General features: G+C 49.8%; 1 protein-coding gene across 6 annotated transcripts; it reads right to left on the bottom strand.

The window, feature by feature from the left end:
• Nucleotides 1-17,151: 17,151 nt before the first annotated feature.
• HM13 (histocompatibility minor 13) lies at nucleotides 17,152-55,737 on the bottom strand. Of its 6 annotated transcripts, none has more exons than XR_014073783.1 (13): nucleotides 55,459-55,737; nucleotides 46,415-46,513; nucleotides 42,322-42,404; nucleotides 36,134-36,222; nucleotides 34,328-34,467; nucleotides 34,107-34,232; nucleotides 33,364-33,421; nucleotides 30,402-30,485; nucleotides 27,430-27,466; nucleotides 24,774-24,876; nucleotides 20,543-20,628; nucleotides 18,458-18,660; nucleotides 17,152-17,596 (listed from the first exon to the last, which is right to left on the bottom strand). XR_014073783.1 is itself a non-coding variant. In XM_081559482.1 (13 exons), the coding sequence occupies exons 1-13, from the start codon at nucleotides 55,639-55,641 to the stop codon at nucleotides 17,497-17,499; spliced, it is 1,335 nt and encodes a 444-aa protein (XP_081415608.1). In that variant the 5' UTR covers nucleotides 55,642-55,737; the 3' UTR covers nucleotides 17,152-17,496. The 6 variants fall into 6 exon arrangements, 4 of the variants coding, with proteins under 4 accessions (XP_081415608.1, XP_081415609.1, XP_081415610.1 ...); XR_014073784.1 differs by having other exon boundaries at nucleotides 34,328-34,413; XM_081559482.1 differs by having other exon boundaries at nucleotides 18,514-18,660.
• Nucleotides 55,738-70,884: the final 15,147 nt, after the last annotated feature.

Here is a 70,884-nt window from a genome sequence, read left to right as displayed (position 1 = left end):
CTCCTGAGTCTGAACATCTGTACATCTGGGATGTACACAGGAGACAACTGCCACATCAAATTGCAAAAACTTCAAAGTCTGATAATGTAAATTGGTGAGGGTGTGGGAAAACAAAAATCCTCAACCGCCGCTGGTATGTAAACTGGTATGATCACTTGAGAGCTCAGTTTGGCAATATTGAGTAAAAGTGAACATGGGAACTCCCTATGACCCAGCAGTTCACTCCCACAGACATACCCTGAAAATCCTGCCCTCGAGATGCCAAAGGCATGGGGCAGGAACACGGCAGCTATGCTGACAACAGAGCAGATTGAAAATTACCCACCCATTCAACAACAGGAGAACAGGGAAATGAAATAATGGTGGAGTGGTTGTTGTTGTTCAATTGCTAAGTCATGTCAGACTGTTTGCAGCCCCACGGACTGCAGCACACCAGGCTCCTCTGTCCTCCACTATCTCCTGGCATTTGCTCAAATTCATTTCCATTAAGTGTAGTAGTAGACATTCGTTAATAGGAATGAGCTAGACCTGTATGTATTCTGCTGGATACCTGTGAAAATACGATGCTGCTTAGGGGGGAATACAGAAGGATTTGTTTTTTAAGTGTAAATTTAAAAAGCCACAAACAATGTTAATAAATTTCTGTGTATTAAAAGTATAAGAGGGCTTCCTTGGTGGTCGAGTGGTTAAGAATCCACTTGCCAATGCAGGGGACACAGGTTTGATCCCTGGTTCAGGAAGATCCCACACTCCCTGGAGTAACTAAACTCTGTGCACTGCAACTACTGAAGCCCCGCCTACAGTCTGTGCCCCACGACAAGAGAAGCCACTGTAATGGGAAGCCCAGCAGGGCACGGAAAGAGTAGCCTCCGCTTGTGGCAACTAGAGAAAGCCCACACACAGCACAGCCAGAAGACCCAGAGTAGCCAAAAATAATAAATCTTAAATACACACACACACACACACACACACACACACACACACACATAAGAAAACATGGCCTGGAAGAAACATGGCCACTTTGTGATGTTAACTGGGACTTGGAGAGGGTGGCAAGTAGTCTTCGAGAAAAGGGCAGAGGGACTGACTACAGGGGAAAGCTAGCAGCACCTGTAAAGTCTTATTCTTTAAAGAAGATGGGAGGGGAAATTCCCCGGCGTCCAGTGGTTAGCACTCCACGTTTTCACTGGAGGGGACGCGGGTTCCATCCCAGGTCAGATCCTGCAAACCGTGGAATGGAGGTGGGGGGGTACCTAAAAGAAGATGCGAGGGAAACAAAGATAGCAAACTGCTGGGTCGTTAGCTCCGGGCGGCGGGAATAAGGTACTGGGAACACAAATCGCTATATTTCTCCGTCATTTCTCCACCGCACGTAAGTAAAACGTTACGCAAGGAAGAAGGGAAAAAGGCATTTCCAGGCAGAAGGGCCAGTCCAGTTAAAGGTTGGGGGCTGGAGGTGGAGAGTTGCGCGGGGAACCGCGGGCGTCCAGGGTTGGCGGGAGGTCAGCAAGGGAGCGCGTTGCAAAGAGGCGGGGTGCCCGAGCGCCCTTCATCTCCGCAACTCGGGCAGTGACTTTGAGGTGAGCCGGAGGGGAGAGGGGCCGCACCCCAGCTTTTGTTGGGGCGCGCACCTGCCCGAAAGAGGGCGACCCGCCCCTCAGGGCCGCCTGGCGGCAGGACCCGCCGTGCCAGGCAGATGGGCCGCCCGCTTCCTGCGCTCGCCCCGTGGGAACCGACCGGGCGGGCGGGGGCGGGGGCCGCGGGCGGCGGCAGATGGGTGCGAGGCCGGCCTGGGCCCGGAGACAAAGGCTAAGGGCAGATGTTCGCGGCCAGATGTTCGCGGGAGAGGGGGGCTACTCTGGGAAAAACCAGCTTGCCTTCCCTCCGCCCTCCCCCCAAGGCGGCTCCGGGCCGGCGGCGGGCTAGTTGAGGCTGGTGTAGCCACCGGCAGGGGCAACTGGGAAGCGGGGAGCCCACGACAGGGTCTAAGGGGCTCTCTGGTGGAAGCATTTTACTCCTAGTTTCCCCCCACCCTCACCCTGAAAGTTCCATCTTCTTTCTGTAAAGTACCAGTAAGACAGCTCGGGAATCTGGGCTGAACTCCCCTCCCCCATGTGACCTCCTTCCCCAGGCCTCCGGTATTGGGGGGAGGTGTCAGCACACACCCCTGTCTGCATCACCACACCTGCACCGTCATCATCATGAAGAAGGGAAGTGCAAGTCGCTCAGTCGCAGGCAGAGTCTTCACCAACTGAGCTATCAGGGAAGCCTAACAATAATACCCCGTGGACTCTACAATACAGTCCATGGAATTCTCCAGGCCAGCATACTGGAGTGGGTAGCCTATCGCTTCTCCAGCGAATCTTCCCGACCCAGGAATCCAACCAGGTCTTCTGCATTTCAGGCGAATTCTTTATCAACTGGGGTATCAGGGAAGCCTCATCATCATCCTAGCAGCAGCAATGCTGGCTGACACCTTCAATCTTTCCCAGAATCAGGGTCTTTTCAAATGAGTCAGTTCTTCACATCAGGTGGCCAAAGTATTGGAGTTTCAGCTTCAGCAGCAGTCCTTCCAATGATTTTCAGGACTGATTTCCTTTAGGATGGACTGGTTGGATCTCCTTGCAGTCCAAGGTACTCTCAAGAGTCTTCTCCAACATCACAGTTCAAAAGCATCAGTTCTTTGGTGCTCAGCTTTCTTTATGGTCCAACTCTCACATTCGTACATGACTACTGGAAAAACCATAGTTTTGACCTTTGTTGGCAAAGTAATGTCTCTGCTTTTTAATATGCTGCCTAGGTTGGTCAAAGCATTTCTTCCAAAGAACAAGGGTCTTTTAATTTCATAGCTGCAGTCACCATCTGCAGTGATTTTGGAGCCCCCCCAAAATAAAGTCTCTCACTGTTTCCATTGTTTCCCCATCTATTTGCCATGAAGTGATGGGACCGGATGCCATGATCTTAGTTTTCTGAACGTTGAGTTTAAGCCAACTTTTTCACTCTCCTCTTTCACTTTCATCAAGAGGCTCTTTAGTGTTTCTTCACTTTCTGCCATAAGGGTGGTGTCATCTGTGTATCTGAGGTTGTTGGTATTTCTCCCGGCAATCTTGATTCCAGCTTGTGTTTCATCCAGCCTGGCATTTTGCATGATGTACTCTGCATATAAGTTAAATAAGCAGGGTGACAATATATATCCTTGATGTACTCCTTTCCCGATTTGGAACCTGTCTGTTGTTCCATGTCCAGTTCTATTGCTTCTTGACCTGCATACAGATTTCTCAGGAGCTCATTTAATTCTCACAGTCACTCTGCGTAGAGATGCTCTAACCATCAACTCCAGTTGAGGGATGATGAACACAGAGGTCCTGAATGACTGGTGACTTAGTGAAGGTCGAAGAATTTAGCAAGGCTAGGGTTGAAGTCTGGGTTTCTCAAAGCCTATGGGTTCCCTGTGTGCTAAGTGCTTTATCAACCTCATTTCTTCATTTAATCAACAATATTTGTACACCTACTGCACCTCTGGCTCTGGGCCCACATTGGGATATTAGAGTGAACAGAACAGAGAGAAGTCACTATGCTGCGGAGTTTATATTTAGGGGAGAAGGGCACACAAAGTGCAGTATATATTATCTCTTCTGTGATAAATATTATGGAGGAAAATAAGTTAGGAAAGGGGGAGAGGTTAGGGAGGGCCGGGGTTGGGATAGGTTGCAATCTCAGGGGCTGGCAAAAGTCTTCTCTGGGAAGGTAGGTAGCTCAGTAAAGAACTTGTTCTCATACTTCCTTCAGCTACTGGGGACAAAACATTCCAGGCAGAAGTCAAAATCGGTGCAAAGGTCCTGAGGCAGAAAGGTGCCTGGTATTTTCAAGAGGCTAATGTGACTCTGGCCAAGTGAGCAAGGAGAAGGCTGCTAGAAGGTGAAGGTCATGGATATGGGAGCAGAGGCGTAGCTGGGTCTCAGAGGCCACAGTGAGGAGTTTGGTGAGGCAAGATCCTGGGATGGTTTTGAGCAGAGGAGGATGGTGGTTTGACTCCTTGAGCAGAATCTGAACGACTCTGATCCAGCTGCTGTAAGGTTCCTATCCCTGTACTGCGGGGTGGCCCCTGCTCATCTCCACCCTTATGTTTCTCTGGATGACAGCAATTGGTTTAGATCAGAGTTTCTTAATTTGAGGCTCCTAGATGGGTTTCATTGTTGGGTAAATTTGCTTTTTTTGTGTGTGTGTGAGGAAAAGATCCACAGCTTTTAACACATTGCCAAAGGGGTCTGTGAGGAATATAAAGTGTTCATAGATGTCTTGCTCGTAAGAGCACCCAATTGGAAACAATTTAAATATCCATCAAAAGGAGAATAGCTAAATGCGCTATGAAATACCATGGGGCTCTGGGAAATCATGAGACAGCACTTCCACTTTCGGGAATGTATACTAAGGACAGACTCAGCGTGTGAAATGAGGTACGTCCAGGAAGAAGGGTCAACTGGAAAAAAACCCATTTGTCCATCACTAGGGGATTGAATAAAGACCATTCTCTCCATATAACAGAATACATACATGCAGCTGTGAAAAAACGAGAAAGCTGCCTTTATCCTGAAATACTAAGTAAGTTCTCCTAGTACTTTGTTAAATGGAAAAACAAAACAAGTTGTAAGGTAGGTAGTATGCAAAGACTGCCGCCACTTGTGTTTAAAAAGAAGGAAAAACAAAATATTTATATTTGCGTGTAACTCACTAGGAAACTGCCTCTGGGGTGAAAAGGGAGATGTTTCTACTTTTTAAATTGTGTACCATGAGCATGTATTATCTATTTAAAAATGAAATAAAATTAAAATGTAAAAGGGGAGGACTTTCCTGGCAGTGCAGTGGTTAAGATTCTGTGCTTCCACTATAGGGGGCATGGGTTTGATCCCTAGTCAGGGAACTAAGATCCAACATTCTGAACAGCGTGGACAAAAAACCAAAAAAAAGTAAAAAGGAAAGGTTTGGACCCAGAAAAGATTAAGAGAGAGTGCTTTGTCTGTGGGGCTTCCTCCCCGTCTGAGATTGTGTGTTGTGTGGTTAGGAGACATCTGTGAACAACCTGAGAAACTCAGCTGGACCTGTGACAGGACCTGAGACTTGCTCAGAGTCATGGCCACCTGGAGGTGGGACTCAGGGCTTGGAGGTGGGAAATACCCTGTCAGTGGGCTGCGATAGGAGCACTTATAGAATTTACTTCTTTTTTTTAAACAACTGTGAAAGTGTTAGTCACTCAGTCGTGGCTGACTCTTTGTGATCCTGTGGACTATAACTGGTAGCCCACCAGGCTCCTCTGTCTATGGAATTCTCCAGGCAAGAATACTGGAATGGGTTGCCATTCCCTTCTCCAGGGGATCTTCCCAACCCAGGGATTGAACCGGGGTCTCCTGCATTACAGGCAGACTCTTCACCATCTGAGCCATCAAGAAAGCTTTATTTAACCGCTTTAGTGAGATATAATTCACATATCATACAATTCACCCACTTAAAGTATATAACTTGGGGCTTCCCTTGTGATTCAGTGGTAAAGAATCTGCCTGCCAAGGCAGAAGACATGGATTCGATCCGTGATCTGGGAAGATCCCACATGGTGTGGAGCAACTAACCTCATGTGCCACAACTATTGAGCCGGTGCTTTAGAGTCTGGGAGCCACAATTACTGAGCCCACGTGCCTCAGCTACTGAAATCTGGGTGCTCTAGAGCCCATGCTCTGCAACAAGAGAAGCCTCGGCAGTGAGAAGCCCAAGTGAGCACCACAACTAGATAGTAGACCCCACTCTCCACAACTAGCGAAAAGCAATGCAGCAATGAAGACCCATTGCAGCCTAAAATAAAGTAAAATTACAGAGTGTGTAACTCGATGGTTTTCAGTATATCACAGAGTTGTGCAGTGATCACCACAATTAATTTTATAACATCTTCATTATCTCCAAAGAAATCTATTGGCAAGTCACTTCCCATTCCACCCCCGCCCCCCCACCTCTCAGACCCTGGCAGCCACTAATCCACCTTCTGTCTCTACAGATTTGCCTGTCCTGGCTATTTTCTATCAATGGAATCATACATATGTGGTCTTTTGTGACTGGTCTCTTTTATGCAGCGTAATGTTTTCAGGGTTTCCCTAGAATAAAATTTTAAATGCCCAGAGAGGGACTTTCCTGATGGTCCAGTGGTTAAGACTCCAAGCTTCCACTGCAGGGGCCATGGGTTCAATCCCAGGTTCCCTCATGTTGCTCAGTGCAGCCAAAGATAAATAAATAAAATAAAATCCCCAGTTATTCCAGCAGACTGTATAGCGGTTGTCTCTGGGGTTGGGATGTGGGATCAGGTATTGACTCAGATTGAAAGTGGACCTTCCTCTTACTCTGACACGTACTTCTACATGATTTGTTTTTTTGTAATAATGTATTCCTTGTATTAAAGCTGGTTAAAATGATAGTTCTTTGGAAGGACTGATGCTGAAGGTGAAGCTTCAATACTTTGGCCACCTGATGTGAAGAGTCAACTCATTGGAAAAGACCCTGATGCTGGTAAAGACTGAAGGCAAAAGGAGAAGGGGTTGGCAGAGGATGAGATGGTTAGATAGCATCACTGACTTGAATGTGAGCAAACTGTGGGAGAGACTGGACGATAGGAGAGCCTGGAATACTGCAGTCCGTCAGGTCACAAAGAATTGGACACAACTTAGGGACTGAACAACAAAAATGTTATTTAGGTGGTGCAAAAGTAATTGCAGTTATGGACAGTGAATTTTAAATCATTATAACTAGGCTCAAACACATCTTTATTAATCAAAACAGGAAACTTTACAATCAACACATTTTTGTCAACCAGAAATAAGTTTGCTTATTCCTGTAGCATAAAAATGTATGCTTCAGAATTCAACGAACTTGTGGAAAGCATTTTCTGCATCCTGCTGGCTGTGGAAGTGTTCTTCCTGCAAAAAGTTGTCAAGATGCTTGAAGAAGTAGTATTTGGTTGGCCGAGGTCAGGTGAATATGGCGGATAAGGCAAAACTTTGTAGCCCAATTCCTTCAACTTTTGGCTGTGCGACATTTGGTCAGGTGTCGTGGAGAAGAACTGGGCCCTTTCTGTTGACCAATACCAGCTGCAGTTTTTGGTGATTTTATTGATTTGCTGAGCATACTTCTCAGATATAATGGTTTAACCAGGATTCAGAGAGCTGCAGTGGATCAGACCAGGAGCAGACAACCAAACAGTGACCATGACCTTTTTTTGGTGCAAGTTTGGCTTTGGTAAGTGCTTTGGAGCTTCTTCTCAGTCCAACCACTGAGCTGGTCATTGCTGGTTGTTGTATACAGTTCACTTTTCATTGCAGGTCACAATCCCAATTGAGAAATGGTTTGTTGTTGCATAGAATAAGAGAAGATGACACTTCAAAATGATGATTTTTTGATTTGCAGTCAGCTTATGAGGCACCCACTTACCAAGGCTTTTCACCTTTCCAATTTACTTTAAATGCTGAACAATCGTAGAATGGCTGACACTGAGTTCTTTGGCAACTTTTGGTGTAGTTGTAAGAGGATCAACTTCGAGGACTGCTCTCAATTGGTTGTTGTCGCCTTCCGATGGCCGGCCACTGCACTCCTCATCTTCAAGCCTCTCATCTCCTTTGCAAAACTTCTTGAATCATCATTGCACTGTGCATTGCTGGGCCAGATGTGTTGTTGATGTTGCCAATTGTCTCTGCTGCTTTATGACCCATTTTGTACTCAAATAAGAAAATTGTTCAAATTTGCTTTTTGTCTAACATCATTTCCATGGTCTCAAATAAATAAAAACAAACAGTAATAAGTTATTAGCAAACAACAAAGTGAGAAATGTGTATTAAGATGATGTATAACATAACCACATTTATTGAGAATGTATTCCAAAATCAAATGGATATTTCAACAATGTAAAAACTGCAATTATGTTTGCACCAACCTAAATAATACATATTCATTATAGAGAATTTGGACATACAGTTCAACTTAAGCAAAATAAAGTCATCCTTAATTCTGTCCTTCTACCTGTAAATACATAGAGACATTCCTTCTGAATGTTTAAGGAAGTGGGGGCGGGATTTGGGCAGGGTGCAGGAGAGGCAGTTTCTGCGCTGGGGAGCAGTAGCTGGGGGGTGAGAAGGAGGTGCTGTGGTCCAGGGATTTCTAGGATTCTGCTTACAGAGGCAGTGCTTTTGATTTTCTGTTCCTTGCTCTGAATGCCGTCCTCCTCCTTGCCTCAGCCTTTATTACCGCAAGGTGGAATTACGCATTTATTTGAGGAAATCATTTATTCATGAGCATGTTGTAGTAGATGCTCAAGAGAAAGTAAAAGATAATGAAACTGACTCCATGATCCAGAATATAAAGCTGTGTGGTTTGTTTCTCAGTTATGTCACTCACGCAGGCCTCAGTTATTAATCACCTACTGTGTGCCAGGCTCTGGCCAAGTCCTGGGGAGACATAGGTGAGTAATGTTTAGGTCTCCCACCCTTCCTAGCTTCCCTAGGGACTTTCATGTGGCCTTTGCCAGGGTCACTACCTGAGTCAATAATTGTGATGATAATGATGATGGTGATGATCTAAAGTAGTGGTTAGGATTTTAGGCTCTGGGGTGAGGCAAACTCAATACATGGCTCTGTGGCTTTGGGAACTGTGGTGCTCCTGGCATGAAGCCCATCTTCCTGGGCCTCAGTGTCCTCTTCTATAAATGGATCTTAGTTGTTCTACCCACAGGATTGTGATGCATTGTGACAGTAGTGCAATATGCTTCATCCCGCCTGGTCCCACAGAAAGTGGTAGTGATCACCGAGCGCTTATCATTGACCCTACTCCCCACTTGTCTGCATTTCCACTTCACACCATTCCCAACAGAATCCTTCCAGCCACACTGTGACTTGAGTACCACCACCTCCATTTTGCAGATGAGGTAACTGAGGATGCAGTCAGCTAAGGGGGTGGTGAGGACTTGAGTTCTCTCACTGTCTGACTCCAGGTCCAGGGGGCCAGTGGACTAGGGGCTGGGAGCAAGAGGCTCTCCTCCTCCACTCTCTCCCACACTTCCCTGGGAAAATCCAACAGGTGGTGGGGCCTCTGCACTGGGGACCATTGTGCAGGGGCCTGGGAGGGTCGGAGGGCCCAGTGTGTGTCTGGGAGAAGATGGATGCCTTCATTACCATGTGAATCCTGGGAAACTGCTCCCTGGCTGGGTGGTGGGTGGGCGTGGGCCGCGGGGGGTGGGTGGGGGGAGCTGGGTGTTCTCAGGCCTGGACCACACAGTGACTGGGAAGGGAGTCCTGATGGAATCCTGAGGGACCCATTAAGAAAACAGATAATGGGATTTCCCCTCTTGTTTAATTTCTTATTTTAGGACATCTCCATCCTGTGAGGCTTAAAAGAGACACAGATTGAAGACTGAACACAAAATGTTGTTTTTAAGGAAGAACCTCCCCCCCCCAGTTGCAACTTTCCCACTGATTGTGCTGCACATTTGGGTCTCAACACTTAGAGCTGGAGCCTTTCACAGAGAGTGCACGGGTCAGCATCTCCATGGGGGCATTTCCCAGCGCCGTTCCCTGAATAGCTCTTTCATTCATGGAAAATATGTCCTGGGGGAATCCAGGGTGATTAGCAAATATTAACAGTTGTTGAGCAAATTGGGAGAAGCAGGTTTTAGACTTAAAAATCAAGGTGTTGTCAGTTTTTTTCTTAAAACATTTTAAATTAAAGGTTAATTACAATATTGTGTTGGTGTCTGCCATGCATCAATACCCAGCCATAGGTATACATATGTTCCCCAAGGTGTTGTCAGTTTGATTGGAGCAGAAAGGACTGGCCAGCGTTTGGACAGAAGGTCGGTAGTAGAGAGGTAATCAGAATCACAACGGTACCCAGTGACCTGGTGTCCCCATTTTACAGATGAGGAAGCGGAGGCTTTGGAGGGACCCAGGCAGAGGGGCGCACAGACCATAGCAGGAAACCCGGAGCACACGCAGACTCACATACACGGGCAGAAAGCAAGTGGAGCAGCACGGGTTTACTAGCTTGAAACAGCAGAGCATTTCCCCGAGCCGTTTCCTACCACAAACACAGCCACAGTTGCATGGAATTGCTCTTTCTCTCACACACACACCAGTGCAAGCACTGGCTCACAAGTGTTCTCCCAAACACACACTCTTGAAAATAGGCAAGATGTATCCAGACGTGTGAGCACGACTTCACCACCGCCACATAGAAATACATCTGCAGCACTGCCCCACGTAAGGTTTCTGTGCCCTCACACTTACTCACACGCTTATACAAACCCCAAACTCATACAGATTGTACAAGAAAATACACTCTTTCTCTTTCTCACACGTGTAGTTGCACAGAGAACCTCTAAGGCAGGAAAGGGGCCCGGCGCCTCCCCTGGACTCTGCACCATGGCAGCTAGCTCTGCAGCCTTGAGCCCAGGTTTTTTCTACTTCCCCACCACCACCTACCACCTTTGACACATAGGTCTCCACCTCCTCTCCCCTCCCCACTCCAGGGCCCCCAGGGTGTTGCAGGGGGCCACTCAGGTCTTAGCAGCGAGAGGTGCCTACTTTTGGGGCACAGACACTTGGAGTGGCCCTGAATGCAGCGCCCAGGGGCTCAGCCTGTGTGTCCCCTCTGCCAACCCCCTCCCCCAACACTTAGCTCCAGGAGGGCAAAGGGCCAGGCCCCGCCAACGCTTTGTAGAAGGCAGGGTGCCATGGGGAGGAAGGGCCCATTACAGACCCCGGAGGGGCTCATCCGCCTCACAGGGATCTGCCTTCACATGCAGATGGCCTGTTTGTCTCACCTGGTCTGCTTAAAATGACAAAGAGGTTGGAGGCTGTCTGGGTATTACAGGAGATGACACCTGACCAAAAAGAGAAGAGGAAGGTTGTTAACTATGGTAACACAATAGATACCAAAATAGTTTGCATTGTAGATATGATTTGTGTTAAAAAATACATACTACAAAAAAATCTGAAATTTAGCTGTTAACGGTAATTTCTGGGTAGCAGGAAAATGCTGTTTTATTTTCCCATTTTTTAACATATATGCTAATTTTCTACAAAGCATGGATGTAACTTCTGGATAATAAGCTTTTTTAATCAAATTAATGCCTTTGAACTGTGGCGTTGGAGAAGACTCTTGAGAGTCCCTTGGACAGCAAGGAGATCCAACAGTCCATCCTAAAGGAAATCAGTCCTGAATATTCATTGGAAGGAGTGATGCTGAAGCTGAAACTCCAATACTTTGGCCACCTGATGCTAAGAACTGACTTATTTGAAAAGACCCTGATGCTGGGAAAGATTGAAGGCAGCAGGAGAAGGGGATGACAGAGGATGAGATGGTTGGAAGGCATCACCGACTTGATGGACATGAGTTTGAGTAAACTCTGGGAGTTGGTGATGGACAGAGAAGCCTGGCATGCTGCAGTCCATGGGGTTGCAAAGAGTGGGATATGACTGAGCGACTGAACTGATCTATTTGTTTCATTTATTTTTGGTCGTGCTGGATCTTCGTTGCTGCGCGCTGGCTTTTCTCTAGTTGTGGCGAGTGGAGGCTCTTCTCCAGTTGCAGTGTGCGGGCTTCTCATTGCAATGGCTTCCTTGTTGCCGAGCATAGGCTCAGGGGTGTGCGGGCTTCAGTAGTTGTGAAGCACAGCTTCAATAGTTGCAGCACATGGGCTTAGTTGCTCCACGGCATGTGGAATCTTCCTAAATTAGGTAATGTCTCCTGCATTGGCAGGTGGATTCTTTATCATGGAGCCACCAGGGAAGCCCAATAAAATGTTTTTATAAATGAATATTGAATGACATGAAAAATGACAAGGGAGTGGTGTCCTCACGTGAGTTCAGGGGTCTTTTTTTCTTCTTAATTGTTTATTTATTTGTCTGTGCTGGGTCTTAGTTGCAGAATGTGGAATCTTTTATTGCAGTATGCAAACTCTTAGTTGCAGCATAGGGGATCTAGTTCCCTGACCAGGGCTCAAATCCAGGCCCCCTGCATGGGGAGCTTGGAATCTTAGCCACTGGACCACCAGGGAAGTCCCGAGTTCAGGGCTCTTGATTGCTGTGTGGGCAGCTTCCTTCTCTGTGCCTTTATTTCCTCATCCCTACGATGGAGACTCAGCACATGCAGGATGTGAACACTTGGGATGGTGCTTGGCACACAAGAAGTGCTCAATAATGGCAGCTGCTGTTCTTCTTCTTCCAGGAAGGTTTCTGTTAACATTTCCCAGTACAGATTGGACACCACCTGGCTGCCTGTAAGGATGGGTGTGCACAAGTTCCCTAGGCTGGTTCATGTACAGGTTCACCTACATATAGGTTTGCCCATGCACTTATGTGTCCCTCAAGCACTGAAGTCTGTACATTGTGCGAGGAGACTGCACGCCCATGGGGTATCAGGGACAAGTGCTTGCAAACAAGATTACAGGTCCTTTGCTTCTGATCGCTGGGGTGGAGGAAATGCTGTTTCAGTTTTCTACCCCAGCATGCTCATCCCTTGGTTCCTTTCAGCTCAAAGCTGCTGGGAATTTAGGCTTCTTCCTGGAATTGGCCTAGACTCAGGGCTCCTTTAGGGGTCTTAGGACATTTGTAAGGTTGGGAGTAGTATGGGCTGAAGAACTTCCAAGGACGAGGAAGTTGGTAAGAAGTGTTGGGACACGTGGGTTCATGGTCCTGCCATGCTGCTGAGGAATATCTGTATGACCGTCCACATTCTGGACTGCTTTGAGTTCTTAAATCTTTCTTATTCATCTGCCCTCGTGGCCCTTGCCCTTTTATCACTCATAGCATTATCATTACTGTCCTGGAGCCCCACCCCTGGCTTCCAGGCCTTCCCCAATCTAATGTTTAGAAGGGACTATGTCACCCCCCTGCTCAGAATCCTTCCTTGGCTCCCACTGCCTCCAGGATAAGGCCTAAGCTCCCTGGCCTGGCCTTGTGGGATCTGCTCACCTTTCCTTATACCTCAGTCTTTCCCACTCTGCCGGCCTCTTCCCTCTCCTCAGACTGGGATCCTCTCCTTGGATTGGGATCCTCTCCTGGAAACAGCAATGAAAGCCAAATGAGCTTCTTTTCCTCCTTTTTGTTTCTAACGTGGAGTCTAAGAGATTTGCGTTCAAATCTCATCTTGCCATTTCCCAGCTCCCTTATGACTAAGAAAGGTTTCAGACCCTTTCTGAGTTTTAGGGGCTTCCTTTGCCAGATGGAGATAATAGCTGATATTTCTTTCTTTTTTTTTTTTTTGCTGGGGATGGATTTAGTTTTACTTTCAGTTGTATTTGGTTTTGAAAAACTCAAGATTTGGGAAATACAAAGTATACAAAAGATTACAAGCCACCCATACCTTCATATCTTTCTTGCCCTCAAATTTCCTCAAATTAGTATCTCTTTTTGCACATCTTAAAGACTCTTCCATAAATATCATCTATTGAAGATCTGCTGTGTGCTTTCCATGGATTATTTCACTTAGATCCTCACAGCCACCTCTGGGCAGACACAGGCTCAGAGACCACAGCCTCATGGTTGGTAAGCAGTAGATCCGAGACAATGTGTCCATTTATGAAGTGCTTTCTATGTGCTCTAGGATTGTCCCAGAGCTGGGACATTCAACGAGTCATTCAACAAGTACTGAGTGCTCCTCTTTTAGGTCACTGGGCCGGGGGCTAGGTTACTCCCGGTGGGGACGAGGGCAGAGGCTCAGCCTTCCCAGAGTTTATCTCAGTGGAGATGGCCTGTCGCTGTTGCCCCTTTTTCCTGAGTAAGAAAAACAAGAAACAGACGCGAAAGAAACAGACCTGAGGTCATACAGTGGTAAGAAAAGAGCTGGGATAAGCAGACTTACTTTGCTATTGGGGAAACTGGGGCACGGAGAGGGAAACAGACTTGCCTAAAGAAACCCGGCAGGCGGCAGAGCCAGGATTCCCAGGCTCACAAGGTCTCTGCCTTCCCGGCACCTCCTCTCGGGGGGCGGGGCCCCCGGGGGCCCCGCCTCGCAGCTCGCGCCCGCCTTCCTGGCAGACCTGGCGGCTGTTTCCTGCCCGCGTAGCTGGGCGGGCGGGCGGCCGGCCCATCTGGCGGCTCCCACGAGGAGGCGCGGGGAGGCGGCCCAGACTCGCTGGAGCCAGGCGCCGGCCTGGGCCCCCATGCCCGCCTGGAGAGCCCAGGTGTGGCCGCGGCGGGGGTGGGGGTGGTGCCTTCCTTCCCGCTCGGCCCTTCCTGACGCACCCGGGCAGGATGCTGCCTCCTCCCCAACCTCCGCCTCGCACGACCTGGCCTGGAACGGGGAGGGAACGCTAGCGGTGGGAGAGCGGGCTGGGCAGGGAGCAGCAGGCCCCGCCTCTGGTCTCCACTCCTTAGGAGACCTCGGGCAAGTCTGGCCCTTTTTTTGGCGTGGGTGGGACGGGAGTAGAGAGCACTCGGTTTTCCCATTTGTGCGAGCACGGCTGAACTCTGACCGGATCGCCCAGGCTCCTACCTTGCCACTCAGGGTCCGACCCCAGACAGGATTGTGGGAGCGGGAGGCACGTCTTCTGCCTGAGGATCGTGACATGGTCATTGACTTGACATTATCCATTCGTTCAGCCATTTAAAGGCTGTCTGCCTGATCACAACGTCAGCTGGGGAGCCCGCGCTTGACCTGTGTTCCCTGCCGTGCCCAGCGGCTTGACCTGTGCCCAACTCATACCTGGTGCTGAAGCCCCAAAAGGGCATGTCAAGGCTTTACCCCCTCCTCCCCAAATTGGAGCCACCCTTCCAAATGGGAGCCACCCATCCAAATTGGAGCTTACTCATTTTACAGCTGAGCAAACAGGACAGAGTGGGCAGCCAGCCCTGCTGTCTAGGCTGACCCCCTTCTCCAGTGCCCTAACTCCAAGACAGGGAACCCGGAATTGAGGATCCTGATTTATCTCAGCAGCACCTGCGGTGAACATCCCCCAAACCAGGCACCCTAGGTTCAAATCCTTCTGGGGCCCCCTGGTTCAAATCCTTCTGGGGCCCCCTGGTTCAAATCCCTCTGGGGCCCTTAATGTCTCTACTTCAATTTCCTTTATCTGTAAAAATGATGGCACCTCCCTCACAGGGGTGTTATAACCATTACATGAATATTTCTAAAATAGGTTATCATAATGCTAGACACGTTAAATACAGACGAAATAGTGTACTGGAGCTCTCCGCAGGGCTGGCCTCCCTCTTCCCCCACAGTAGCCCCCTCCTACTCAACCGTAGTCAGGGGAGAGAGAGGCCACTGAGAGGGACACCTAACAAATCAGGGGTGAACCTGGGGGTTTTGGAGCCATTTCCCAAGAATCCACTCCCACCCCGGGGTGAGGCTGGCAGTAGGCCCACTCGGGGCCCTGCCCAGCCACCCACCCCCGCCTCTCCGGCGTGCAGACCCGATCTGTGCCCGGCCTGGTGCCATTTTTCCATGGGGCTCTGGCTGTGGCGGTTCACATCTGGAGTCTAGACTCGGAGGCTCTGCGGGCCGGGCCTACCGCCCGGGCTGGGCCACCACTGCCCGCTGTTTGCTCAGCTGAAGCTGGTTAATTGGAATTAGAGTGGCCTCTGCGGTGCCGGCTGGCCGGGCGGGCCCTGGATGGCCGCTGCCGAGGTCTGTGGAGCATCTGGCGGGGCCAGGACGGTCATTAGGTGGCAGGCGCCCGGCGCCACTGCCACCTCAGCCTCTGCCGGGGGCCGGCGGTGACTCAATGAAGGCTTTGTAGGCTCTGGACCGCAGAACCAACCGTGCTGTGTGCCTGGGCTGCCTGCCCCATCTGCCGCCCTCAGAGAGGCCTTGTTCCAGGACCACACGGCCTCCGCTCTGGAGGCGGCTGGAGTCGGCAGAGATCCGAGAAGCCCCTGAAAGGGACCCTCTTGGCTGGGGGAAGCTTTTGAGATTTCCCATCCTTCCTTTCCAGAAAGCCCAGAGAAGTTGGTAGTGACTCAGGCCCAGGGGTCTGCGGAGGAGTTGCAAAGTCCTTAGGAACTCTGGAATTTGATTCCGATTGCTCAAGGTCAAATCCCTGTCTAGGGGTAGGTAAGCTGCCTCTGTTCTCTCACTTGTACATGGGGCTAGTATTACAGATGGAGAGTATGAGAATTAAGTAAATCCTGTATTGAGGTGCTTGGTACATGCAGCAGCTCCCAGTATCTGCTCCCACTTGTTCTTTAGCTCCAAACTGGAAGCACTGTCATTTTCGGCCTTTAAACCTGGAAGCTTAGGCCGAGATCTCTGGGCTGTTGAAAGTCTGAGTCTCAGGCCAGTGGCCACCCTCCTCGACCTTAGTTTCTCCACCCAGTGACCCCATACCAGGCAGGTAAAGGAGGGCTGTGCCCACCCCTTGCCTGGTCCACTGGGGGTTCTCCTTCAGGCTAGGGCTGCTGTCTTTGGCAAACTGTGGAGAAACCCTGGCTCTGGGATCTCCAGTTCTCGGGCCTGGATGGCCTCCCAGAAGCCCCATCCCCAGCCTCTCCAGGGGCACTGGGGATGGCTCAGAGGATCAGGATCCTTCTGGCTTGGCAGCAGTCGTTTTGGGAAGAACCCCAGGAACGGGCAGAAGGGGAGTGGTGGGTCCTCCATGTCTAGGGTAACCTAGAGTCCCAGTGCTTCCCAGCTGAAGCCATGTGAACGTTGAAACCACAGAGGATGGCTTCTGCCAGCCTGGGAATAAAATCCCTTCTTTCTTGGGGCCCACATGGCCCTGCTGCTTCCCTGGCTTCACAGATAATGGTCCTCTTGCTGCGTCAGGCCAGCCTTTTGGTACCACAGCCTCTTCCCTGTAGACCTTTCCTCCAGAAGGTGATGCAGCCAGTACCTGTCCAACACCGTCGCTGCCCCCAAGTACTGGGAGGAGCGTGGCAGAACTGGATGGCTGGGGACAGGGTTCGAGGGCCCCCTCTGCTGGTCAGAGGGCATCTGGGGGTGCTAAGCTGGCACACTGGCCACACACCAGATGGGCATCCAGGATGGAGGGGCCAGAAGGTCAGGGCATCACCACAGGTTGCAGTAGTCCACCGACCCCAGGAAGGGGCTTACATGAGTCTCTGGGTGGGGGGGGTGAGAACTAGTAAACCCACTCTAAGATACCGGGTGAGAACTTTCTCGAAGTGCAGTGGCCTGCCCAGGCAATGGGATGAGTTTTTAATGTGAGGCAAAGTCAGTCCACAATACAAAAGTCTAAAAATCAGACCCACTTTTCCCACCTGGCACCCAGTGGTTGGGGGGGTGGGGACAGTTGGGGGCTTCCTTTGAAGGCAGGAGATGGGGAGGAGCGGAGGAAGGCCAGAGAAGGGGGAGAGGGAATCAGGCCCCAGAGGCCCCACTGGAAGGAGCCTGCTGCCCCTGCCCCTCTCTGGGAGGTGCCTGCCCCAGTGGCAGGACCGCGCTGTGCGGGCCGGTGTGCGGCCAGCCCGCCCGGGGGTCTGGCCCTTGCTGGGTCAGGCACCAGCTCCATCACTTCTCCTTCTTCTCCAGCCCCTTTGATGTGGTGGCCTCTGTTCCCTCTCTGGTTTCTCTCACTGCTGCTGGATCCTTAGGATTTGACTCCTCATAACTGACCGGAAAAACAAGACAGAACAACAAGGACGACACATTTAGAGGAGGGAAGGGCAGAATCTTTGTGCCCACCTCCCACCATCGCAGGAAAACCCTGGGCACACATATCCTTGGCCCAGCACCTTCCAGGACTTGGCCCGGCCCCACCGTGCGCCCTCCTCAGACCGGCTGCTGGTTCCACTTTCTCTGTGCCTGGTCGTGCCAAGAGGTGGCAAGGGCAGCGGCAAATGGAGGAGAGGTTGGGCTTGTGCAGACCCATTTTAAGCTTCCTGGACCTTCCACTGGGGAAAGAGAGTGGGGAAAAATAGGGGCAGCCAGGATGAGGCTACAGGACGAAGGGCTGCCTCCCAGAGCACGTGACAGGAGTCAAAACGCGCAGCCCCAGGGGCGCGGGTGGGCGGGCTGGGGGGTGCTCTACTGACAAATGGCAAGGTGCCACTCTCGCAGGCAGATACCCTGGCTTAGCTCTTCCTTTGGGCTCCACTTACTGAGCAAGTGAGTTCATGCCAAGGACAATGCTCACATTTTCTCAAAACATCAACCCCGTGAGGCAGGTATGTGCCCACTTCTATATGAACAAAGAGAGGTTCCGAAAGGGGAAAGTGAAGGTTATACACTTGACCAAGGTTATGTATATACGGAGAGTGGTAACAATGTCCACTGCTGTGTGACCAGGGCTGCTGACCCCCACTCTCAGATGAAGCCCTCAGTACTGGTGAGGCCGCTGGGGTTCTGGGGCCCTGCTCCCCGACCCCTCGGCTGGGCGCTGTGGCTGCCTGGTGGTGGTGGAGCTGCCTCTTGCCACCTGCCCTGGCAATGCTCCCTGCCCCGTACATTGGAGCAGGGGTTTCTGCCCTACCTTGGGCCCCGGGGCAGTGGGGGGAAGTGGGCAGGTGGGCACCCGCTGGGTATTACATGGCGCTGGGATTCTGCGGGCGCCGGCGGCGAGGGCCAGCTAGCTTCTGCTGCATGGAGTCCGCCAGGCTGGCTGGGGAGCCCGAGACTGTGGGGAAGTGGGTGAGCCTCGGGGTGTGAGGCAGGATTTCCGCTGAGGACTCGTAGCTGTGTGAGAGACAGACAGAGACAGAAAAAAAGAGATGGAGAGGAAAAGACTAACGAGGACAGAAATTTCTCTTCCAGGGAGCAGGGAGCAGAAGTGGGTCTTACTTTTATCTATCTCTGCACTTTTGAACTCTGTGGAAAGAAGCCAGTGTTACTTGGCGGATAAAAAAGTAAAGATGCACCTATACAGGGAGACACTCTGCAAAAGAACAAGGATGCCCTAGATGTATACCTATGTGTCCCAGGTGGTGCTAGTGGTAAAGAACCCGCCTGCCAATGCAGGAGATATAAGCGACGTGGGTTCCATCTCTGGGTTGGGAAGATCTCTGGAGAAGGGAATGGCAACCCACTTCAGTATTCTTGCCTGGAGAATCCCATGGTCAGAGGAGCCTGGCGGGCTACAGTCCATGGGGTCGCAAAGAGTTGGACACGACTGAGAGATTGAGGACACACGCAGATGTTCTGCTGCTGTGGAAACATCTCTCAGACACACCCTTGTGTGAAAAATCAGGACGCAGAATGCTCCAAGAATGCCACCCCTTGCATGAGAATGTGTATAACACATACATGCTTTCAGGTGCAGAGATATCTGAATGTCCAGGGACAGAGCTGGCTTCGTGGGTGGCTGGGGTATGAGGGGGTTGGTTGTCCCTCTCATGCTATGGAATTCTGAACCACGTGAATGTGCTTACCATTTAAAAAGAAGTAAATGAACAAAAAAAGGAGAGTGCCACTAAAGGGAAAAGTAAAACCAAAGATAAGGTGGAGAATTAGGGAGAGAGATGGGCAGAAGAGAAGAGAGACTATTTGCTTTTTCACCTCAATCTAAAAACCTCCTGGGGGGTGGGGGGCATAAAGGTGGGGCACCCAAGTGGGTGAGCTTTTACAGAAACCAAGCACCAAGTGGGTGAAGGCGGGCACCCTCGGTTCTGGCTGCAGAGGTCACCCCAAGTGGGCGCTGGGGGCTGAGACTGGCTGAGAATCAGGTCCCATTCCTGCCCCCAGATCTGCCCCCTGGTTCACCCCCAGCCTTGCCTCAGAGTCCTGGGCAGGCAGGTTGGGAGCCTGGGGCTCCAAGGCAGGGCAGGGAGGGCAGGGGCAGGTACTGGGGAGGGGTGAGTCACAGGCTCCCCTACAGGCAGCCAGGTGCACAGAAAGCTCTGGTAGGCACTCGAGGGACAACCTGGAGGCCAGGCAGGTGGAGCTGGTGGAAGGCCCCCGAGTGGGCAGCTTCAGCTGCAGCTGGCAGCTATTTCTGGGTCCCTGGTGGGCGGGGCTGGTGCTGCTGGGGTGTAGACACCTGTCAGAGTCACGCAGGCCTGGGGGTCAGGGTGGGGCTGCTCATGGGTGTGGCAGGTGTGTAGAAGGCCACAGGGAAGGGGTATGTGTGTGACTAAGACAGAGAGAAAGCAGCTGGCTCTGGGTTACAGCCACAGAGGCAACTGGACATAGACTGACGCTTGACTTCTAATCGAGCATTTCCATCATACTAGAGTCCCCTGTATCACTCACATGTGGACACTGAGGCCGGGGGCAGGAAAGACCTGCCTGAAGTCATATGGCAGCAGGGTCGGGATGGGAACCCAGGGCTCCCGACAGTGGGGTAGCATGGGGTGGGGAGTCTACACCAGCCAGTCCCTTTTCATGACTCAGCTGGAACTTGGTGTGGGGCTGCCTTGAAAGCCCCAAGGCCGTTCCCACCCCTGGTGACTGGCCCACAGAAGGTTCTGCTGGTGCCCACGGGCCTGGCACCCATGTGCTGATGCAAAGGGCAAGGCTGGTGGCATGAACAGTGTTCCCCCGGAGACAAGTACCCACAGCCCCCATAGGCTCTGCCAGCTGCCTGCAGTGGTAGGCAGACCTCTGCTCCCCACCCCCTTACCTGAACATTTCAGTCACTTCTCCCTTGGCCAGTGCCACCAGGACAGGAAAGCCAATACACGCAGGGACCAGGTACAGGAGGGCAGGCTGTGAGAGGACAAAGGCTGGTGAGGCAATGTTGGGCAGGGCACCCGCTCTGGGCCAGGCCCATCACCCCAACTCTCTTCTGGGTGTGACTGAGGGACAGGTTCACGAAGCAAGTCAGTGGCTGGGCCTGCACCAGGGCTTCTGACTTCCCTGGGAGAAGAAGCAAGAAGCCCAAAGAAACTCAAGTACGCAGGGCTTTCAGGGCGCCCTGGAGTCTGGCTGGCAGCATCCTAACTGCCCAGGACACCAGGTTCCTGGTGAGTTGGTCCTACTCCCAGAGACCCTGACTGCCTAGGTCTGGGGCTGCAAGTCTGCACTTTTAACAACGCTCCAGGAGATGCTGTTATACTGTCAATGATGATGACACAGCCGCTATGGATGGAGCACCTGCTGTGGCCTAGGATCAAGGTCAGCCAGCTGGTCAGGGCCCAGAGCCTGTGACGAGACTCCTGGTGAAGCTGGGTTTGGAGGACAGGACAATTACACCAGCCGGCCTTGTTCCCAGAGCACCTACTGTGTGCACTGAACACAGGCTCTGGTGAGTACTTCAGTCCATCTCCATACCCCCATGACCCTGCTCCTCGTGTACAAGCGGAAGGCTCATGCTTTGGGAGCAGGGAGGGGGCAGCTCAGGCCTTGGAGGGCCGAAATGGTAATCCGGGGGTTGAACTCGGATACCCCCTGACTCCAAAGCCATTCTTCTGCTCACAGTGTCTGAAAGCTGGACCTCACGCTACTGCTCAGCCCTCCATGGCCCCTACTGCTCCCAGTGGCCTGACGTCCGCAGGAGATGTGACCTCTGCTTCCCTCTCCAACCTCACCCGCCCTGCCCTGCTCTGGCCACGTTGGTCTCCTTTCGGTCCTCTTCGTCACCTGCAGCCACAGGATCTCAGCACGTGCTGTTTCTAGGATGCTCTTCCCATCTGTGCCTACTTTCCTTCTCCTTCAGACTTCAGCTCAGCAGTTACTTCTGTGGGGAAGCCTTCGCTCGCATTGAGTCAGACCCTCTTGCTGCATGCTCTCAGGGCCCCCTGCAATTCTTCACGGCATTCTCCAGCAACTTGGAATGAAACATCCCTGGGCCGGGCCGTTACAAGCTGGAGATTTCTCTCCTGTTAGGCTGTTAACTCCGCGAGGGCAGGCTCCACAGCTGTCTTGTTCACTGCTGTCTTCCTAGTACTCGGAAGAGGGCCTGGTAAATACTAAGCCAATGGCTCCCTCACAAAATTCTGTCCTGGAGATGACTCGGGTTAGGGTGAAGGAGACATCGTTCCTAAAGCTAAGCCTCGTTCCTAAAGCCAAGCCAGCCCCTGGCTAGAGGACAGGGCTCCACAGTTCCCAGAGGCTGACCATCAGACCATTTTCAGACTCCTGCCATGGATGGGCTGTGAACTACCCCACTTCACACAGATTATCCTTGAACCTAATTACACGCTGAGCATGTGGATCTGAGTTTTAAAGATGACGCTGCTGAGGTTCAGACAGAGGGAAATGACCTGCCTGCAGTCACAAAGGTTGTGTAAGTGGCTGAGTTGGGATTTAAACTCGGGCAGCTGAGCTTCTTCCCCTGCATCAAATCTTTGCTGTGAGATCGGCTTTGGGCCAGGAATGACAGAAATCACAACAAAAGCCTGCATCAAGACTCAAGAGGGGCAGCCAAAGCAGTACTCAAAGAAAAGTTTATAACTCTAAGTGCATTTATGAGAATGATTGGAAATAAACAATGTAAGTTTTCAAATCAGGAAGCCCCAAAGGAGGAGGAAAAGAATGAAGGCAAAGCAAAAATCAATGAAATAAAACAAATACAAACTTATTAAAATTTAATTTCTGAAAAGTAGAACACATAAGAGATGACAAAATTGAGGATCAGAGGAGGAAAAAGGATCTGCCCTAAATCACACAGTTGGTCAGGATACACAGTCCTCTGTCACTAAGTCCAGTGTCTTTTCTTCACCAAGGCCAGGATGGGCAAAATAGAGGGCTTCCTGGGAGGAAGGTGGGTAGATGTTTGGCCCCACCAAGGTCTGCCTCACTTAAGAGCCAGCAGCAATTGAGCTGCTCCTTTGGGAAGAAATGTTTGCTTAGTGTCACAGGGATACAAACTAATTCTTTTCTTTCCTCTCAAGGCACCAGGGAACCTCTCCAAAGAAAGTCAGTGCTAAGGAGAGGATGGGATGTACAGCTTGGGGCAGTGAGCTGGGGGTCAGGACTCCTGGGTCTCCACTGGGCCTCGGATTTGTTGTGTGACCACAGATAGGCCCCTTTCCTGTATGGGCTTCCCTCTCTGTCTGTACAATGAGGGCACCTGATCATCATTAAGGACCTTTCTTGGAGGTTGCTAGTCCTGGCTTGGAGTGCATTTTTGATAGAGGTCAAAAAACACATAGGAAGAGGTGACACCCTCTAGGGAATTGCTGGCATAGGGACTGCCTATGTCTTGGTGAGGGAGGAGGAGCTCAAAAAACAGGTTCCCCTTGTGTCCAGATCCCACCCCAAAGAAGATTTTGAGGGAGATACCCATGTGGATGATCAGGGAGAATAGCTGGGCTGCTGTTAGGGAGTAGGGTTGGCTTGTAGGAGTCTAGGGCTCCAGCCAGGGCCCAGCTTGACTTGCTGTGTCACGTAGGGAAGGCTCCTTTTCTCTCATGTAGAGGACCACCTCTTCCACCTCTGCCCCCAGCCTGTGTGAGAGCTCCCAGTGGAGCCTTCTCCGAGTCTAAGGCAGAAGGCAAGCCTGCCACCTGGTGGCCACCTAGGGGATAGCTCTGGGCTTGGAATCGGCTGGGGCTGACAGCTGGAGAAGACGCCTCCCAAGAGGAGGCCCAAGTACTCCGCGCCTTCCTTGCCAAGTGCATGTCCCTCTCAGCTTGCACAGCTCCTGAGGTCATCTGGAGCAGATGTGAATGAGAGGGGCTTCCTCACTGGTTCTTGGTTTCTCTACCGATGGGGACCTTGAACTTTCTGTATAGTATTAGTATCAATTTCACAGTGTCTGTAAGGACTCAATGAATTAATGAGCGAAAGGGTTTAGCACAGTGCCTGGTAAACTAACAGACTAACTGGGTCAGCAGCTTTTGTGATTAATTCAAAGGTGGCTTCTCTGTGGCTGGTGCCCTGGGAAGGGAGAAAGGGAGGAGGAAGGGGGGAGGATGGAGGGAGCACAGCAATACCGGTTGGGTCAGGCACGGATCTGAGCACTTCACTTACATGAACTCATTTCACCCTCAAACAACCCCAAGGTGGCTACTATTATTTATCCTCATTTTCTGTTTTCATGAATCAATGAGGACTTCTAAGCGCAACTTTAGCAACTTGTGCAGAGTCCTGCAGGAGCAGACAGTACAGCCTGGATTCCCACCAGGGCTCCCTTAGACTCCACTTCACACGGCCTTTCCCAGGGCTGGGGGTTCATAACCTGGGCTTGGTCTTCAGGTGACACAGGTTTGAATCCTGGCTCCACCACACTTTCCATGGAGCACCTGAACTGCAGCTCCTCATCTGTTCACAGAACCCTCACGAAGCACCGAGCAGAGCCTGGCACAAAGGAAGTGCTCTGATTTCCAGCAGAGAGCAACCCAGTCTGCCGGCTTTCCCCTTCCTGACTCCTCCTCTCCAGGCCACACTGACAGCTCCCAGCCTGGTCCACTTGGCAGCTCAGCACTCATCTAGGAGAAGGCAGAGCCTGGCTGGCTTGGGGAGTGATGGGAGGGGGACCCTGACATCCTGCATGAAAGTGATGCACCTGCCTGGGGGGCAGGCAATGGGCGGAGACCCCAACAAACACCCACCCGATTCCGTTCTTCTGTCTGCCACCACTACTGAGGCTGAGAAATGACAGCTGGGGCCACGCAACACTGATCTGGCCCAGGAGATGTGGGCAAAAATCTGCTGAGAGGGCTCTGAGAAAGGTTTTGCCTTCCTTGAAGGTCACAGGCTGGGCTGGCATCCTTCCTCCCCCCCCCCACCACTAGCGTGCATGTGCTACCTGAAGCCGGGCTGTCATCTTGCAACAACTATGGGTAAAAGCCCAAGAGAATCACAGACATGCCTGCTCTGCACCACTGGATCGCTTGCACTTGTGACACGGGAGTCCCAGTCACCTGCAGTGAAAGCACTCCCTGTACACCGAGGACAGTCATGCTTACCTGGGCGTGCTTGAAGATGTGCATGATGAAGATGGTCAGGCCCAGGCCGAAGATGTAGGCTGCAAAGCTGGTGTAGAAGTAGGTGTGGGTGTTCTTCTTCAAGCTTCAGCAACGGCATGGGGAGAAAGAGGAGGAAGGTGAGACACAAGCACTGCAGAGCCACATGCCCTCTTAGCAGCGGAGCTGGGGAGACCCGGGAGGCTGTGTGGGGCAGCTGAGGGTTCTGGGCTAGGGGTGTGGAGATGGGCGTGCACTCTGGTTCTGCCCCATCTAAGTGTCTTTAGACCAATCACTTTCCTTCTCTCAGCCTCAGTTTAATCATCTGCAAAATGGGAATGCCACGAGCCATCTCCCTGATGGTTGCTGAATATCAAATATTATAACTGAGAACAGTGGCTATGAAGCTCAGGTGCATCAAAATCACCTGGACAGCGTGTTAAAAAAGACAGAACTGTGTGGCAGTTTCCTGGTGGCCTAGCGGTTAGGATTCCAGGCTTTCAAAGCCATGGCCTGGGTTCAACCCCTGGTCAGGGAACTGAGATACCACAAGCTGAGCAGCGAGGTCAAAAATAAATAAAACAAGCCCAAAAAACAGAACAGAGTGCTAGGCCCAGTTCCCAGGAAGTCTAATCTAATAGGTCTGGGGATCTGCATTTTGGTATTTATGTGTGTGTGTGTTTTATATTTTATAATAACTTTATTTTTGGCTTTTTTAAAAAATGTGAAGCATAGTTGATTTATAATATGATGTTAGGTTCAAGTGTATAGCACTGTGATTCAGATATACATATGTTCTTCAGATTATCTTCCCTTATAGGTGATTACAAAGTATTAAGTTTAGTTTCTTGTGCTATAGATACAGAGTAGGTCCTTGCTGGTTTGGGGCTCATGTTTTGAGGAACATGGATACTGAAACTGTAAGGCTAAGTTCTTATTTTTAAATGCAGTGGAGCTAATAGTTCAGTAACCCATCATGGATAATAAAAAGATGCTGATTACAAGGATAAAATGCCAGTAGCTTCCTGGGTAATTTACCTAAGATCAGCTTGAGAAGAGCTGAACCACAAGCATCCTGGCATTGCCATCCCTTGATGCCCTTTTACAGTGCCAGCTCAGGACCTTTGTGTGTCCAGCAACATCTGTCAGAGAAGGCAATGGCAACCCACTTCAGTACTCTTGCCTGGAAAATCCCATGGACGGAGGAGCCTGGTAGGCTGCAGTCCATGAGGTCGCTAGGATTCGGACATGACTGAGCGACTTCCCTTTCACTTTTCACTTTCATGCATTGGAGAAGGAAATGGCAACCCACTCGTGTTCTTGCCTGGAGAATCCCAGGGATGGCGGAGCCTGGTGGGCTGCCGTCTATGGGGTTGCACAGAGTCAGACACGACTGAAGCGACTTAGCAGCAGCAGCAGCAGCAGCAACATCTGTGGGATGAAGGGGGACCGACTCCCTTCCCTTTGCCCTGGCGGCTTCTGAGCTGGGAGCTGCATTTCACTGAAAACAGTCCTGCTATGTAGCCCGGAGTGCAAGAGACTCCCTTTGGGAATGGCGCACAGATTCTGGAACAAGCTCCCAGGGACCTGCAGGACCAGGATTCTTCCTCGGAGGGTGCTGCCAGCTGAACCTGGTTTTCTACCAAATGGCCTGTAGACTCCTGTAGGCTTCTCTTTGTATCACCTCTGAAAACCTACGAGTAGAGCAGCTGGCACAGATGTGCTTCTACTTACAGACCGGCCAGGTCTCTTCCAAAGGCTCCACAGTGGCCTTACCCAAAACAACCCAGAGCTATGTGAGCAGAGGAAAAGTTCAGTTCTGCATGCAGCCTGGATTTCCATGACGCTGGCATTGGGTTTCTCTCTACCACTTTCAACATTTTTACTGTTTTTGCAACTACTGGGCACAAGGAGATTAAGAAATAGTCCATAAACCAGCTCAAAATTAAGCATATGCATGCAGAAAGCCCTCCTCTAGGAAGACTGAGCGCCACCTGCTGGTGGCAGGCCCAGTTTTGCCCAGATGCAGTCATCCAGCTGAAAAGGTGTGACCTTTTCTGAGTTTCAAGTGGTTGCTCAGCTTGGCCCCCTTCCCTCTCCCTTGTGCTCATTTTCTACAAGGGACTGAAGAATGTCTGAGTGAGCAGAGGGTGGGGAGCAGCAAGAGCAGCTGGGATATGGTGACCTGACGACCCCTGGCTGACAAAATTCTGTGGCGATGAGCACTGAGCCTGCTGCTGGGTGTCCTGGAGCCATCGAGGCCAGCCTGTCTCAGCACTCCCTCCACATTGTCCCTGTCAGCCCCAGGCAAGAGTGACCACTAACTTCAGGATGAGAAACCTTGCCTGTAAAGGTCAGTTTCCTTGCCAAGACCACTCAGTGAGAAAGCACTATAGGTGCCACCAGGATCTTCTGGGATTCCATCTCTGTCTATGATTCACACCTTCCCCACCCTCTCCAGGCTCTCTGGGCACTTTAAGCCTCAGAATGTACAACGCAGATAAAGTCAGAATTGTTCTGGCTTCTGTGGGGTGGAGGGTCTGGGACCTGATTTACCCTCTTTGAGCTCCTCCAAGCTGAGGAACCCCAGAGAACCTTCTGCCTGAGGGGGAGGGCCTCACTTGTGGAACCTGAGGACTAGGGTTCCTAAGTGGCTTACCTGATGTCAAAACGCAGCAGCAAGGCAATGAAGATTCCTGCGGGGAGAAAACCAGGGGTAGATGGAGGCAGGGAAGAAGTATATAAATGACAACTAGGTCCCCAGTCTGCTGTTCTCAGCCACAGAGCAATCATCAGGGGACAAGGTGTGGCTGAGACTGCCCACTGCCAGCAGAAGTCCTGTTTCTCTACCTTCAGTCCACCTGGAACAATGGGGGACATCACTGGAAGAGGGACTAAGCGGCAGAACTGTTCCAGGTAGACTGCTTTGGCCTGGGACCACACTGGCTGGCACCTCACAGCACCATTTGCTGTACCACCCTGGGCCCAACCAAACATTTACAGGATGCCTAAGCACGAGGTGCTGCAGGCAATACAGTGGGAAGCAAAACCTGGGGGCAGGGCATGCTGATCAAATATTAACAAAGACAAGTGCGAGACTGTAACTGTGAAAGGGTGCTCCTGTGTCATGGGAAGGTTTATCATGGGATGAGACCCAGGCTGGGGGTGGTGGGTGGGGAGGAAAGAGGGCTTTTCTGAGGAAGTGACACTTGCCAGGGAGAGGGAAGAGCATGTGCAAAGGTCTTGAGGAAACAGGGCTCAGGAGGTGTGCCAGGGCAGTCTGCAGCCCAGAGTATGTGATGCTGGGGGCCGGATCTGCCATGCAGGGCCCCGTGGGGGCAAGAGGAGTTGGGTCTTTATTCTAGGAGTAAGGGGACACTCCTGGAAGTGTTCTAAGTGGGAGAATAACATAAAAGATTTTGAAAAAGACCCCTGTGGCAGTTGTTTGGTTGGTGGGAGAGCGCAGAAGCAGACCCTAGGAGGCTCTGCAGGAACTCAGGTGGGGACGGTGAACTCTGTCTACCCACTGCACTCCTATTTGCACTTTGAAATCTGGCCTAGTCACCCCCAGAAACCTGAGTCCCTGAGACACAGCCACCCAGTCCAGCCTCTGTATGTCACACACACACAGCCATCCCTGTGTCTGTCCCTGACTTGTCTTTTGGCTCAGACACAGCAGGGCTGAACCTCATTTGGTTGAGAATAACCTCTTAGGAACCAAACATTCCGTGCTGATGAGAAGCACTGACTGGCAACATGTGATTCATTTCAAAGAGGAAAATGATTTAGTTTCCAGTGAAGACTCTACAGTTGGGAGCTGGTGGATGGTGAGAACAGACAAATGCTGCCTTTCTGGAAACAAAATTAGGAATTCAGTGGCCCCTGGCAGCTGAATTCTACAACTGCTCTTCAACTAATCCACGGGTCAGAGCTCCTAAGAGCTTCTACTCATAACACTGCATTTGATCCTTAAAATAACACCCCTCAACCTATTCTTCCTTCAAGATTATCCCTGAGGCTCTGTAAGGATGCAATAACTCACACCAACTGTGGCTGTTGTAAGACTTCTGATACATACAGGGATTTGTGGATATGCAGAGATGTCCTGTGCAGGCCTGGAGCCCAGAACCACCCAACAAGGACACTTGGGGAAGTCTGCAGGTGCCTGGGACAGACCCTGCTCTGCAGGGCGAACCAAATGCATTTCTTCATCTCTGATGGGGCTTCTTCCCTGCCTCCCAGCACCACAAGCTATGGGAACACCTGGATTGAAGACCACGACCCCTTAGGCAAGTCTCTCTTAACCTCAGTTTCCTCATCAGCAAAATGGAAATACTCTCTACCTCCTCGGGCTGCTAGAGGTAGCAAAGATAATATATAAAAAATCACTGAGCATACTGCTTGGCAAACAACAGGTACTTGACAAATGATGGCTCCAGGATTATGATCTTACTATTGTTGTTACTCTCATAAAAGCAGTTTTGACAACATCACCTTTCTTTGCAGTCAGATAGACGTGGTCTGAGTCCTGGCCCTCTTGCTGGCTAGTGTGTGAATTTACATTAAGTCCCTTCACTTCTGAGCCTCAGTTTGCTCACTGGTACGAGAGAGAAAGCCTCCGCTTCACTACCATACGTATCACAGAAGGAAAGTGTCACACAGAAGTGCCTGTACATTTCCACTCACTAGCAGGTTGGCTATTACTTCCTACACTGGAAAACAAACTGGCTTTTAATTTGTTCCAAGCTTTCTTCTTTTAAGCAAACACCAGGGGTGCTTCTAACCCTCTGACTCCGAGCCTCTTTGACTAGGGAATAAGAATGCCCTTTGTGTGTGCAGTACCCCTGTCACCAGGCCTAGGTCTTGCAGGCACACAGCATCCAAGTCTCTGCCATTTCAGCTGCCCTGAGAGAGGCAGCTCAGCTTTGCCCAGAGTTTCTTGACTGGCAGTTTGGGCTGTAGGCCCCCAGGATGTGTGCCCATGCTCAGGGCCCATACACAGGGGTACCTGTGCCCATATCCACAGGTGTGCTGACTAGCACCCACACACATATAATGGACTCAGAGGCCAGGTCGTGTGGTCAAGCAGGTGCAGGCCACTGGTCCCTCTTGCTAAAACTGCAGACCCAGGAGCACAGCTGCGTGCCCCGTGTCCACACACAGTGTAAGCTCTCCCTGGTGTCCTCCTAGCACTGAAGAGAGGGGGCCAAGGAGACTGGCAGTTCTAGCACACCCGTGTCACCTGAAAACACTGGGAAGGGTGTGTGTACGTGCAAGCATGAGGGGCTCAGATTCCTTTAAGACTGCCATTGAATGTGCTTATATTTCAGTCTGTTATATACATTTATTTCTGCAGCTCTTGAGTAATGTCTGTTCACCCAGCCAGAAGCTCCATGAGGGCAGTCTTGCTTACCACCATCCCTCCGAGGTCCAGCCCACACCGGTGCTCCACCTGTGCTGAAGCAGACCCCCTTCACCAAACCCTGGGCAGGTGGTGACGGGGGAATCGCACAGCCTAACCCTTCCTTCTTCCCTCTCCTGGTGAGTGAGGCTGTGTTTCACAGAACGACTCCTTCTCCAGGGAATCCCCCTCCACCCCCTGCACTTTGGCCCCTTCCCTGGGCCCGTCACCTGGAATGACGATGTCGCCGAGTCCCAGCATGGCAAAGTTGTCTGCTTCCAGGCCCTTCTCCAGCAGGTCCTGGGGAAACACCACTGGAAGGGGAGGCAGGGATGTGAGGAGTTGGTGAGAGCCCAGCTCATGCACTCCTAGCCTCTACCTCTGGTGTATGGAACTTACACACTTGCATTGCTGGGTGGGAGGAGGGGAATGGGGAGTCAAGAGGATGCTGACGGGCTGAAGGGCGGTGTGTCCATCTGGAATCACAGCTAGTTAGAGTGGGAAGAATCTAGAATCATCTAGGCTAAAAGTTTAATGCCTTTACTGAGCTGTAACTCACATGTCATACAATTTCAGTGCCTTTTAATAGCCAGAACTGTTTGGTTAAATGGGACTGACCCCCAAAACCTAGTATATAAAAGATGAAAGAGCCCACATGGTGCTGGCATCTAATAGGCTTTCCATCTCACCACAGGACATGTGGACAGACCCTTGTTCTGAAGAAGGAAGAGCTTGGGCTACAGGTTCTTTCTGTATCTGTTGATGATGAGGAGGCTGCATACCTACAAATCCCTTGCTTAGAGCCCCTTACTCAGAAATCCTGCTGGCCAAATTATTTGGATAAATACAGATTGAGGAAAATGCCTCCTTGTATGTCCAGTTATGGCAAGGGACAGCTGTGACTGGATTTCATCCAGACAGCCTTGGAGCAGAAGTTTATCAGTTATGTGTGGGCTTCAGGGTCAGACTGTGTGGGTCTGAATCCTGGCTCTGCTGTGTGACTTTGCACAGTTTACTTAACTATTCTGGGCCTTAATTGTCTCACCTATAAAATGGGTGTAACTACTGAGCTGACCCCAAAGCGTTGTGGTGAAGATTCGGTTATTTGAACACACTGTTATCTTTAACTGTTACGTTTTTACTAACCCAGTCCTGCTTCTGTGTGTGGCTGCCCTTCCGGGTGATGAATCAAGTGTGGCATAAAGCTAAGACAGTCAGGACAATCTGGTCTCCAAATTCCTGAGTTCCCTTCAGCCAGGGGTGGTCATGTGACCCAGCTCTGGCCAATGGCATATAAGCAGAGGTAAGACATTCTGGGCCAAGATTGTGCCTCCCTAATGAATCGTACAGAGGTCCTTCCCTGTCCACTTTTTCCTGCCTTGAATACACAATCTCAGTGATTTACAGCTCTTCTGGTCTGATCCTCCTAAACCTGCTATCTTTCAATCCTGAGTGGCAGATCTGGAAACCAGGGCCCAGAGAGGTGAAGTCTCCCCACTCAGGCCACATAGCCAGCATGTATCAGATCTGGGATTCAAATCCAGGCTTTCTGACTTCACTAACTCTCCACTTAACCACTCTCCTAGACTACTCCTAGGCAGTAGACGGCAACAGGCTTTCTCCCCAAGACAAAAACCCCAATTCCAAACACCAGAAACCAGAGAGGACTGTCATTTCCCTGTCCAAAGTCTTCCAATGGCTCATACACTGCCCACTGGGCAGCAGCTGAGCTCCCTGACATGCCACCCTTGGCTTCCCCAAATCTGGCCTTTTTTCTGCTGCTCCCCTAGAGTCACCACACTCCCTCTCCGATTCTCTGCTCCCTCCATGCATTCTTCTGCTTGCAGCCCTGGCCTGAAGCTGTTCTCTCTTTCAAATGCTCCTACTGCCCCTGCATGTTTGCTAAACACATATTCATCCTTTGGGACCCAGGAAAGCTTTCCTGACCCGTTGGCTGGGTTCATCCATCACAGCATGTGAGGCATAGCTGCTCTTCTGGCTTGGCCAGCATCTGTTCTCTTGCTCTGCACAACTGCCCTCACCTTACACCCTTGGTTCTGGGAGGCTGCCAACTCAAAACACTGCCTCCAAGCACTGGAGAGGGCAGTGACCCTGTCCTCTGTACCATTCCCAGTGGGAGAGCCTAGTTCCTGGGCCCGGAGAGGCCCAAAGGTTCATCCAAGCCAAAGCTGGGAGGAACTTTCCTCCGGGATCATTGAGTCGCAACCCTGCGCAGCATCTCAGAGCAGCCGTGTGACCATGAGCCTCTCTCTGGCTCGAGGAGAGGAGCCATGTGCAGCTGTGGAGTCAGACCATGAGGAGAGCAGCTGTTGCTTGGTTCTCAGGGCTGGCTCCACCCTGACTGCCCAACAGGATCCCCGTTCCTCCTTCCATCATGCCTGATGGATTCCATCCTCCTCTTTGGGTCTCGCGATGCCAGGGAGTGACTCTTGATTAGTCTAAGGCTTAAACTCCAAGCTCATCATGCTTTTCTCATCACCCTCCCTCACCCCCCAAGAAGAGGAACAATGAACTTGGGCCTGTGACCCGATTCTGGTCTGTGAAATATGAGAGAGGCTGCAGGGAGATTTAGGGAAAAACATCCCTCTCTGATGAAAGGGAGACATAAAGTTCCCCTTTTCTGCCCCTGAACATGCTGAGAATGGTGGGGTGGAGGGTTGAGGTGACCTTGGCTCTTGGTGATGCCACTGATGGTCATAAATCCAACTCCAGATGCTCTGCCACTGGGTTTGTTGCCGTGTGAAATGACAATATTTCTACATTACAGATGTCTGTAGGTGAGCTTTCTAATATTTATAACAATGGATACACTGAAGAACACAACCAGGGAAGTGTGAGAGGTGTGGGGCAGACAACACTTGCTGGTTATGTGTTACGGGGATCTGGGGAGGGGGCTCCAGGTCTTGGGGTGGGGGTGTCCTCCTCTGGAGGCCCCTGCCTGCCCTGCCACAGGCTGTTTTAGACCAGGTGGTCTATGACCAGGTGGCCAGAGGATGGCTGTGTGGGAACACAGCCGACAAATCAAAGAGGAGAAGGAAACCAGGCCCTAGACACCAGGGAACTTGGAGAAGGTACAGCTGACTGAGGCTATTAACTGCATCAGGGACCACGAGGGAATGGGCCACCAGGGTGGGGGGCAGACGGGCTCCCCATGGTGGGGTGGTCACTTACATTTTATTGGTGCCTCAAAGGACTTGGCCACTGTCACCATCACATTGGTGCCAAATACCTAGAAGGAGAAGAGAGGAGTCTGGAGGGAAGTGCGGGCAGATGGGAAGGAATGGCTATGCGTGCTTCTCAATGAGGGGCTGCCTGTGATGGGCGGGAGAGGGACAGGGAGCCAAGAAGGCTTCCAGAGCAGATGTAAAGTTGAGAAGAGGCGGCCACCGACATGGCCAAATGGACACTTCCCAGGGCTCCTTGTCTGGGCAGCAATGAGGGGCAATTCCAAGGAGTTAGGAAAGGGTCTCTGATGCCCTGGCTGGGCAACCTGTCAGGTCAGGGCTCTGTCCTTCCCAAGAGAGGAAGTCCTCCAGCACCACTCACTCAGGGGTGCCTCTCAGAGAGGGTGGCAGGTCCCTTAGCCCAGCACAGTCTCTGTCTTCATGGTCAGTGTCTTGCTCAACAGTGTCCACTTGTCTGCTTTGACCACCCTGCCTCACTGTTCTGAGCCTCAACTCGCTTGCTGGAGAGACATGGGATAAGCAATCCCCTGCTGGGCTCACTGTGAGGGAGAGAGGGCAGCTGGAGGCACAGGGCAAAGGCGAGCTCTCGGCAAGCGGGCACGGGACTCTGGTCTGTCATCCACTTCACAGCTGAGGGCACTGCCCCAGAAAGGACCTATCTGGGGCCTTACTTGTAGGTCAAGGTGGCTGCCCTCCACTGGACCTCCTGCGCATCCCTGCCCGACTCACCCAGAAGACATCGTAGATGAAGAGCCCGCCCAGTAGGATGCAGCCGGTGCTGACATTGTTCAGGTGCAGGAGTTCTACCCCATTAAGGGAGAAGGCCAGGCCGAAGAGGTTGTTGGCAATCCAATGCTGGGGAAGGAAGAGTGAGGCCACCTCACCGGTCACCACCTTGCCCCTCCAGCACTCCACCACCCCCTGCAACTGCCTGGACCCCGTCTACTCACCTTCCTCAGCAGGTACCAGACACCAACGATGCTGCTCAGGCCCAGGCACACCAGGTCCTTGGTGTCAAACTCATAATTGATGATCTCTGGGCAGAGAGGCCGGGTAAGTCCACTCCCCGGGGCGGGGCTGCCCCTCCCACCTGTCAGCCCCTGGACGGAGGAGGGCATGGCTGTGGGCTCCGTCAGAGACCCACAGGCTGGGGGTGCTCACTGGAGCCCTCCCAAACCCCAGACCCTCCAATTTCCTAGAGGAGGGAATGGAGGGCCAGAGAGAACCCAGACCTGACGCGGGGTCAGTGGGAGGTGGTCCATGGTGCTGGAAGCCCATGCCCTGCACTAGCAGCTGGGTGACCTCGGGGGAGGCAGCTCCCTCTCCGAGTTTCAGTTTCCTCATCTGTAACAAGGGGATCACAGGGCTTCCCTGGTGGTCCAGGGGTTAAGACTCCACCCTTCCACTGCAGGAGGCGTGGGCTTGATCCCTGGTTGGGGAAGTTCCACATGCCAAGAGGTGCAACCAAAAAAATAAACACAAAACAAAAAAATGGGGGTCACAGCACCTCCCTGATAGGACTGCCATGGGGAGCAAGTGAGATGGTCCTTACAAAGCACTCAGCACAGAGCCTGCATACAGTGGGTGCTCAACTAATGCTGACTGCACTGAGCCCAAGGCCATACTGTGTCACCAGTAGAGGAGGAGGCAGGTGAGAGAGGGAGGTCTGGAGAAGCGGCAGGCGGAGGCCCCGAGGCTGCTCTGTGGGGGAGCCTGTGGTAAATATCCTGATGTCAGACCCCTTCTCCATCACCTCCAAGTGTCCTAATGAGAGAGGTGGTGCAGCCTGCCCAGGGTCACAGAGCACAGGCTTTCCTTTCAGATTCCAGACTGTAGCGGACTGCTGGTTGGCCCCAACCGTTGTTCTCCCCTCTGTGGTACAATGCCCTGATGATTTTCAACTGGAAACAGGCCAACTAGCTCTCAGCCAAATTTTCTAGCTTCCCCTGCAGCTAAATGGGCTTGTGGAACAGTTGCTTCTCCATCCTTTGGGACAGCCTGTGAAGCAACAGTGTGCTGCCCTGGACCCGCGGACCCGAGAGCGGCAGAGCACAAGACAGGTGAAAGCCCCCGCGGTCACTGACTGGGCACAGATGCCCACAGATGCACAAAGGAATCATACCAAATCGCTGCTCTCCAGGGACAAGGCACAGTGTGCTGGGCACATCCCCAACAAGTGTGATATTCACAAGCTCAGACTTGTACCCAAGAGAGAAATACCTCCCACCTGTCCAAGCTGTTGATAATCCTGTTACAGCAGTCAAACCCACAGCCTAACTAACTCAAAGGACCCAGGCTTTCCCTAATTCTCTGTGGCTTTCATTTTTTTCAAAAGTCATGGAACCCCCTTTTCAAATCTTAGCTAGGGAAGTAATCACACTAAAAACAGACATGATAAAAATAGCTTCAGGAGCCAACTGTTTACTGTTTACTGAGCCAGGCGCTGTGCTGAATGCTTTCCACTTATCACTTACTCACAGTCCTAACAACATGCTTATAAGGGAGGTACTAGATTATGATGCTCATTTTACAGATGAAAAAACAAAACAAACCCAAAAAAGCCCAACAAAACCACCCAAAGCTCAGAAAGGTAACAGTGTGCACCCAGCAGCAGAGTGGGGATGTCATCCCAGAGCCCACCTTGCCCATCACTCGCCGTACCGGGGAGTCCCAGCATTGGAGAGACAAAGGGGAGGGGAGGGGAGCAGGAAGATGCCCAAGGCACGGCCAAGGCAGGGGATGGCGGCAGCACTGACCTTCCTTGTTCTCCCCAGAGCCCTGTGTGAACAGCAGCTGGTATTGTCGGTTTGGGAAGTTGGCTGGAAAAAACTTATTCATGAAAGGGCTGAAAGGAAAGACAAAGCAGGTTGGCAAACAGAGCCTCTGTGGGAGTCCCACAACCCCAGATATCTGTTTATAAGCTGTTATTTCCCAACAACCTCACAGCTGCCCTGAGAGGTAGGTGTTATTGTGCCCATTGTAGAGATGTGAAAACACAGGCCCTCAGAGGGCAAGTGACTGCCCAGGATTACGTGGGAAGTCAGTATCTTGAGCTGAGACCTGAACCTAGGTCTCTATGATTCCGGCTTCCATGCAGCCTCTTAGTTATTATCCAAGAAACACAAAAGAGGCAGACTTTCACATAAAACAGTTTTTAGGAGAGCAATGGATTCCAAAATCTGGCTTATCCACAATCTGTATGAGAGTCCCTTGTCAAGAATGCATATTCTGGCTTAAGCCTGCATAGGGTAAGTCCTCACTGTTCAAGGAGACCTGCTGAGTCTAGGCAGACAGCAGAGCTGAAATAACGGGCCAACTAGTACCCCGATGAGATCTGATTCCTTAGAGTGAGAATGTCTGGGCCCAAATTGCTGAGGAGGCTGGAAGGCCAGCAGATGAGAGGGGCCCATTAACCGCAGATGGCCCCAGATAAACCACATCCTCCTTGCCAGCTCCCTGCCCAGCCAGAGGCAGTGGACCCAGCCTGGTCCACAGTAAAGCCATGATACACAAACTGTGGGGAGTCTCATAAGGGAAACAAGATGAGCATCCCTCTCTCCTGGGCTCAAGGAAGAGGTAGATGGCGAGGTGGCATGAGTTTTGCTGTTGACTCTAGAAGCAAAAAGGTAAACCCTCTGTCCCAATTTCTCAGAAGTCTGTTTATTTCAAATGCCATCCAGGTGTGTACAGTGTTCCTTTGCATTCTGAGGCTACTGGAGACTTCCCATTAAAATGGCTATCTAATTGCTCTTTCATAGGTAGCCTCTTGTGTGTGTGCTTAGAACTCAGTGACTCTTTGCAACCCTTTGGACTGTTGCCCCAGGCTCCTCTGTCCATGGGATTTTTCAGGCAAGAATACTGGAGTGGGTTGCCACTTCCTTCCCCAGGGGATTTTCCTGACTCAGGCATCGAACACCCCCCAAAAAACCCTTGTAAGTGTCTGAAACTACTTTAATGTGTTTTTTAAACCCCGCAAAAATCTAGCACACTTTAGCAGTTAGCAGGCCCCAAGCAAGCCTGAATTGACTAGGAAGTATACTGTATTCTTCTTGAGGGGATTTGTTTTGACCATTTCCTTTAATTATCAGTTTCCCAGAACTCTTAGAGATGCTGGCAAGCAGCAATTCCTTCTAGATGATTCCTTAACTATTATATAAACTGTGCCAACACAGATAAAGCGGAAACAGTATAATCTGAATTACTGTCACCTCTTATTTGAGTAATAACCATGGTGTCAGCTTTATAATACAAATAAAAAGAATTAAACATGGGAAGAAAAAAGAATGCCTATTCTTGGATTCCCTTCCAGATCTATTAAGTCAGATGACCTGATGGTCACCCCACTCCAAGATTTACCAGGCCTGCGGTTTTTACAAACTGGGCTGGACTTGATGAGTGAGATGAATCACAGCGCCTCAGGCGAGAGCGGGCTCACATTCACTCCTTCCATGGGGCCTGTTTGTGGCTCAGGATGGGCTTGGCCTCCTCTCTGGAAGCATTCTGATTACTCAGCATGGTCTACTTCCTGGCCTGGCAGGGAGCAGAGACTTTCTTTTCTGGATCACCTTCGGAGCAGGAACAGAAAACCAGGGGCTCTTGGCTCAGCCTGGGTCTGGATACTAAACAGTATCGTGGAGTAGACACAAACTGGGGTGGCCCAGCCCCGACGCCTGCTCTGCCACATGAAGCCCTAGGCTCACTTTAGTGGGTCATTCTCTCTGCTGAATGTGGGGATAATACCACCTGATTCAAAGAGCTGCTGTGAAAGTAGGGGAGAAGGAGAGGGAGTTTAGCCCAGCGCTAGATCCTCAACAGGGGTCATAAGAACTCAATGTCTATCATCGCGGGTACTTGAACTTGAAAGCATTCAGCAACACCAGATCAGACTGATGACTGATGAGGCAGGCAAATTCACAATGGTGCTCCCGGCTATAGGAAAATGGACCCAGGCCAAGGGGAACCCAGGGCACAGAGGTAAAGGCAGGGAAAAAGGAGCTCTCTAAGACCCTGGAGCTTGGAGGAAGAAAATGTGGATTAAGAACTATCTCTGGGCCTTAGTTTCTACTTGACACACAGCCAATCCCTCCCCGTCTACAGAGCTGTGGCATGAATGATGGCAAGGCTTTGTGATTATGTAGACATGACTGATACAAGATGCAATTGGGAGTGGATTTCCACAACAGGCTCTGAGCAGGTGGGAGGCAGCAGCTGGGAGGGATGAGGCTGGAAGCCATTTTGAGCTCAGTTCGCTGAATCACATTTCGGGAGCATGAAGCCAGAGGGTGTGTGCAGAGGCAGAGAGAAGGCCTGAGGCACTAAGCCTTTCACTCCAGCCTGGCGTGCACCTTAGGAGCCCGACCAGCAGAGGGCAAGGGGTTGAGAGCATTGACTCTGGAGCCAGGTTTCCTGGATTCAAATCCTGGCCCTGACATTGAGCTGTGTAACCTTGGCAAAGTTACTTAACTGTTCCCTGCAACTGTCTCATTTGGAACACTGTAACAATACCTTTCTCATTGGATCATTAAGAGGATTACATGAATGCTTGGCACCCTGTAAGCTTAACTGCAGCTTCAACTCCAAGTATGAAGTCTCTAGACAGATGTCTTTGTTATCCCAAGAAGAGGGGCTGCTGGATAACATGGGGCAAGAGACAAGCAACTCGGCAGGTGTGAGCCTGCCTTGAGGGCAGGGGTCCTGAGAGGCAACTGGTAAATGCTTGCTGAACACCTCTGAATGGAAGTTTTTGTAGAAGGCAAAGACTCACTCCTTCCAGTCCTCGATGGCTCACTTCAAGCCTAAAGGTCACTGCTTTCTGCTGGGAAACCACATCCTGCTGCCCTTCTCCCCTGGGGGTGAAGGCAAAGGTCAAACTGGTGTGTGGCCTCTCCCTCCTGGGGTTGCAGATCATGGTCTTAGGGACCTTTTCCTCCAAAGGTCAGCTGGGTGGGATATGAGCTCAGAGGTGGTAAAAATAAGCTGCACGGTTCCCTTGGCAGGAAGGGTACTGGCACGGGCTTGAGTCTTGGGGGCTGTAGAGGGTGAAGGCAGGCTGTGGTTTCTTCCCTGGGAGGCTCACGGCAGCTGGGGAAGTGGAAGGAATCCCACAAGCGCCTCCGCCTGGGCTCCCTGGCTTGGGGCTCAGCCCCCACAGCCTCTCAGCAGACAGACTCCTCCTCTGCCGGTCCTCAGGAAACCACAGGCCCATCGGAGAGAGCGTGCCCAGGCCCATCTTTAAGCTCTCTCTTCTTATTTTTGCCAAAACTACAAAGAATACCTGGCTGCACAGTTAGACCTGGGCTCAAAACCACTCTGCTCCTGAAAGCTGTGAAGCTCTCTGAGCCTCAGTTTTCCTATCTTGAACCTGCAGTCCTTGTTTGGATCCTGAGGAAGGTCTGACTACGTTTGGGGATATATACAAACAACTAACCAAAATTTTAATAATACTGTAGACTTCTCGGAGAAAATACTTAAGAAAACTCCATTCGATCAAAGGAAAGTAAATTTAATTCTTAGATCAACTATCTAAATAGCATGATTAAATTATGCCCTCCCCCTCTTCTGCCAAAATTATTTTCATCTGATTCTTTTCCCTGTACATTTTATAGTAAGGCTTTCTTTCATCCCATTCATCCCAGTTTTTCAGTCTGTATCAATTTCTTTTTCAGAGGATAGCTTGGACCCTGGATGGTGAGTACTCCGTATGCCATGGCCAGCCATCAGTTTCACAAGGTCTCATCTTCCCAGGTCACACTGTGTGCTCTCAATCTTCTCAAGAAACTGATAGTCACTGACAAATTTTACCATGTGCAGTTTTAGTGGCTTTGGTTCTATTTTCTGCTTATTTCTATCAATAAAAATTATGAATTGGTTAAAAGATAGATAACTCTTTCTTGGTTAATCCATGAGAAATTTTGGACAATGTTTCTGTTACTGTCCTAAAAGGAAAAAAGAAAGATCTGGGGTGTCAAAATGACACAGGTTCAAAATACCCTGCTGGGCAGGTGGTTGGTGATCTCGCTTGTAGGACTGTTGAGATAAAGTGAAATAATCAACTCCTCAGCACCTGGTCAAACAAAATATATTCGGTTCTTTCATGCTAAGGCAGTGGTTGGGCTGTGGTAAGGACTCTTGTAGATGCTGAGGGGGGTGGGATGCGCTAGAACTGGGGGGCTCCTAACCAGCATGGGATTCCCTGGTAGGTCAGCTGGTAAAGAATCTGCCTGCAATGCAGCAGACCCTGGTTCAATTCCTGGGTCAGGAAGATCTCCTGGAGAAGGGATAGGCTACCCACTCCAGTATTCTTGGGCTTCCCTGGTGCTCAGATGGTGAAGAATCCACCTGCAATGCGGGGTCAAACCTGGGTTCGATCCCCGGGTTGGGAAGATCCCCTGGAGGGCACAGCAACCCACTTGCCTGAAGTATTCTTGCCTGGAGAATCCCCATGGACAGAGAAGCCTGGCGGACTGCAGTCCAGGGGTCGCAGAGTTGGACACAACTGAGTGACTGGCACAACCAGCATGGGAGATGACCTCCCTCACCTCGATCCACCAGGAGACGAGAGGTCTGTTCATTGAGGAAGGGTGATTAGGTCTGCCACTATCTTGCTGGGCAGTCAGGATCTCCAGAAGGATTTGGCAGGGGGTGTGTGTGTGTGGCCCTAGAACATGGCCTTGTGGGTTTAGGTCCCATATGGCTGTGTGAACGCGAGCCAGTTGCTCTCACTCTCGGTGGGCTCTGGACATACCCCCTTGCTCTGGGCATGTCACAGACATGCTCACTTGAACCTTCCCATGCCCCTCCAAAGAGGTACTCCCCGTATCTCCATTTTACAGGTGAAGAAACTGATGCTAAGAGAGCTTGAGTAACTTGAGCCTTGGTTCCAGGGCTCACTGCCTCTTGGGCCCACATTCTTGCCTCCCACGTCCTGCCTCGAGGAACCAGGCCAAACACTCTCCACTCTCAGGGCTTCCCTGAGGATCCCGCTCTTCCCCTCTGACTGCTCTGGGAAGGTCCTGACTGCACCTACAACGTGCACAGACCTTCTGGCTCCTGGCCCAGCCTTTCCCTCCTACCACTCCCATTTGGTAAGCAGCCCCACCTGAGGACTCCTGGTTTAGTTCCTTCATCCTCACTGAACTGCCACAACACGATCTGAGCAGGGTGGCAGTGAAAAGAGGATGGGCTCTGTGGCCACAGAGACGTAAGATTTGAATCTTTGCTCTGCTGCTTATCAGCTGTGTCATCCTAGCAAATTTCTTACCCTCTCTGAGCTTCAGTTTCTGAATGTGTCATAGGATTAAAAGCAACAGATTACAATGATAACACTGGCTAACGGCTACTGAACACACCTAGTGTCAGACACCGTTCTAAAAGTTTCTACACGACCAGTGAGAAAGGTACGATCATTTTCCTTCACATTCAGGTGAGGAAATCGAGGACAGAGAGATTAAGTAACCTGCCCAAAGTCACAGGGCTATTAAGTGGCAGAGTCTGGATTCCAAGTCAGGTAATCAAATTCCAGAGCCTGTGCTCCTAACTTCTCTCAATGCTGCCTTGCTCTCTTATGAGCTGAGACCACAAGTGAGAAGCCAGCTTAGCGTGTGCGCAGCAGCTACGACACCCAGCAGGTGGCACCGGCATCAGTCATCTCAGTACTGTGACAACTACCACGACATTACTGTTCACAGATAATTTCCCCAACAACCGTGGTGGCAAACACCCACTGGACAGTCTTATCCTTCCTTGGAAAGAAACCGTGGCCCAGAGAGGCTCTGGTTCTTGTGCAGGGTCACCCACGGTATAACACAGGGGAAAAGTTCCCTTGGGTTTTTACAGCCAGGATTCAAACCTGGCTCTGAATGACGCCAAAGGTCATGTCCTCATCCGAGACCCTGTACTGGCTCTTGAGAAAGCTGCTTCAAAGGTCGCAGAGATGCCTTCTGACCTGATGGTGTGGGACAGGGCCAGGATTCCCAGCACGAAGAAATACATGGACAGCAAGAGGTTGATGTACTCCTGGGAGAATATCTGAGGCAGAGATACAAAGAGAAACAGGACGTCAGGGTTGCTGGAGACTATGAGGAAACCAGACTCCCCGCTTTTCTTCTGGAGATGGTCTCCCTGCTCTGGAGTTGGGGAACAGTGTCAGGAAGAATCTCAAATGGTACTGGGAAGGGGGGGGGCTTCCAGTTTCTATGGCAATGGGAAAAAGGGAAGGACCCTCAAGCCCTCAGATATGCCTCCCCAAGTGGTCGCCAAGAGTCAGACACAACTGAGTGACTGAACTGAACTGAGTGAAGGAGTCTGCAGGTATGCCCTTGGTGGCTCCACTTGGAGACAGGCAATGGGGTGTGTGTGTGTCTGTGTGGCAGTCACAGGGGAGGGAAGCCTGATGTTCAGAGTCCCAAGAAAGCCGTCTGAACCCCAGAACAAACTCTTCCAAGTTTCCTCCTCTCTGCTTAAAAGTGGACGGAGCCTGTGGGTGGCCACCCAGTTATGAGTCACCTGCATCACCCTCCATCCTCTCCTGGGCCACCTCTCCCGCAACGATGCCTAAATCTCCGACGGCAGGCCCTGACAGCTGCTCCGGGGTCTTATTTTGGGTGACTCTGAGGAACGTTCTCTCTCACAGGGCTCCAGAGCCAGTGCTCACAGGTTGTTAACTCTGGACTTTGGAAAGGCTGCGCTATACGGCTCCACGGTCACAGTCTCATATCGTCTTTTGTTACTGTGAGGCCCCCTTACTGGGAGGAAATAATGTGCTGTGGGGTGGGGCACGGGGCCACTGATGACTCGCAAACAAGGCTGTTCTTGGATCTGTTTAAACACTGTCTGATCACCTTGCTCCCCTGCTTAACACCTCTCAGCAGCATCCCTGCTTGAGCTTCCCTGCTCAAGTCCACATCCTCTCCTTGGCTTCTCGTGCCCTTGTGGTGACCACTGCAGGCCTCCTCGGCCACAGGTCGCGCCACACTGACCTTGGTGTGCTACATTCCCACCTGTGGGCGGCCCGGGCACAGGCCTCCTGTCTGGGAAGCTCTCTTCTCACTTGGGCTTCTGAGCAGCTTTCCTCGACATGACCCTCATTAACTCAGCTCATGTTTACCGTCTGCTATGTGCCGTACGCCGTGCTCAGCATTGGAATAGGCAGAAAAGCCCCTGCTCTCACGGAGTTCAGGCGCCAGAGAGGGAGACTCTCAAGAGATGAACGTGCAACACACTGTCAGGTGGAGATGGGTGCTAAGAAAAGCACAGCAGTGCAAGCAGAGTGGGGTGGGACTGTCATTCAGGTGGCCCAGGAAAGCCTCCGACACTTCATTTAGGAGTAGACCTGAAGCAAGTAAGGGAGTGGCTGTGAGGGTATCTGGGGGAAGGGCCCTGGAGGTGGAGGGAAGGGTGGGTGCACAGGTCCTGAGGGGACCTTGTGTTCCCGTGTGCAAGGACCAGTGAGGGTCTGTAGGCCTGAGGGAGGAAGGAGAGCGTCAGGAGACAAGGCTGGGACGGTAGGAGGGAGACGGAACCTGCAGAGCTGTGAAAAAGGCTTTAGCTTCGTCTGGGTAAGACACGCTGGTGTTGCAGGGCTGAGGGCAAGGCTGTGACCTGGCCTGATGGCCTGAGAGGATCCCTCTGCAGCTGTGTGGAGGGCACAACCCACAGGGCAAAAGTCCAAGGTGACAGCCCAGCGAGGAGGGCACTGCGTGTGGGAGGATGGAGGACATGACGAGACGGGGGTCAGACGGGGGCTTTCCTGCCTGGCGAGGAGGACAAGCTGAGCAACAGGTGTCCAGAGCCTTAAATAAACATGTTCACACCCTCTGCTGCCAGAAATTCCTTTCTGGGGAATCTAGCCTAAGGAGAGAATCCTAAATACTGAAAATATCAGATGGTCCTGAGGCAAAGGCCTGGGTGTGTATTCCTAGCACTTAGTACAGGAGAGACTTGAGAAATATCTGCCAGAAGCCAAGTTGGATGCACCGCGCTCGTGTACACGGAGCCACGGAGAGATCGCAAGAGTACAGGGGAGAGGGAAAGGAACACAGTGCTACGTGTGGAGACGAGACTCTCACCAAAGACACACAGATACACTCAGACCATGTACCTTTGAAAAAGACAACACATCCAAGGACGCAAATGCATGAGGGCAGGTGCATTTGGTGAAGGGAAATGAAGGTGGAAAATGGAGATGGGTGTCAGGGGTGACGAAAACAAGGAGGGCGGCCTGGCGTGGCTGATGGCGGTGTGCTGTGAACCAAAGCAAGTGAGAAATCCACCTCTTCTCCCAAGGTCCAAGAAAAAAGGAAAAGAAAAAACAGTGAACACCTAATGTTATCTGATGGCTTCCTATTAACAAGAGTAAAAATCAGAACTGTTTTCTGTGTGAAGTGAGGAGGATGCTGTCAGTCAGCCGTGGTGTATCTGCTTGGGAGGGATATTCTGAAATCATTAAAAGGGGTGGTTCTGATCCAATAGCGAGGGAGCGATAGAACTGGAAACAGGCGTTTTTGACTCACGCACAGACTGGTAAAAGTAAAGGATTTTGACACTGCTCGGTGTAGGTGGGAGTACAGGGAAGCCAGCACACTTTTTAACTGCTAGAGGGCACTTAAACTGGTAAAATCAGAAGGATGTGGCACAATCTGTTCCGATTACCACATGGAGATGCTGTCTGAGCTGGTAGCCCTACTGCAGATACACCTGACAAAACGTGACTGTGCTGAGAGGCATCCGCGACGATGCCCACGGCTACAGTGCTGAGACTTCCCACCACTGGATGCCTCTCTGGGTGCATCCGTGAAACAGAACTACAAGCAGCTGTTACAGAGAACGAGGCAGATCTGATCATGCTCATACAAAAATATCTCCCTGGTAGGAATTGTATGTTTGATATATATATAGTTGTTTGAAAATTTGTACATAAATGTAGATCTAGGAATAATGGGATGACTCATAAGAAACTATGCTGGGGAGAGTATTATGGTTTATTTGCATCTCCTGTTAAATTGAAAACAAATTTTTTTTTTAAACTACATACATGTATTTTTGAAATGTAAATGAAAAGTGATCTTTAAGGAAGGACTTTCCTCGTGGTCCAGTGGTTAGGACTTTGCACTTCCACTGCAGGGACCACAGGTTCAATCCCTGGTCAGGGAACTAAGCCCATGCACAGGCCATGAAGGGTGGCAAAGAAAAAAAAAGTTACCCTCGAAAAATTTTCAATGACCAGGAAAAAAGTGCTTGTACTATGTTATTAAAAAAAAAAGTTATAAAATGACTATAATTACGTTAAAAATATGCTTATGAAACGTTAAAAATATGCTTATGAAAAGTCTGAAAGGAGATATGCCAAGGTGTTAATGGTGATGACCTGTGTATTTTTCTCCTCTCTCAGTTTTCTGCATAAATTACTTTTGTCATCAGAAAACAGTACATGTTATACTAAGACAAAAAGTTTGCGAGTTTGCAGTGCATGAGAAAATGCTGATGATGTTATCAATGTGAAGTGAGGGAAGCAGCTACAGGACGGAACACGCCACGTGGTCACAGCTACGGAGGAACCGTGCACAGGGAGCGGCAGAGGAAGGACACACCTCCAAAGGGGCTCTGCGACTGTCTCTGGCAGGGGGGGTTTGGAAGGCTGCTGTTTTCCCCTTTTTACTTTTCTGTGTTTTCCAGGTTTTCAACACTGAGCCTGTGTAACTTTTATTGGGAAAATAAACCTCGATAAATTAAAAAAAAAAAAGAAAAGCAATTAGTATGGTAGAGGTCTGTCCGAGACACAGCTATACCCCACCCCGACACGGAGAGTACAATGAAACCCAAACAGAACAGAAAGCTCCACGGAGAAGGGAAATAAAGACTGGCGGGAAGGAGCCCCCCACATCACGGCAGGGAAGTGGGTCGAGGGGTGAATTGTTACTATTTTTCCTGCTCTTTATTTTCTATAAATGAACATGCATGTCTCCTGTGATGGGAAAAACAGAACAAAATAAAATAAAGTTATTTAAACCAAATGACACATCATGAGACAAAGGACTTACTTTGAAAAAGAGGTAGAGTCCCAAGAGCGTGCAGCTGGCGATGATGGGGAACCGGGCGGCGTCCCGACTGGTGATGGTCTCGGGCATGTCCGAGGCGTTCTAGACGACAGAAAGGCCATGCTGAGAGAGCGGAGTGGTTCTGGCCTCCAAGGGTTGGACGTTGGTGGGAACTTGGCGCCATGACACCTCACTCATCTCCCCCGCTTTCTGCCTGGTCACTGAGGTGCCACAGGGGTCCCCATGTTTTCCTGACTCAAGGCTTTGCTAGCGCTGTGCCCTCGGCCAGGGCTCCTGTCTATCCACCCTGGGGCAGGATGCTCTGATCCCACCAGCTTGCTATTGAGGAGACTGGGTCCCTGACAGGGACAGTCCTGGGAGGACCCAGTGCACGTGTGGCAGAGGCAGTGGGTACCTAATAACCGAAAGAGAAAACACTGGCCACTGGCAACAGGAGAGCAGTCCTAGGCCTCATGAGGACCACTGCCAGTTTTCTTACGGATTAGCTGAGGTGTAAATATGGTCAGTCTTTTATCCAGTAGGTAGGGAATATTATACGTGGAAACAGACCAACAACAAACAAAACTAACAACAACTAAAACTGAGCATTGGGAAGACAACAACTGCAAGGAGAAGCAGATCTTGACAAAACTAAAACTCCAGAAGCATGACTGGGAAAATGAATCTGGTCAGAGTACCAGCCACAGGTAAACTCACAATGGCAGATACAATAGTTAGCACGAATGGGATCTGGGTATAGAGCTGACGGAAGATCAATACTTACATGAAACAACTGAATGCAAGCAAAATCACTTCAGTACTATCAAAATAGGAAAAAAAAATGGAAATGGAATTAACAGTACAACACAGAAAATTAAATCAGCTCCATGGAATTCATGACAAAAAGATTTTCTAATGAAAATCTATAGTGGTGTAATTCTGGTTGTTTAGTTGTTAAGGTGTGCTTGACTCTTTGCAGCCCCATGGACTGTAGCCCGCCAGGCTCCTCTGACCATGGGATTTTCCAGGCAAGAATACTGGAGTGGGTTGCCATTTCCTTCTCCAATAATTCTGGTTTAAATTTATATTAAAAAACATTTAAAATATAAATCTAAAAGTCAAAAGCTTTCAGGACCAGGAGGCTCTCCATCCAATTCTGTGCTCACAGTCCACAAGGACCCAGCGACTGTCACCGCACAAGGATGCACCTAAAGTGACTGCTCTAACAATGGCTTGCTGGGTGACTCAGGCAGATCGTGTGCTCTATGAGCCTCAGTTCACTCATCTGTCAAACAGAACGACAATATCTATAGCTTTCAGTTCAGTTCAGTCGCTCAGTCGTGTCCGACTCTTTGCAACCCCATGAATCGCAGCACGCCAGGCCTCCCTGTCCATCACCAACTCCCAGAGTTTACCCAAACCCATGTCCCATTGAGTTGGTGATGCCATCCAGCCATCTCATCCTCTGTCGTCCCCTTCTCCTCCTGCCCCCAATCCTTCCCAGCATCAGGGTTTTTTCAAATGAGTCAACTCTTCACATGAGGTGGCCAAAGTATTGGAGTTTCAGCTTCAACATCAGTCCTTCCAATGAACACCCAGGACTGATTTCCTTTAGGATGGACTGGTTGGATCTCCTTGCAGTCCAAGGGACTCTCAAGAGTCGTCTCCAACACCACAGTTCAAAAGCATCAATTCTGCGGCACTCAGCGTTCTTCACCGTCCAACTCTCACATCCATACATGACCACTGGAAAAACCATAGCCTGACTAGATGGACCTTTGTTGGCAAAGTAATGTCTCTGCTTTTTAATATGCTATCTAGGTTGGCCATAACTTTCCTTCCAAGGAGTAAGCGTCTTTTAATTTCATGGCTGCAATCACCATCTGCAGTGATTTTGGAGCCCAGAAAAATAAAGTCTGACACTGTTCCCACTGTTTCCCCATCTATTTCCCATGAAGTGATGGGACCAGATGCCACGATCTTAGTTTTCTGAATGTTGAGCTTTAAGCCAACTTTTTCACTCTCCTCTCTCACTTTCATCAAGAGGCTTTTTAGTTCCTCTTCGCTTTCTGCCATAAGGGTGGTGTCATCTGCATATCTGAGGTTATTGATATTTCTCCTGGCAATCTTGATTCCAGCTTGTGCTTCTTCCAGCCCAGTGTTTCTCATGATGTACTCTGCATATAAGTTAAATAAGCAGGGTGACAATATACAGCCTTGACAGTCTCCTTTTCCTATTTGGAACCAGTCTGTTGTTCCATGTCCAGTTCTCACTGTTGCTTCCTGACCTGCATACAGGTTTCTCAAGGGGCAGGTCAGGTGGTCCGGTATTCCCATGTCTTTCAGAATTTTCCGCAGTTTATTGTGATCCATACAGTCAAAGGCTTTGGCATAGTCAATAAAGCAGAAATAGATGTTTTTCTGGAACTCTCTTGCTTTTTCGATGATCCAGCAGATGTTGGCAATTTGATCTCTGGTTCCTCTGCCTTTTCTAAAACCAGCTTGAACATCTGAAAGTTACTTACTTCTAAAAGGGCCAAGAGGCTTAAATCAAATGAGATGTCAAAGAGCCTGGCAAACTGTAAAGTACTGTGGCTGTCTAAGGAGCTGTGATTATCAGGGAGAGGCAAGTGGGGAAGCCCTAAGCCAAACCCCAACATACGCATGGCTGAGGCAGCCCAGGCAGGGCTGAGGGAGATCCTCCCCTCTGGAAGGACCAGGTAGCTGTGTGAGTCACCCTTTGGCAGCTCCGCTAGGAGCAGATGAGCAATAATGACATGGAGAGGCAGGCCCATCATCCTTCCTTCCTCCCAGCCCTTGGTTTCTGCATTTGGCAGCACTGTGCGGTAGGGTGTGTGCAGATTCACGGCCCTCTCAGTGGACCTCCACAGAGTCACTGTATTTCCTGTGTAGCAGCAGGGTGGGCACAAAACTAAATGAGCTCCAGACCTTAAAGCGTTCACAGGCAGGTAGGCCAAGACCTTGACATGTAAACAGAATATCCCTGTATAGTGTGACCTGTGGTAGAACTGCTGCGATACATGGCACGAGTACCCAGTGGTGGAGGGAGGGCTCTGACGTCAGCAGGCCCAGCCCCATTGCCAGGTCTGCTTCTTCCCAGCGGTGGGACCTTGGGCAAGTTATTTTCTTTCTCAGAGCCTCAATTTCCTCAGCTGTAAAATGAGTTGCCAGGATTCAATGATTTCTGCATGAGAAGTACTTAAGTGTTGTGCCTTGAGCTTCCCACAAGTTGTACAAACTGTATTATTATTATGTACAAGGGAGTCATGCGAAAGTGGACAGGACACTACTTCTGCAGGAAGCAGGGAGTGTCAGAGGTGGTTAGAGCAGATATTACTTAAGCAAAGCTGTGAAGGCCAAGCACAGGGTCTGGTATGCAGCAGGAGCCAGATAAATGCTGACTGAGTTGAGGAGTCTGCTTTGTGTACAAGGAAGGGAAGCGTTTACAGGCAGAGGGATCTGCAGATGCAGGGCACGTGGTGTCAAAGGACCCACAGACTCTGGCATCACCTGCAAACCAGCATCACTGCTCATTTTCACACATTCACTTCAATTCAGCCCAGGATCCTGGGTGGGAAGAGGCTCAATATTATTTGCTGGCAAACCAGGATGGAGAGATGCTCCACCACACAGTCAAATCTGGTCTTCTGTGTGTGACTGTTAGAAATACCCCATGTGCAATGTTGAGTCAGCACGGAAGACTTGAAATCTGACTGACCAGGACACTAACATGGACAACATTTACTGAGGGCTTTCTAGGTGCCAAGCATTCTAGGTGCTTTACATGATTTCATCCTCACAATAATCCCAGGCAGCAGGTACTTTTAATACCTCCATTTTACAGATAAGGAAACCGAGGCTCAGAGTGGTGATGTAACTCGCTTTAAGGTCACACAGCTGGCCAAGTGGCAGAGCCAGGAGGCATGCTGAGGCAGTCTGGTTCCAGAGCCCAAACTCTTGGCTATTACCCCCTAGATGTCCTCGGCCTTTCCTATCTGGAAATTTCTGCTGGAAAGTTATGTCAAGATGCTCAGGGGGCCTGTGACCTTTCTGAGGAACAGAATCCTGACAGCAACAGAATCTCTGTAGTTACAAAAATACTAGAAGTTGGCTGGATTCGCCACTGATTCAATTTGGATTTTTAAACTAGATGCTCGTATGCAAATGCAATGGCTCCTGGGGTGGGTGTGAGTGGCTGGGGGCTGACACAAACAGCAGAAATAAATTTAGCTTCCAGTGACACTCTGGATGCTTAGTTATCAGGGCGGAAGCAAAAGCAGCAAGGGAAGAAGGATGCCAACTTCATTCAAGTCATTGGCTCTGCTGGAGCTCTGGGAGTTCTGCTTCCAGGCCATGCCCTGCAAAGAATCTGGGATTCAGGGACCATTCTGTCAGCCCGGGTCTCCTCTCCTCACCGCACGTGCACTCCCTCCCCCAAGCATCTCCCAAACTACCCCCACCCCAGTCCTTCACCCTCCACTGCAGTCTCCAGGAGCACCGCCTCACCAGCCCCTTCCCGCCTGCCCCCTCCTCTATCAGGCGCTCTTTCTGAAGGACCTGATCGCATCGCACAACAGCTCAGAAACCTCTGGAGAATGGACTACCAAGCAGCCATTCAATGAGAATCAAGGTCACTGCGGGTAGGAGTATCAACTGGTACAACCTCTGTACTAGATAATTTGATGAGATCCATCTAAATTAAGGAAATGGCAACCCACTCCAGTATTCTTGCCTGCAGAATCCCATGGACAGAGGAGCCTGGTGGGCTGCTGCCCATGGGGTCGCACAGAGTCGGACACGACTGAAGCGACTTAGCATGCAGCATCTAAATTAAACATGCACAGAGCCTCTGACCCAGCATATCGATTTCAAGGAATTTGTCCTACAAATACACAGAGAAGCGTGAAGTAACAAATGTATAATGAGATTAATTTCAGCACGGCTTATGATAGCAGAAGATTGATACAACCTAACTGGCCAGCAGAGGACTCCAAATCAGGGGTCCTCACACTTGAGCACGTGTCAGAATTGGCAGTAGGGCTTGTGAACAGATACGTGTTTCTAACAAGTTTCCAGGTGATGCTGATGCTGCTGGTACAGGGATTACACTTTGAGAATCATGGCTGTGGGGCACAGGGGGACACCATACAGCTATTAAAGAACAGAACTTCTCCATGTGTACTGGTGTGTTAGATTTGAAGCATATAAGTGGTGGAAACAGCAAGGTGCAAAAAAGAGTGTGTCTACAACAAAATGTGGGTTTCCCCGGCAACAAATCTGCATGGAATGCAGGAGACGCGCCAGGAGCCATGGGTTCGATCCGTGGGTTGGGAAGATACTCTGGAAAAGGAAATGCCAACCCACTCCAGTATTCTTGCCTGGAAAATCCCCTGGACAGAGAAGCCTGGTGGGCTACAGTCCATTGGGTCTCAAAGAGTTGGACACGACTGAGCAACTAAACAACAGAAACAACAAAATGCAACAATTATATAGCAAAGATGGGGGAAGCGTGTGCTTATTTACTTGCAAAGGCAGACACCTCTTGATGGATATCCAAGAAAGAGGTAGTAGGGGATGCCCCTGGGGAGGGAAACTGGGCAGCTGGGGTGGGAGAGAGATTTTGCTAAGTCCCTCTGCAATTCCATACCACGGGTGTGTGTGCCATAAAACAACAAGATAGGTCTACATGTACTGACACAGGAGAATGACCAAGACATACTGCTTTGGAAAAAAAAAACAATCAGGTTTCAGAGTAGTATGTACTGCAAAATCCCATTTTTATAAAAATAAACTTACATATGTATACACACACGGGCACATACATGTCTGTATACGCACAGAAAACGGTGGGGAAGGATGCACACCAAACAGCTAACTGGGTTACTTCCAAGGAAGCGGTACGGGGTGGGGATTTCCTTCATGCTTCTGTGTTGCTTGAACTTTTACAAACACTAAACATGCAGTGGCTATGAAGATTAGCTGTTGTGTTGCCTTTGGGATTCCATACCTCAGAAAGGCTTCAGGTTCCTGGAGCATCTTCTTGTTACCTCACCCCAGCACCTGTACTGGACTCACATCAAACTGCTCACCGCCTCCCAGAACACACCTCTGGTCCTACATCTCCCTCTCTCGTGCTGCCTGCTGAGCTCTCGCCCACCCTGGCAAAGATCACGGCGGCCTCCTCGAGCAGCTGGCTGGTCACACAGCTATTTCTCGTTGGGGACTGAGCTCTGTGAGGGCAAGGCTTGGCCTCTTCGCCTGGCACTCCTGGTAGCCAGCCCAGGGCCTGGCACAGAGCAGAAGCCCAGTCCAGCTGGCTGGGGGGCTCCTCTGAGTTACCAGCCAAAGGCCTTTGAATCGATCTGACGAGTAGCTGTTGCTGGGACCTGCTCCCTTTTGGGAACACAGGTCTCAGACAGGGATAGGCATCGCTCTTGGATGGCTCCGCCCATGGCTACTTCCTCCCAACACACTCCTGGACGCTTCACCTTCCCCTCCCACGATTTCACAACTCGCTCTGCCTGTCATAGACAACTTGGCTCCAGGGAGAATTTTGTCCTCACGTGCCCTCTCTCAGCTGGCTGTGGGGGTCCAACACTAGTGGGAAATCAAAATTCCTGGGCCCCCAAGCTAACTTTTCTCCCCTTGCCAAATGAACATGGAAACATGACTCAGGGTAGAAAATGGGCGTCATTTGGCCTCTCCTCTCCCCAAGCCAAAATGCCACTTGCATGATGCAGATAACTGCATCCAGGAGAGAGCCCAGGACTAGGAACACCTGGTTCTGCCCCTAATTGGCAGAGAAATCATTTCTTTGCCTCTCAGTTTCTCTGTACAATGGTGATAATAAAACTGGCTCTGCATGCCTCAGTCAGTAGCTGGGAGAATCAGAGAGTGAAGGCTTGTAGGCTTTAGGATATCCTGGTGACGGGAGGCTACTCAGGGTCAGGCTGTTTGTAATTCCATACACAGTCTTCCAGTTCCCCTGTCTCTCAGGAGATGCTGGGGAGAGGTATTTAGATGCTACAGTAGATCTAAAGCTCTCTTCTATCCTTACTCTCTGCTCCAGCCACTCCAGAGCTTCCACCAACTCCTAAACTGTCGTGTGCAGCTACTTCCCTACTTTCCTTTGCTTTGAATGTCTTCTGGCTGAAATTCAACCTCTACATGAAGGCTCGAGCCCACCTCCAGCACAAAGCTGCCCTGGCCAGCCCCAGGCATGCTCAGTCTTTCTCCCTAAACCCTGCAGCACTACTTGTATTACAGTCACAGATCTAGTTAGTCCCGACTCATTCAGACACCTAAACTCCTTGGTGACAGGGCTCTGATCCACTCATCTTTGCAGCATCCCTTTGTCCTGGACAACAGGGGAGGTTCAGGAAATGCTGTCATTTGGAAGGTGTTTTCTAAAGAGATTAGTAATCCATGTGTAGAAGGTGCTATGGAGAATTACTCAAATTTGGGGAGCCCCTCACATCAAGTGCCTAGCTCACTCCATGGTGCCCTTCACCTCCTCTGTCCTGATCTATTTCAGAATTTCTCCCTGCGCCAAGTGTTTGCCTGTATGGCACGGCAGGGAGGCCGAAAGCCACCTGAACTCTGCTTAGAAGAGGCAGAACAGTAAGGCAAACGGGGACACCTAAGCCCTGCCTGACCAATCCCCTCTGCATCTGACCTAGAGGGAACCAGCAGCAAGTTCTCCGATCTTGGGAAAGAAAGGTGGCAGGCCCCAGCCACTGCTCAAGTTGGGTAATGTTTCGAGAACCTGGGTTTGAGCAGTTTCAAAAGCGGCAGCTGTTTTGTGGGTCTGCCCTCCTTGGGTTAGAGAGCTTCCGCTAAGGTTCAACTTCAGGTTTGGGTGGGGGAGGAGGAGCAGGGAGCCGCAGATCAGGAGGTGGTGGAGGATGACTGACAGGCCACCAGGAAGTGAGAAGACATTGGTTTAACGGGCTCGAGAGAGCTTCTATAGAGAAGGAGAGTGGGAGGGAGGAAGTCTGGAGGTGGAAGGCCCTGGGATCCTCTTAGGTATACAACGGGACAGACGTTGAAGGCCAGGGATGGAGTCTGGCCCAGTCTTACAAGACAGGCCAGTGGCAGCTCAGTAACTCAGCTGAGTTACTCCAATTTGGTGGAAGGACTGTCTTAAGGGGCATGAAGAAAGGAGGTGAGGTAGGGTCAGGGTCTGGGGTGGGAACAGGGTTAGGAACAGGGTCTCGGCTCAGGCTAGGATAGGTCCAAGCTTGGGTGTTAGGCAGGGAAGAGGAAACCAGTAAACTTGGGGTCTATGACTGGTTAAAAAAGAGAGGCACCAAAGTGCCAAATTCTGAGGAGCTGGCTGAATGGAACTGGTTCCAGAAAGTGATACAAAAAACTGGGGCCTGACCTGGGGGTTCTAGGAGTTAATATTTCTGTGTTAGTGTTTTTTTGAGGTAGGGCAAGGGTCTGATCTGTACTCTATGGGTCACAGATTCCAGCTGGACAGGTGTGAGAGCCTAAGGATGAGCTTGGGTTCCAGAACTTACCCAGGGGGTAGGGTGAGGAATGACAAGAGACTGTACCATTCAGGAGGTGTTAGGACCAGCGCCCCGGCAGGTACAGAGGGATGCTGACCCAGAGCCTGGGATGCGGTGAGTGTCCCAGATGGAATGAGCAGCCAGAGCCGAGGGTGAAGCTGGTCTGGCTGAGACCAGCAGGCTCAAAACAGTGCTCGAATTATAGTGTGAGGGTCTGCCAACAGTGCTTCCAGCACGACGCACAGAGGGAGGGACGCGTCAAGATCCGAACGGGGATGGAAACCAGTCCCTATTTGAGGAAGGTGTCAGTTCGGGCACCTAGTTCGCGGATGGGTGCCCACTTAAGGTCAGCCCCGGGATGCAGACCTAGGGTGGGGAAGCGGTGGTGGGCGATATTGGGAAGGGTCAGTGTCCGGACAGAGGAGGTGTCTGTCCGGTCTCGGGAGGGGGAGGTCCGTGTCAGCCGTGTCAGGGTGGGAGGTGGACAGCCCCGGGTTTTGCCGCGGACCCTACCTTGCCGCGGGCGCAGCGCACGGAACGCAGGGCGCCGAAGAAGATGGGCAGTAGCGCCATGAGCAGGAGGCTGCCGTAGGCCAGCGCGATGCCCTCTGGCGTGGAAGGCGGCCGCGTCGTGCCGTTGGTTGGGCCGCCTGCCTCGGCGCTGCCGTTATGCGGGTCGCTGACGGCCGAGTCCATGGCGAAGCTGCGCTCGGGGTCCGACTCCAGCTCCGGCCGCTGCAGCGGAGACGCAGAGGGAAAGATCGGGGGCTGTAGGGAAAGCCACGTTCCCCTAAAGAAACAGGAAGTGACGTGCCTCCCTCGCCGGCCCGCGCCGCGCACGCGTGCGCGTTCATGTCTCCACGCCCGCGCGCCCTCTAGCGGCGGCGGCGGGCCAGGAGGCCGGTTGCTAAGCAACATGCTGGTGGTCGGGAAAAGAGCTCTGGACCACTGCAGTGGGCATCCACTCCGAGGGAGACCTGAGGACCCCGTTCCCCATTCCCAGTCAATCTCCTTAATCCTGAGATGTCCCACTCCCTGAAATTCCTAATAACTAACAATTTGTTTACACATGCATGCATTCATGCAATATTTAACCATCCCCTCATTCCTTAAATACTGAGTAACCCATTATATTACAGGCACTGTCCTAGGCTCTGGAGACACAGAAGGGAACAAAATAGCCAAAAGTCAGCCCCTGCCCTCATGAAGCTTGCATTTTTAGTGTGATGGGAGGGGGTGTTGGGAGGGCAATAAATAAAATGAATAAAAATAAAATCGATAGGATATTACTGTGTAGTTATATGTTATATAGCTTGTTAAGAGAGATTAATAATTTAGAGAGACCTCTCTTTCTAGGAATCTAGTGAACTTTTGTATAGGCTTGCGCCAGAGTGGTTCCAGCCAGTTTCAGGGGACAAAGGTGAGGAGGCTTGCTTTGCTGATGGCCAGGCCTGTGGGGGTCCCAGTGTCACATGTGTTCAGGGGTGAGGCAAAGGTGTGGGTTGGAGTGACTCGGGCTTGGGTGCATGCCTGGACTTTCTGGGGTTCCTGGCTCTACTTCTGATGCCCTAGTTAAGAGCTGGAGAAAGTAGGTGGCAGATAAACTGAAGAAAGCTGCACCCTGCAGGCACCGAGCACCGGAGAAACTCTGGACCAAGCAGTGGGAAAAGAGCATGCTCTCCAGGAACCCAACCTCGAGCCAGGAAGGGAAGATCTATTCTCCTCCAGTATTCCTCTAGTACACTCTACTGAAAAGACTTAACATATGCCAGGTGGCAAGGGAGAAATATTTGCAAGGTCCAGCTCCATTATCACAGAGCTGGCAAAAATAGTAGATTTAGAGCAGTAAGTTGATTAGTGATACAGATAGTGTAAAAATCACAGGGCCTGGGTCCAAGCTGGACAGGTGGTGAGGTGGGATTGGAGTATAGGGTTATAGTGAGAGGAGACAAAGGCAAGGAGTCAGACTAAAAAAACTGAATAATAGAGTTGTTTGCCTAATTAGTACCAGGCACTGTACTAGTAACTTTAAGAGTATTTTGTTTGATCTCAGTTACACTGCTGAGATACAATTAGTCCCATTTTGCAGATGATGAAGTAGGCTCACAGAGGTAAACTAGCCAGCCAGGTCACACAGTTCAGCAGAGGAAGAGGAGAGACTTGAATTCTGGTCTGTAGGGCTCCAAAGTCTTTGTTTTTTCTAATATTTCAGCTACAAAGAAGGCTAAGGAGTTTTTCCCAGAGTGACTTAGTTCTGGGCAGATGGTGTACAGTTTCAGGCTCTGTTTTTCAGAAGCTGGACATGACCTGAGTGGATGGGTGAAGGCAGTGTGCCTGATGAATTCATCCATTAATAATTCAGGCCACAGGATTTGCCCAGCAGCTGGGCCTCATGGCTCCAGGCTCTTCATCTGCTAGCATACAATCGGAAATCAGAGATACTCTCACTTCATGCTAGGCTGAGCACTTGATTTAGTTTGGCCCGGGGCAGATCTGGCCATCTACCTTTACTCTCGTGGGAGACTGTGAATATGACCCAGGGAACTGAGGGGTCGACTCAAGTTCAGAAAGCTCCTGTCAAGACTTCTGGAGGGTTGGATTTCTGGCTTGGAGCTAGCCTGTCTTGATAGTCTCTGGAGTCAGGGATAAGGCAATCTTGGGGAGGGGGGGTGTCCTGAGGCTTTATCTGCTGGAACCTCCTGTATGGTGTTACTTTCCCAGAGGAGATCTGAGCCGAGGTCAAGAAGAGAGCCTGTCTAGTTAGCCTGGAATAGTTAAATTACCAAACACTTTCTCCAAAAAAAGATGTAGATCCTACCCCCTCCCCTTTCACTTATTACTGTGTTTGGTCACTGTGAATGGATTTCAGGTTTTCCAGTTTTTTTCTCATATATGCTCACACACACACATACACACACACACACTTGCACACACTAGTATATGCTTAAATAATTCTGAAAATACTATGCAAGGATCATTATTGGATGCTAAGCAGTGGGAGAAAGGTTTTTAAGGCACAGGATAGTCACACAATAACAGATGACTTGTTATTTATAAAAGGAAAAATTTGCCTTTGTAGTGGAGTGATCTGGTGGACACTCCCTTAACCAAGTGATGAAACTTAGCTATTAGTGAATGGGATGGGACAAAGTGACTAGATGTGATGCAATGTGGGCGACACGTCACCTCAGCAGCCTTCTTGCCAAACACCTTTAATCTGCATCCACTGATGAGGAAATGTCAGGGAAAATCTAAAAATGTCAGACTGTGGCATATTCAGGACAGCTGGCCTGAACTCTTCAAAAATACCAGCGCTGTGAAAGACAAAAAAAATTCACGTTGTAGATGAATAGAGACTGAAGAGAGGTAAAAAGCAAATGTAATGTATCATCCTTGATTGGATCTTGGATCACAGCATTTTCGAGAAGGCTATAAAGATAATTTTCAGATGCATGGGGAAATTGGAATGTGGATTGTTTGGGTGTGATAATGGTATTGCGGTTCAGTCAGACCTTGCTAATCAGGGTGTGATTCCTAGACTAGCAGCATTGGCTGGAAGCTATAAGAAATGCAGACTCTCAGGCTCTACCCAAACCTACTAGATCTCCAGGTGATCCACACGCATATTTCGTATGACAAATGCTGGTGTAGGAGACCTCTTGTATTTGCCGGAGGTATATTCCTGCCTCAGGAGCCCAGGTGACCCTGTGCTCTTGATCCCTGGGAGGGAACAGGCAGGAAAACAGTAGAACTCTGTGTAAATGTTTACTGTTACATTATCTGCTGAGGTCACATGGCCTTTAAATATATGTGCTCAATAAATATTTGTACACGAATGAATGAGTATATTGTTCCCTCCACCTAACCTACTTTATCTTTCCCCCAAGCCTGCTTAACCCCTATGCATCCCTCAAAGCTTGAGCCACATGTGATTTGCTCAGAGAACCTCAGGGAACTCCTGTTACTTCTAGCACCACAGAGCCAGCAGTAAGTGCCACTGGAGTTTTACTGAGGTAAAAGAAACAGGGAGAAGCATTATCTGTGCCCCTATACCTCCTTACAATAAGGCCGGAATCCACATTTGCGAAGATCTTCTTGGAGCCCCAAACTGCTCATGTGGCTGTGTTTTCCGTTCTATTATCCTAGAGAAGTTCTCACCCAACTCTATTAGGGAACTTGTCTGAGACTTTTCCTGCAGTGTTTTTTTTTGTTTGTTTCCCTGGCGGTAGCAGGAAGTTAGAGTGAACCCAGGTGTGTGCCCCTGGGGAACAAATAGACAAAATGTGCTGGGTGTATACCATGGGATACTAGACGACAACGAGAAGCAAGGAGCCAAGTGCCTGCTGTGTTAGCGCATGTCCTGGTTTGGGCAGGACAGGCATGGTTTCTGCCCTTTGCCATGGCTTATTATTATTATTTTAAAATAATCTTATTGATTTATTTGGCCGCACCAGGTCTTAGTTATGGCACACAGGATCTTTGATCTTCGTTGTGGCATGCTAACTCTAAGTTGCAGCGTGTGGAATCTAGTTCCCTCACCAGGGATCGAACCTAGGCCCATGCATTAGAAGCACAGAGTCTTAGCCACTAGACCACAGGGAATTCCCTGATTGTTATCATTATTATTAGTTTATTTTTAATTGAAGGATAATTGCTTTACAAAATTTTGTTTTCTGTCAAACCTCAACATGAATCAGCCATAGGTGTACGTATGTCCCCTCCTTCTTGAACCTCCCTGATTATTATCACTTAAAGAAAATATTTACTCATTTGGCTGTGCCAGGTCTTAACTGCAGCATATAGACTCTTTAGTTGCAGCATGCTAACTCTCAGTTGCGGCATGTGGGATCTAGTTCCACAACCAGGGATCGAACCCAGACCTCCTGCATGGGGGGCCCAGAGTCTTAGCCACTGGACCATCAGGGAAGTCCCTGGCTGATTATTAATATAAGTAGAACCCCTTACATTCTCACAGAGAAGGCAATGACAACCCACTCCAGTGTTCTTGCCTGGAGAATCCCAGGGACGGGGGAGCCTGGTGGGCTGCAGTCCATGGGGTCGCACAGAGTCGGACACGACTGAAGCGACTTAGCAGCAGCAGCAGCAGCAGCAGCAGCGTTCTCAAGTGTATACTAGTTTGGATGATAATGTGTGATCACTCTCATAGGTCAGAGAGCCTAAGATGAGAATTCTTGTTTTAGTGCCTTTGGTGGGGAGTGTCCTTAGGAGGAAGGGAAGTAAGGAAGGCAGGAGATAAAAGGCCAAGTTAGAATGGGGTCTCAGCTGGGGACTTGCTCCAGCATGATTCCAAGGGGACCTCTGGGGTGCACTAACTGCACAAATTTGAGGCTTTCTGTACCCCTGTGTCTGTCAGTCACTGGCCACAGTCTAGAAGTGAGCGAGGGAAGGGAAGTCTCCCTGTCTAGTTGGCTTCTGTTTGGCCAAGGGCAATTCTCCAGAGAAGGTGGCAGCTGAGTGTTTCTTTGCCAAAACTCACAACAGGCAGGGGTCAGGTCACTGTGTCTGGTAAAGAGCATCTGAATGGGGTGCCAACTACATCCCTTACAATACCCCTGCCCTCCTCAGCATGTGTAGATCTTTAAAACATCGAGCTGAGCATTAAGAAAAACGTGTGATACGGTTTGTGTAAATTAAAAGTACATATCACATTGATAAACCCTAATGGAAAAGAATATGAAAAAGAATGCATAACTTAATCACTTTGCTGTACAATATAAATTAATGTGCATGCATGCTAAAGTCGCTTCAGTTGTGTCCAACTCTTTGCGACCCCATGGACTCTAACTCACCAGGCTCCTCTGTCTATAGGGATTCTCCAGGCAAGAATACTGGAGTGGGTTGCCATGCCCTCCTCCAGGGGATCTTTCTGACCCAGGGATGGAACCCATGCCTCCTGCACTGCAGGCGGATTATTTACCGCTGGGCCAGTGGAGAAGCCCCCATGTAAATTAACACAACATTGTAAATCAACTATACTTCAATAAAATAAATTTTAAAAGTACATATGACATAGCAACATTGCAAACCTAACAAGGATATTTACATATTAAAGAACATATATTGAGCACATTAGAATGGCTGCATACAGAAGGATGGGAATAAGAGTGGGTGTTGGTAATGAAAACAAGCAAAAAAACCATTCAAAAGTAAAGTAGGGACCTTGTGGAAAATAGTGAAGGTAGTCTACTATGAAGGAAAGAGTATGATGAACTCATCCCTCTACTCCCAACCTTCAAAAAGGAAATAAAAGATCTTTGAGGACTTTAAGAAGAAGTCGTCACTTTGAACTCCCTTTCTTCCTTGTTGGTTTGGGGACAGATGCTGGGTTTGCCAAGGGAGAGACAGTGCTGTTCTGACAGCAGCGAGGCAGGGTGATGTGGTTGGTGAGGGCTAGAAGACCAGCCGGATGCACTTTAGGCAAAGGTAGGAATGTACGGGTTCTAGAACTCCTAGGAAGAGGTGAAAAACCAACCCCTGGCCTGGACAGGCAGGGACAGAGCTGGGCTTCAGTTACCCGCTCAACACCAGGATGTCTGCATTGTCAGGATCTTTTCTTGGCTTTTCTCTGTACAGTGTCTTTATTTTCTTCCCTAGCAAACCTGTGCGTGACAATGGCTTGAGTTAATATGCTGTGTTTGCCTCAGGAACCTGGAGGCTCTCTCGACTCAGCGTGGTCAGGGTGTCCAGCTCTACTGACACAAGTCCTCTTTTTGGAGGGGGAGGGGAACGAAACTTCTATTACATGGTCTGAGTCTGGGGTCAGTGAGGATTTGCATAATCTCAGGCCATACCATAGGATGTTGGAATGATGGAATGTTAGGCATAGAATGTTAGCACCACACTGTACTCAGGTAAAAATGTTATTGTCTTGGCATTGGTATTTTTCCTGGGGAGGGAACTGTATATATGTATGGGAAGAAAAGGCTTCCCAGCTGGTGCCAGTGGTAAAGAACCCGCCTGCCAATGCAGGAGACATAAAGACGTGGGTTCGATCCCTGGGTCAGGAAGATCCCCTGGAGGAGGGCATGGCAACCCACTCCAGTATTCTTGCCTGGAGAATCTCATGGACAAAGGAGCCTGGCAGGCTACAGTCCATGGGGTCACAAAGAGACAAACATGACTGAAGCGACTTAGCATGCATGCACGCATGGGAAGAGAACCTTGACAATCTGCTTAAGAGAATGTGAGACCCCAAGAACCCTCTCTGGCTGGTGCCAAAGAAACCGAGATGGCAAATATGCTTTGCATTAGAAATGATCAGGAATTTGTGGGAGGAAGAGGACAAGACAGATAGCAATGAAAGGGAGGATGGTTAAAGGAGAGGAACCAGTGAGATGGTGAGGCTGGGACACCATGTGGAGAGAGAGAATACATGACAGTGGTGGGCGGGCAAATGCATTTGTAAGGCTTTGATGTGAGCATCTCTTTTCTCCTGAATCTTCATACAGTTTTCCATGCCTGTAGTATGCCCTGGGTGGATGGGGCTGTGTGTACATCGGGGATTTCCCTATTGGTTCAACATTGAATGGCATGTGGGGCTTCCCTGGTGACTCAGCTGGTAAAGAATCTGCCTGCAATGCAGAAGACCTGGATTTGATCCCTGGGTTGGGAAGATTCCCTGGAGAAGGGAACGTCCACCCAATCTAGTATTCTGGCCTGGAGAATTCCATGGACTGTTTAGTCCATGGGGTCGCAAAGAGTCAGACATAACTGAGCAACTTTCACTTCACTTTACTTGAATGGTATAGGGAAATATACACTGAGGAGAAAGGATTTTGGAGTCGGAATATACCATGAGCACTCTGCCTGCTGAGTGGGAAATGGATTGGCCAGGACAAGAATGAAAGTGAACAAACAGACCAAAGAAGAGATGGTGGTGGCTTTGGATAGGGTGTGGCTGGTGGAGATGGAGAGAAGTGGACATGATTAGATATAAGGACATTCCTGATTTAAGATCTTATTTAGAAAACAGAATCAACAGGACTCCCCGGTGGGGATTGAGGGAGAGCTACTGGATGATAGAGATTCTGTTAACTCAAAGGGGGAAGATTGGATGCCAGCCAGACATCCTCTCTTTTACTTGAGAACTCTGCTGCTTCAGGAGGCAGCTGCTCCCCTTGTGCCAGTCCTCTCTTCTGCCAGCAGAGGGCAGCTGAGGCCAGTTTACAGATTGGGCTTGGTGAAATGGAGATGTCCAAGGCGGGCCTGGCTATGGGAAGGCCACTGCCTTGCTGATATAAAAGCAGCAGGTCTGCTCTGAAGCTTAAATTCAGACTTTGATTTTGAGGCCGATTCAGGTGCAGAAATCTGGGCTGTCCATGTGCAAGGCGGCTGGCCAATCCAGGACACATCACTTCTTCCAGGCTATTTTAACAGCTTCCTCATTTGTCTCCTGAAGTCACCTGTACATCACATCTCTTTGCTTGAGACCCTTCAATGTCTCCCAAATGCCCTTGAAATGACCTTATGCTCCTCACTATGGCCTCCGAAGCCCTGCTTGCACTGCCCCTGCCCACATGTCCAACTCATCCATGATGGCTCTCTTCTTTTGCATTAAGCTCTTTTCTGCCTCAGGCTATTTGCATAAGCTCCTCCCCTTGCCAGATGGTCTCTCTCCCTGATTGTTTGTTAAGCTAGTTCCTTCTCCTGGATTTCAGCTTGTCACCTTCCCCGATCACTTTCCTATTCTTTCTCAGCTACTTGAAAAAAAATCCTCATAGTACATCGCCCTTCCATGTGCAATGTGCTATCTACCAGGATAACTTGATATGTTAATTTGGGTTTTTCCTCCCTCTATTTTCTCCTCCCCTTTCTGTATCTCTTGGAGGCTTCCCTGGTGGCTCAGATGGTAAAGAATCTTCCTGCAGTGTATGAGACCTGGGTTTGATCCCTGGGTCAGGACAATCCCCTGGAGAAGGGAATGGCAACCCACTCCAGCGTTCTTGCCTGAAGACTCCCATGAACAGAAGAGCTTGGTGGGCTGCAGTCCATGAGGTTGCACAGAGTCGGACACGACTGAATGACTAGCACTCTCAAGGGAGGTTGGGTCATAGAATTCACAGCAGAAGTTGCCTCCAAGACTCTTTCCTTTCTGGCTTCATTTTCCATGTGTTTAAACATCATAGAGCAGATACTGCGAACTGCATTTCCTAGGCCCTACCCTGCTCCCAGATGTGTTCTGTATGACCTTCACCAAGGTCTAACAACTGTGTTTACTCAGTTGCCAAAGTAAAAAAATAGAACAATTTCGAAATAAAAATTTGGGTATTTGGCTTTTCTTGAATATTTAGAAGATCTGGCAGGCTCAGCCCTGCATTTTCATGCGATGGGCACTAATAGTTACTGAGTACCTACTAGTGTCAGATACTGTTCAAAGTGCTTTCTCACTTGAAGTTGTTGTACAGGAAGTATGAGTAGTATTCTTTTTCATGGTTAGGAAAACAGGCACAGAGTGGCTGCCTTTTGGCAGTTTGGTGAGCTGAACTGCGTTGCCCTCTTTAGGTGGGACGTGTGCTCTCTGATCACCAAGTCTCACACTTTTTTTTGGTTGCCTGTTTGGTCCCTGGAGTCTTAAAGACTTTGTAAACCTTTGGTGCTCATTTCTTTGGAGGTCAAGGATGGGGGAGAGCAAGGAGCTCTTGGAAGTTGTGAAGTGAAGGAAGGTCAGTGGAGTCTTGGATCAGGGGATCCTCCCCATTCTTGGCAGGGCCCCAAGAGGTGGCCAGACTGTGGGGATTAATGGACAGTGTGCTGCTGACAGGCTGGACCCAGCCCTGGTGATCCCAGCCTTCATCAAGACTCCCAGTCCCTCCTTGGTTTGGAAGCAGGGGCTGCTGGACCTCAGGTGCCCTTGAGGGCTTGGGTACTGTACTTAGAAGCCTTGCGTGATCCAGTGCCAGGGAGAGCCCCCTCACTTCCCTCCTTGTCCCCTGGCAGGAAGTAGCCTCTGGTAAGGATGAAGATTGAATTTCCTTTCAATCCAGAGGATTAGGGAATAGGAGTAGACTTTAATTTGGTTTTTGAGAAAACAGGGAAATGAATATTTCTTGCCCACCTGAGTTTGGAGGTTAAGATTTACATCTGATGCAGTGACTTGTAATTATTATTATTTTTTGGTGGAGCACAGCATGCAGGGTCTTAGCTCCCCGACTAGGGATTGAACTTGTGCCTCCTAAATGGAAGCCTGGAGTCTTAACCACAGGATCGCCAGGGAGGTCCCTGTAATTATTTTTACTGTTTCCATTTTTATGAAGGTTTTGGCTTTCAGCTTGTTTCCCGCATTAGACTGTGAGCCCCTTGAGGGCAGAATAATGTACTGTGTTTACCAGGGTTCACACTGTACATCTACTGTCTAGAGGGTGCCAGGCACATAGTAAAAGAAAAAGTGTTAGCACATAGTGCAAAGTGTCAGTTGCTCAGTCATGTTCTACTCTTTGCGAACCCATGTACTGTAGCCCATCAGGCTCCTCTGTCCACAGAATCCTCTATGCAAGAATACTGAAGTGGGTTGCCATTTCCTTCTCCAGGGGATTTTCCTGACCCAGGAATCAAACCTGGGTCTCCTGCATTGCAGGCATATTCTTTACCATCTGAGCCACCAGGGAAGCCTAGCACATAGCAGATGCTCAGTAATCATAATTATAACATGCATTTATGGAGCACTTGTTTTCATTCATTGTTGTTAACATTTACATGTATGTATTAACTGACTCATTTGAGCTTCACACCACCTACCTATGGGCAGGCATCTTCACACAAGTGGAATCTGAAATACAGAGAGGCCAAATAATTCACCCAAGGTCACACAGCTTGGCTGTGTCTAACAGACATTCATTGAATCAATGGATGAGTTATTCCCTGGCATGTACCTTGCTCTCTTTGCCTCCAGGCTGTCCCTCATCTCACATAGTAGTATCCACAATATTGGAATTAAGTGGGTCAGACCCTGGTAGGGGACTGTCTCAGAGCCTTCAGTGAGTGCCCAAGGCCCACAGGCCAATGTCTTCACCCCTGGGGCTAGTGTGACTGATCCTTTTTAATCACCTTTGACCCCTCCTGTAGTCTCCTCTCTTCATTCCCAGCTTTACACCCTACACTTCCACCTGTGAACTACTCACAGGTTCCTAGATTCTTTCCAGCCCCCTGCTTTTGCTCAAGCTCTTCCCTATATGGGCACCATCCTTCCAAACCAGAGATTGGAAGAGATGAATAATGAGATTCCGTTATTCTGGAAGATGCTAACAGGAAGGTGGGCCAGTTCTTTAAACCATACCACCCCATTTCTGGTGATACTCCAATGCCAGATTGTATCTGGTCTCCAGCCACCTTATGATGGTGATAGTGACGGAGGAAATTATAAAACAGTATGCTCATCCCCATCTCTCTGGTGGGATACCAAGTCCCAGAGAAGAGAAGGAACTTGATAAAAGCAAAACAGGAGATTAGATTCAGAGTGGGGCTAGAATGCAGGTTGCTGGCCTCCTAGCTCAGAGTTCTTTCCACAATGAGGCAGCTCTGTCTGGCATCACAGAGGGTCTGACCACCCAGAAAGAGAGCTCAATTCTGAACTAACAGTGCCTGAAGTTCCACCACTGGAGATCATTTCCTCTAGGGGCTTAGGGTGTTGAAGGCTTTTCAGTCTTCAGGGAGCCCGAGCTAATGATGAAAGCCCCTGCGATGAGTCCTCCACTAAGCTCATGTCAGCCAGTTCCCAGGGAGATGAGTAGCTGACAGGCAGCCAAGGGTGAGATGCCGTGGGAAGGAAATCTTGACTGAGAGCAGGGGGAATATGGGAAGCACTAAGGCAGGCATAAAAACGGGGGCAGGGGTGGGGGTGTCAGCCATGGAAAAGGCGGGGCAGCTGTGACCTTGTGCTCGGGACTCAGGAAACTTGGCTTCACCAGTAACTTGCTCTGTGATGCTGGACAAGTTTCTTTCCTATGCCGAGCTCTGATCTAGGTCAGCGCTGTGGAACAAACTTGCTTCAGGGTTTACTTAGGGCTCTTGGTGTCAGGAAGTTGGGGCTCTGGGTGGTAATTGCCATGACAACTATCTCTGAGGTGATGGTGACCAAGGAGATGGTTGCCAAGTCTATGATTACCAGGTTCAAGAACCAAGTGATTGGCTCTCAGTTCTGTCTTGGGACAGGTTGCTCCCTGTCACCTCCTACCATCAGCTGCTGAAGTTTAGTGTTTGTGGGGCCAGACAAGTTGACACCCAGGGATTTGTCAGGATCAGTCACTGTGTTCTAGTGCCCTCGCTTATGCTGACAGGCTGTGTGACCTTGGGCAAGTCTCTGCTTTTCTCTGGGCCTTAGTTTCCTCATCTGGAAAATGAAGGGTTTGCATAAGGCCCTTTCACCTCTAAATTTCTATCAATTTGCTTTTAAACAAGAGACAAAGTGAAAGTGAAAGTCGCTTAGTCATGTCCGACTCTTTGCGACCCCATGGACTGTAAGGTCCATGGGATTCTCCAGGCTAGAATACTGGAGTGGGTAGCCTTTCCCTTCTCCAGGAGATCTTCCCAACCCAGGGATCAAACCCAGGTCTCCTGTATCACAGGCGGATTCTGTACCAGCTGAGCCACAAGGGAAGCCCAAGCAAGAGGGTCATTTCCAGGAATGATATGAAAAGTGTTAACTGTGATGACTGCCACTCACTAATGTATCCACACATTATGGGCAGGTACTAAGTCTTCAGTGGCTGTAAGTGGGGAAGTCTGTGTGGTTCCAGGAGAGGGTCTGGGGTGGCCATTACTCGGGGGGGTACTTGGTGGCATTCAAGACAGGAGTTCTTAACAGCTAGTAGCAATGTATCTATATATTTTTGACAACCAATATGACCATACTTTGCATACTGGCTGAACACTAGCCCCAATCATATCTATGATGGTGGAATTGCAGGCATCGTGAGCAGCAAAGTGAGATTTTCCAGGCAAAGGGGCCACACTGGTGAAACCAATGGCTTTCAAGCCCAGCCCTGGTCAACATCCCTGAGAGTAGGATCAATCCCTCTTCCTGGCCACAGCACCTCCCTGAGTCAGCTGTGCACAATCCCCAGAGACTCGGGTTTGCCAGTGTCTCAGTTTCAGGATGGCTGATGCCCAAACAGGCGAGCAGGGCACAGCAGGAGCTGGCAGAGTGGGAGAGCCCAAGGAGGAAGCGGAGAGCTCGGGGGACGCCTGCTCCTCCTCTCCCCAGAGACCAAGCCTTGGGCTGATGCCAGACCCTTGGCCTCCCAGATCTGGTCCCCTCCCCCCTGCTTTCACCTCCTTGCCTCTCCCAGCAGGACTTTGCAAACAGCCTCTCCGGATGGGGGCGGACACGGCTGCCGCCTCCTCCCTGCACACTTTCCATTCCCAGCCCTGAGCCTCAGCCAGGGTTCCTCAGGAAAATTGGCTGAAAGAGACATTTTCCATGCTCTTGACTCCTCTGCTGGGTGGCTGTCCCTGCCTCCACTCTCTTGTCTCTTCTGCAGCTGGTCACCCAGACCCAGCAGGAGGGGAAATACTTGGTCAACGGGTCGCTGCTCACTCACAATTTAATTTTATACATTATTTTATCTCCTTGGACCCCAGTTTCCTATTCGGTGAGATGAGCTAGCTACCCTGGGAAGCAAGTTTGGGAGCCAGACATTGTTGATTTAATCCTTAGCTCTGCAGGTTCCTAACTGGGTGACTTCAGACAAGATACTTAGTCTCTTGGAGCCTCGGTTTTCCTCACCTGTAAGATGGTGTTGTCTCTTACTGTTGTGAAGATGAATGAAACAGCTCTGGTAACTAGAAGAAAGAACACCCCTCTCCTCCAGGCACAAAAGTAGGAAGAATGGAGTAGCCCAGGCTAAGATTTCACTCCAGGACTTGGAAGCTGCAATTTCAAAGCTTTACTGGGATTTTGGGCAGTGAATAGGCACAATCGTTGAAATATTGCTCAACTTTGGAAGAATCAGAGAAATGCAAGTAAACAGTGAGACACCTTTTCTCCCAAACTTCTTTCACCCTGTGCCTGAGAGAATGTGTGTGTGTGTGTGTGTGGGTGTGTGTGTGGGTGTGGGTGGTATAGTGTCTGTGTTTGTGTGTGCTTCCTCATACCAACAAGCAATTCTTGGACACCCTGCTGGTATCAATTCTGACACCATCTACCCAGAGATAGCATCCGATCATGCAGGCAAAGGGCTCAGTCCCAACAGACTGTCCTCCATTTTGGATGCCAATTGCCACTCTGGGTTGTTAACTGTACTTCTGGCTGACTGGCTATAAATTAGAGGTTCCCACGATCCCCTTGGGTTTGGTGAATGGCTTACAGAACTCAAGAAGCCCTTTTACTCACTAGATTACTGATATATTACAAAAGATATTAAAAGGACATGGAATCAACAGCCAGATGAAGGGTACATGGGGTGAGGTCCTTGGAGTCTGCCAGGGAGACACATGGAAATGGTCTGGTTTCCCCAAACTGGAAGCTCTCTGAATGCCCTCTGTTGGATTTTCACCTGGGCATGATGGATTAACCCATTGGCCATTGGTGACTGATTCAACCTTCAGCCCCTTTCCCCTTCCTGGAAATCACAGGGTGGAAACAAAAGTTCTAACCCTCTATTCAGGGTTGGTTCCCCTGGCAACCAGGCCCCATCCTTAGATGCTTTTCAAAAGTCACCTTCATGAACATCAACCCAGTTGTGGTGACATAGGGCTTATGAATAACAAGAAACTCACTTCATCTTTATGGTTCTGAAGCTAGTTTTCAAGAAATGAGGACAAGAGACCAAATATTATAATAAAACATTCTTCCATTGCTCTTATGACTTATCCCAAGAGTTTTGGGATCTGTGAGGCAAGAACAGTGGATAAAGACCCAATATATATGAAGAATATATTTTGGCTATCTGAATGACCAAATACATATTTTCTATAAATTACAATATAGCAACTGGTGAAATTTAGTGTGGGGAATTGGACACTGTTGATATGAATATAAATAAAAAGACCTCTCTTGGAGGGCAAGCTGGCAGTCTGTCAAAATGTAAATGTACATGCCCTCTGACTTAGTGAATGTGAATTTGGTAATTTCTCCTCTAAGTGCAAGAATATTTACTGCCACACTATAAAACAGTTACTTTAACCTAAATTCACTCATCTTTGATTGGTAAAATATGTACATCCATATTGTAGAATATTTTGCAGTGATGAAAGAGAATAAGTTAAAGAAAAATGGACAGACTGAAAGGAGAAAAAGACCCATCACAATCATAATAGAAGATTTCAACACTCCTTTCTCACAAATTGATAAAACAAGTAGACATAAAATCACTGAGTATATAGAAATCTTGAACAGCATGTTCAATCACTTAGACCTAATTGACATTTTAAGAAGACTACACCCAACAATGGCAGAGTGCATATTATTTTCAAGTACACATGGAACATGGATCATGATCGACCCTGTATGTAAAACAAATCTCAAATTTTCAATTGGATTAAATTAGAAATCAATAACAAAAAGGGCACATAAAAACCTTTCAAATATTTAGAAATTAATATATTTCTGCATAACCTATGGGCAGAAGAAATCACAGAGAAAAGGGAAAATATTTTGAACTGAATGATAATAAAAACACAACATACTACAATTTGTAGGATGCATCTAGAGCACCGCTTAGAGGAAAATTTATAGTTGATAGCTTTTTTTTTCAATATAGCTTTATGCGCTTATATTATAAAAGAAGAAAGGTCCCCCCAAATAATCTAAGTTTCTATGTTAAGAAGCTAGAAAAAGAAGAATAAAACAAATCTCCAAATAATAAGGTTCATCTATATGTACTGGCATGGATAGAAGGGCAGGATAAATTAAGTGATAAAAGCAAATTATAATGACTTCCCTGGTGGTCTAGTGGCTCAAACTCTGAACTTCCAATGCCGGGG

The sequence above is a fragment of the Giraffa tippelskirchi genome, chromosome 13, assembly GCF_054371585.1.
Source record: "Giraffa tippelskirchi isolate mGirTip1 chromosome 13, T2T-mGirTip1v1.2.pri, whole genome shotgun sequence".
Lineage (NCBI taxonomy): Eukaryota > Metazoa > Chordata > Mammalia > Artiodactyla > Giraffidae > Giraffa > Giraffa tippelskirchi.
This window is presented reverse-complemented; position numbering and strand designations above follow the sequence as displayed.

Coding starts and splice junctions, on each gene's coding strand:
- HM13 (XM_081559482.1), bottom strand. CDS start 55,641: ATGGACTCGGCCGTCAGCGACCCGCATAACGGCAGCGCCGAGGCAGGC. Junction 46,514..55,458: donor TGCGCTGCGCCCGCGGCAAG/GTAGGGTCCGCG, acceptor TCTGTCGTCTAG/AACGCCTCGGACATGCCCGA. Junction 33,422..34,106: donor TCATCTACGATGTCTTCTGG/GTGAGTCGGGCA, acceptor TTCTCCTTCTAG/GTATTTGGCACCAATGTGAT.